Below are 70,515 nucleotides of genomic sequence, written 5' to 3' on the forward strand. Positions count from 1 at the left end.
TCCACACTGCATCAGACATCAAGTTGGTCTCATAGCAACTGCCAGATTAGCACATCTCCCTAAACCAGGCTTATCATCATGAGCGGGAGGGCTGGAGGGGAATGTGTGTGATGCCAGTCAGAAAACAGAAGCAATTTCCCTCAGATGCCACATACCTGCCAGGGATGAGCTGCCACCAGGGTCCCAGGAGAGACAAACAAGAGCTGAGCCAAAGGCAGCACTGCTTTCTTGCCTGGCTCTTAAATAACCTCTCCCCCAGGCCAATCAAGGCTGGGAGGCTCCCACCCCATGGGCAGCTGCCTTCCTACACACCTGCTTGTGAAAGGGGCTGATTTTCAAAGCTCTGCTTTGGGTGAGCCACATCTGGCTGTAGCTGTGTTTGGCTGCCAGTTTTCCAGGCAAGGATTGTCTTTCTCCATGGACCAAGTGGTGTGTCAGGTCCCAGCAGCCATGGAAAGCCTTTCCTAGCAGGTGTGACAGACAGGTTCTTGTCCATCCTGCTGCAGGTTTCACCCGACCACACACGGTTGCTCTGTCCAGCTCTGGCAATGATGCTCAGCCTCTGGCACAGCCACGTGTGCTATGTTCACAATTCCCTTGGCTTCCCACAGCTTGTGTGAGCAGGGGGAGGGTCTGCAGCAGCTCTCTGTGCTTGTGTCCATGCTCCACATGTGCCTGTGTTTGATGTGGGAGTGCTGACAGCAGGGTCAGCCCCATTAGGCTGCAAGGAGGGATTTAGAATCACGAAATCACAGACTGGTTTGGGTTGGGAAGGACCTGAAAGCTCATCTTGTTCCAACCCCCTGCCATGGGCAGGGACACCTTCTGCTAGTCCAGGTGACTCCTTTTTCTCCAAGGCTCCTGCTGGAACAGCCCTGGTGTGGGGATGTAAGTGCAAAGGGAGAGGGAGGCCAGCCACGATTAGCACTCCTTGGCTGCAAACACTCGAGGGGACAAGCGCATCCAACACCACCCCAAATCCACTTTAAATCAAAGGCATTTGACTCTCCTAATTTCAAAGAGCTTTCCTGCCTCCCCAGCCCAATGGCTCAGCTTCCCATGCAGAGCCCTAATCCCGCTGCCACCAGGGTGCTGAGTGATGCTCACCCAAGGGTGCCACCAGTTCCAGCCCCTTGGCAGAACCATGGCAAGAGGGGCTAAGTCCAGAGAGCCCCGGGCGGCTCAGACAGTTCCTGTGGCTCTTTGGAAAGGGCAGTGGAAATCCTCTCCTTCGGGTCTCGCTGCTGCTGCTTTGCCCGAACTTCTCCAGCCCCTCCTTCATCTCCAGGTTTTATCCTGCTATCCACAGCGCTGATCAGTGATGCCAGGGAGCACAGCAGGACCTTGGGACCCCGGGGCAGCCGTGCCCATCAAGCCACCGCTCCAGGGATTTTGCTCTGGATACAGAGACATCCCAAATGGGAGCGTGTTACAGCTCGTCACAACAGATTATCAGTGGGTGCTTTAAACCCCGGGGCCATTATCTGTGCCTAATTTTTCGTTCCAGCCCCTAACATTTCAATTTCCCCCTTCACTGATCTCCGGCTTTAATGGCTCTTTCAAACTTCCCCTAAGTTGAGAAGTGCCCATTTGGTACCGTTCCTGCTGCATCCTACTGATGCCTCGTCTCCTTTCTTTCTCCTGCCCCTTTCCCTTTTCTCATCCTTTTCTCCTTGAAAAGAGCCTCTCTGTCCTCACAGCCCTGGGAATCGCGGTGCTGACCCTGCTGCTGCCAGGGATGCTGCACTCCCCCTCTCGGCTTCCCCACAGGGGGCTGCTGCTGGACCCTGGGAAGGAATTTCACAGAGCTTGTAAATCTTCCCTTTCCCGTTTCTTTCCTCTCTTCGCAGACTGAGCAGGAGCTGACACTCCGTATGGATCCAGTGGGACTGAGGGAGGTGCTTGGCCACCAACCCGCTCCAGATCCATTCAGTGGGTCCCAGCCATGCTCCGGGGGCTCCAGCAGCTCCGGGGGCTCTCGTCCCTCTGCTTTGTCTGCTCAGTCCATGTGCCCAGTGCTCTTGGCCGGCTGCCACCAGCGAGGCTGCGCTGTCCGGTCTCTTCCCAGCCCCCTGGAGATAGGATGCTCCCGGGCTTTGGCAGCTGCTGCCCAGTGTCACTCAGCTGTCACCAGGCTCTGTCCCTGCCAGCATGCTGTCTCCCCAGACAGGGGCTCGCTCACCCACTCCCAGTCCCCTCAGCACCAAACAGAGCTGTAGTCTTGGGAGAGGGTTTTTTTGGGCTCTTGGCTGCTGCTTCTCCCACCCTGCAGAGTTATTCCTTGGGCAGAGCTGGCTCTGGAGTGTGTACACAGCCCAGCACAGCAGGCACTGCTCTGCCCTCCTCTCTGCCCAGCAAGAGGTGGCCTCATCGCCTTTGGGAGACAATTGTTTGAAGCCAGACAGCACTAAAACCTGTCAACCCTCGGGGAAGTTTTATTGGCATTTTAAATATTAACCCTGGCACCTGGTTTTCAGCTACGTTCTCTGCCAGACTTGGAAAAGCACTGTTGGGACAAGGGACACTGAGCCAGATCCTGCCTGGGACACAGGGCTGCAGCAAAGCCCCAGCGGGCCTGTGTCTGCCCATGGGGGCCAGGTTTCGAGGGCTCCTGCCCCCTAAATCCCCGGGAGAGTGCCAGGGCAAATATAGCAGCCCAAAGCACTAGCAGCATCCATGGATGCAGAATGGTTCCCAGATTGAAAGCAAATTGGTGAATGTGGGGCTTTTCTCTCCCAGGGGCTCCGCATGGCTAACTGCTCCAATGGACAGGTTTATGGACTGTTACATGGATATGGCTCTTCCCATGGCTTCACAGACCCATTTCACAAATGGCACTGGCTGCAATCCACTGCTCTGTGCCGAGCTGGTGGTCAGGATGTTGGTGAAGAGAGAAGGAAAACATGGATGAGAAACAGATAGGGAAAAACAAATGTCAACCCGTGCTTTTTATAGCATGAGGGCAGAGTGTTGGCCGGGCTTTAAGTAGAGGAAGATGTGCTGGTAACTGGAAAGGTGCCTGGGGGAGAACAGCAGCCTGGCTCCTGTACCAGCAGGCGTTCAGGACCCCCGGCTGGCCAGCCCTGGACCACTGTCTGATTGGGCTTGGCTGAGACCAAAGGTGCTGTGTCCCTTGCAGTGCAGCCTGGGCAGGGACTGGTTCTGATCAGCTCAGGTCATGGAGCCGGTGAGGTTGCAGAGAGGAGACTGACAGGAAAGGACTGAGCTGGATCCCACTTTTCAGTCAGGGTTGGCCCCATGTCACCACCACGAGCAGAGCAGTCCTCTGGGTTAGCAGAAAACTCAGAATCGCTCACTGGCAGCCAGAGGCTGAATTTGCTTTGCTCAACTGTGGGAAACTAAAGCCCCAAGACCATACATGGCCATACCTGTTAGTGCTGTCCATTAGACACATCAGCCAGTGTGCTCCCGCCAGTGAATCCCGTGATGTATTCCTTAACACGGTGTTATCGAAGGCCAGAGCAAGTATCAGGCAAAGAAATCAACTGTTCCCTGATGTAAGCCGACTGGAATCAATTGCTGCAGGGGAAAAGCACCGTCAGCCACGTCCGAGCCCTCTGACAGGTCAATAAAACACCTGAGAGGACACGCTCGCCCGCGGAGGTGGACGTGTTTCCCTGGCATCGCTGCTCGAGTGATGCCCTGCTTGGGAAGGGGCCCTGAGCTCTGTGCTCTGGCACTGCTGACCTCGGTGTCAGGTGGGCTTCACACCAGGATTTCACCTTGCCCCCGAGTGCCATCAGGGCTTTTGCTCCCACCCCTCCTGTGCTGGTCCTGCTGCGACAGAGACAAGGAGTGGGCTGCCAGGGCACCCACCACCAGCTCCCGCCTCCGTCCTCTGTGCCAGTCACAGCACTTATTCATGCTTGAAAATTTGCAAGAGAAAGATAATAATACCCTCGAGAAAGTCTGTCCCTGTTTTGGCCTGACAGAGAACTAAGATAAATGTCAGTTTTCAGTTAATATCATGCTCGAAGGATAAGCAGGAACAGCGAGGATTTCATTCTGGTACGTTTATTAAACACATACAGACATGTCACTGCTGGCAGAGCTGAACAGGTCCCGCAGTCCTGGGGCTCAGGTCCCATCAGCACCAGAAATGCCTGAGATCAGATCCAACACCAGCCTGGCATTTGAAGCCTGGGAATTGCATCTGCATGTGCTTTCCGAGTCCTCAGAAGATGTTGAGTCCCATTGGGAAGTTGGTCCCAGTACAAGCCACAGGCAACTGCTGCACTCACCATCCCAGGGGGAGGCAGAGGAGATCCATGGGGTGATCCCACCGTGGACTGAGCGCACCATGGGCTGTGCCAGTGTGTGCCAGGCAGGTCTCCTCCACTGCAGCATCCTTGGGGCTCTTCCTTGCCAGCCCCTCCTGCCATAAGTTATCTCTGCTGAGAGGCTTCGCTGCCTCAAACTGCTCATTAGCACAAATTGCCTGGCAGTAACAAACTGCTCTCAGTGCTCGCTGTTTGTGGGGTGTGTGTGGCCGTGGCCAAGTGTGGAGGTGGAGCCCAGAGCTGGTCCTGCTGCAGGACACTGCGGGGCTGGGGGGGCAGGTGACCCAGGGGCTGCTTCATCAATGACAACAGTGATAAACCCTCCCAGTAGAACTTACTGATGAATCAATTATTTCCAATTTTAATAAATTGTTTTGTTCAGACACACTTGGGCCATGCCATCTGCCAGGAGCTGGACACACACCAGGGTCTGGTACCCACCCAGGGAGAGGAAAGCAGGGGGTAGGGATGAGCCGATGGCCAGTCCTATCCACCAATGTTCCCTCTGCTCTGCTGCAGAGTCACCCTGCCTGCCACCACAGGCACCCACGTGTGGCCCCATCCCTGTCCCCCAACCCCTCAGGGAGCTAATGGCACTCAGAGAGGTGCAGAGTGTGGAGATCTTGGCTGTGAGACCCATCAGCTTGGATGATGTACTTACACTTTTAATAAGAAATAGCATTTGATATAGCACAGTTCCAGCATTTATTGAACTGAAGTGCCTTCCACCGCTTCAATGCAGAGCCCTGAAGCCTGTCCTAGATGATTTAAGAATGATCCATCTGGAAAATGATGCAGACAATTTGTTACACCCAGCCAGAGAGCCATAGAAACCACCATAACAAGCTTAAATGATTTCAGCATCGCTACATCATCCAGTCCCAGCCAGTCTTCCTCAGAGCCACTGCCGAGCTGGGGTCGCCCGTTGTGCACAGCTCCTCTTCCTGAAGCCGATGCTGCTCCTGCAGCCCATCCCAGCGCTGGATCCAGGCTCCTCGTAAGGATGTAGGGGATCCCTTTCCATCTTCCTGCTGCTTATCTCACACCCTCCCTCCCCAAATCCCTATTTGCAGCTAAGAAGCTCCAGCCAGCTCACAAACCCTCCCGGTGGGCTCCTCCTGCTGCCAGCAGCACTCTTGCCTGTTGATGGTTAGCACCTCGCCCTGGGTAAATCAGGGCTTCAGTTTTCAAAATAGCGTGTTGATTGATGCTTAAAATATCCCCAGCAATTACTTCGCCCCGGTATAATTATAATAATTAAACTTGGATAATGCTTAGTCCTACTTTTTATCAGAACTGTGCGCTGCGGCACCAGTGTGTGGTGTTTTGTTTCCAGCCTCATTTTCCAGCCTCACCCTGTTGAGCAGTGCTGAAGGGACACGAGCTGGCAGCCTCCAGCTGACAAGGGGACAGTCACCCTGTGATGGCACCTCCAGCCCCGGGAACTGCTCGTGGCACCGTTTAACCCAGGGCACAGTGTGTGGTGGCCATGCCCTGGCCCTCGGTGCGTGGTGGGGCGGGCAGCAGGAGGGGATGCTCCTGGCTCCACGCTGGGGTGATGGGTGCTGGAGGGAGCAGGGATGCTGGTTCTCCTCTTTGGCCGCTCGCCTTGTCGTCCCCCCCAGTCTCTCTCCCACGGCTCAGCACAATATTTCTCCTCTGTGCTCCCAGCAGTGACACTTGGAACAGCTCAGGCTAGTGAGTACGTTTCCGGCTGTGATAAATATCAGGGAAAGGAATGAGATCCCAACACTGTATTTCATGCCCTGAAATCCCACTTGCATCTGGAAATGAAGAGAGTTCTCCGGCTGATATATGCAGCTCTGAGGCCATTCGCATCCTGTTCACTTGTACACATTGTCACGGTGATTTAAGCTGGCAATTTGGCCCTAAATGAAGAGCATCTCACTTTGTCCCTCCCCATTTTCCTATATATTTTCCTACAGAAGGGAGCTTTTTGAGATTTGGCTGGGCTGGGGCTGGGCAGCATCCCTGGTCCTGGTTTTGTGCTGGTCTGGCAGAGAGAGCTGCAGAGGATCCCAGCACTGCAGAAAAGCTCCTGACGCAGCCTGGGAACGCGAGTGGCAGGTGGCTGTGCTGAGCTCTGTCTTCCCAGGTCATCCCTCTTTAAAGCCAACATGGACACTGAGAAAGGCTTTTCCCCCTTTTTCAGGTCAGATGGCGTTGTGAGGAATGGCAGCTGTGCTGTCCCATGGTGGTCTGGGGAAGGGGGGCACTGTGAGAGCACAAGGGGCTATGGGAGCTGTCCCTACTGCCTGGCATGAGCCCTCCCTGTGCTGCCCGGTGCCCACGTCTGTCCATCTGTCCATCGAGCAGCTTGTGGCTGCACAGCTGCAGGGCCAGCTCAATTGTGAACCATCATCACCTGTGTCACACCCAACGTGCAAACCAGAGACATCACTTAACAGGGACCTGCTCATGGCCAGGACTCCTCAGGTAAAAGAGGTAACTGGGTGAAGTGATTCCATAGCAGAGCTGTTTGTTTAAAACATCATTAGTGACACTTAATTAATTCCCCCCAAGCCCTAGGGGTGCTGGGTAAGCCTCGGGACCCATCACCCTCCTGCCAGTGCTGCAGGGTGCAGAGGTGGGGGCTTCAAGGGGACCTGAGGGGATGTATGAGACCCTCTTCCCAGGATGAAGGCAGGGCCATTTCTCAGCCTCTCACCCAAGGGTTGCACAGCTGGGGACAGGGGGATCTCCCCAGGGAAGCACGTCCACTCCTTGCTGATGGGTCAGTCCCCCTAGACCCCAAACCAACCCCGTCCCCTCCCCAGGAACCGCAGCCGCGCGCGGACGAACCCAGTCACCACCGGCTGCGCGGTTCTCATATCAGTTTTAATAGCAACATCAGAGTACTAAATATACACAGGGCAAGGGGATAGGGGGGCATTTACAGTGCTTCCAAATACACGGCTTCCACGGACAGAGACAAATTAAAAACCACTCGGGAAGAAAAAGGTCCTTTTGGCATCGCCCCAGCTCATGCCGCGGGCACGCGGAGCGGCCGCGATGCCGAAAGGCGGCAGCGCTTCCACCGGCGCTGGGCTGGCCCGGCACCCACCCGGACGTGCCGGCTGCCCCTCCCGGTGCGGGATTTTCCCAGGAAAAGAAAGAAGTACTCGGTGATGTAAAACCGGTTACAAAGTAAAACTGTCCTCATGTTAGAAAACGGGTTTTTGGCGAAACAAAAATAAAGTGTAAACTTCGCTGTACATGTCCTATCAAACAAAAAAATAAACCCCTCGGAACCTAAAATAGAAGAATCTGGGTCAGAAATCTGTGCCCTTAGTGTACATTTTTGTGCAACATATACTTTATTCAAAGTAAATATTTTCTCCACTCTTGACACTATTAAAAATGTACCTACAAATGCTGAGAGTAATTCTTAAAAATGTGTGAGAAGCGTTAGATGAGCTCGGGAGACCAAACCCATGGACTTGGAAATGGCGAGGGATTTCTTGCTGGTTTTGAAAAAATCACTTACAGATTTTATACCTGGTTGAACGAAAATTCCAACCACATTCATCCTGAAATGGGCGGGCTGAGATAGGATAGATATATTTTTGTTCTATTTTATTTTTTAATTTTTTTTTTATAAAATATATAATATGTGTAGAATATCTACTATTTGACTACCATTTGAGCTGAACTACCTTCCTTTGCAACAAGCTGCCAGTGGAGAAGAGGTAACCTGAAATCCGCCCCCGCGCCGGCTCTGCTGTCGCTGTGGTGACCTCGCGGTGGGCTCGGTGCCGATGACCCCACGGAGCACCCACACAGCCCCTCCACGCCACCGCCACCGGCCGCCCTCTCTCCAGCTGGGAAGACAGAGTGAAGGTAAACGATCGGATCTGGAGAGACAGGCGGCCGCCCAGGACTGGCCCTGCCTGGGGTGCCGTGGGGTGATGCTGCCCTGGGGAGACCCCGGCTTACAAAGATCAAGGGACTGAGGATCAAACCCTGCCCACCCTGCCCGGAGGTGCCATGACATGGGAGCTCGGACCTGTAGTCCCAAACCAGCTCAGCTGGTGCAGGACAGAGCCCACTGGTGCCAGTGGTGCCCACGGCTCTGCCCGCAGCCCTTGCCCCTGCCGTCACACCACGTCCTGAGGCTCCTGCTCAGCGTTTGCAAGGGATTTGGAGGGAGGAGAGTCCTGGGTTTGCTGCAGAGCACAAGGAGAGCCAAGCTCTCCTTGCTGTGGGTGGCTCATCCCACACCACTGCCTCTCTAAGACAGAGCCACATGTGACACACAGACACTCCATGACACCTCTGGGGGACGTGGCAGCCTCTTGGCTGCCATGGTGTGTTTCTCAGGGACGACTCAGGGGCAAAGGAATCTGGAAAATGAACCAAAAAGAAACAAGCAGCAGTGGGCTGGGGGCTTACAGCAAAGCAAGGAGCAAAACTTTTCTTTTTGCAAGCTTCCAGGACCCCAGGGTGAGATGATGTGCCCAAAATATGACACAGCTCCTGAGGGAGCATGTCCGAGAACATCACGCTTCCCTGCTTTTCCACGGTGGGAAGATCTGCTCAACAGACTATGCCATGGAAATGCAACTTTCTGTTTTCATTTCTTTCTTGTTTTTTGGCTTTCATCAATAGGAGGGAATGAAACCACCACAGTTCATTTCTCTTCACTGTGCAAGACCTTGGGATGCCTGGGCCCTGCCTTGTACATCACCACATCAGCAGCTCCGGCCCTGTCCTTTCTGCTCCTCCTCTCCCTCCTCCCAGCAGCAGCCCCGTGTGCCTGGCATGCATGGGGGGAGGCTTCCTCTGATAAAGTGCAAGTGCTGTTGGTCCTTATAAATAAGGGAAGATTGTGCATCTACTTTTGTTCCCTGGTTCACCGCTCAGCTCTGGGTGACCAGGATGTGTCCTGCTGCAGACTGTGGGGGAAGCTCGGGAAAATCCTGCTCTCTGAAACCTGCTCCTGTCCTTGGGGTCACAATTATTCACCTTCCTTCTCTCTCCCACACACACACACACACACACACTCCTTCCTCTCCTCTTCCCCACCTCTACAGGGAATTCCCCATGAGCTGGGTGCCTCTCCATCCCCATCCCACCACCACTGGCACTGGCGCTGCCCGCAACACCCTGCCATGCCCCGGCTCTGCCTGACAACTTCCCTGCGGGCAGCAGGTTCCATCCATGCAGAAGCAGAGCACTGCTTCGAACGCCCTGGAACGAGGGAGCTGAGATATATTTCATGTCATACTGCTATCATGATTACACTGGAATACCCACGGGAATGAAATAAATAGGAAGATCAATGGGAGAAGCACAAGGGACGTGGCTCCAAGCTGGAGCAGATGGATTACCATGAAGTCACAAAAAGGAGGAGAACCCAACACCTGTGCCAGTGAGGGCAGCTCGCAGGGCCTGCACCACTGACACCAGTGCCACAGGAAAGCCCCAGGACACTGAGATGACCCTGGAGCAGTTGCTCAGACTCCACACTTTCCAAGGGCAGACACTCCTCATGTTTTCCCAGGGCAGGCTAAAGCTTTGGGGGGTCACTGCTCTAGCAAGACACTGTCTCCTCTCCTCCCTGGAGGCATCCAGTGGCTTTGGAGAGCTGGATACGAGCCACCCAGGAGACCCCACTCTGCCCAGGGGATGGTTGGCTCAAGTCTGCAGGTAATTGTCAGGGCTGGCAAGGAAGACTTCTGTCCGAGGCAGCATCCAAAAATTCAGGAAAAATAATCCAGACTGTGCAATTCCATGGGAAAAGGACAGAAAAGGACATGGGAACAAGAGACCGCACGCGTGGCTTTGCGCAACACCACAGGGTTCTACTTTTTTTTTTTAAATGCACGTTCATTATCATAAAGAAAAGGAGCTGAGTAATTAGTAGGGGAGTAGAAATGTGGATCTGGACAATTCTAAAAAAACACTAGTATTTACCAAGGGCAGTTTACAAAAAGAACTGGAGGACTTTGGTCTGATCTCTGCTGTCGTTCTCACCCACCTAACACCGAAGGGACCCGAGCGAGCCCCATCCTGGTGTCTGATGTGCAGCACAACACGGTAGCACCCAACTCCATGGAAAGACTTGGAGAGAGGGCTTAGGGTCAGCTGGCATCCTTGTCAGCATCCACCACCACCACCCACCCCAGCAGGAGCTGGCTAGGCCATGGGTGTCTTTCTAGAGCAACACACCAAATCGGAACTGCAGAACTGTGCTTCCCTGGCAAAAAATCCCATTAAACACCACCCAGGACTGTGGACAGCAGACTGTGTCTTCTCTTGCCACAGCAGAGCCAGCCAAGACCAGGAGAGCAAGGGAAGAAGCTCCCTTAATCCCACAGCTCTGGGCTGGGGCAGGAGGCAACAAGCTCCTTCCTCTTGTTTGTCAAACAGGGCTGAGCAAACTTTGGTGCTGTGGCCTATTTAGAAGCCATTTTCCAAAAAGACTCCCACATCCCACTGCCAAAATTTGTCTCCCGTGCCAAGAGAGGCCCATCTTTTGGAAGTCCACTCCTAAAACCCACCTTGCCCAGCCCCCTCTCATGGTGGGGATCTCAGCTCTGGACATGGGGCAGGCACAGGCTCTCCAGCTTCTTCCTATCGGCCTTGATGATGTATCTGGATACAGAAGCCTGGAAATACCTTCACCACTGCCTTGAGCTGCATTCCAGATGGTCTTTGGGAAGCTCCTCCCCTGCTCCCTGCCAGCAGTGCAGCCCCGGCCGTCCCCCACCACAGTCACGTCACCACGCTGGAAAAAGCATTTCCAAAAAGAACCAAAACTATATATATATATGTATACATACATATATATGTCTATACATACACACACACGTATATATATGTATATATGTCTACCTATATATACACATATAGGCTGACAGACAAGCTGCCAAAGTAGAAAACGTCAGATCACCCGGTTTGCATGATGCGTGTTAAAGAAATGAGACTTTTAGCCCATGACATCTTCTTTAAAAATGAGTATTTAAGATCTTCAAAAATTGCTACAGTACAAAAAGTGTTTGTGTGTGTATATATATATTTTCTCTCTACATATACCATATGTATGTACGCGTATGGACCGGAATGGATGACCCCACCAGAAGAGACGCCCCACTCATCCTCCACGACGCTTCCAGGCGTTGCTGACACGGCTCCTCACAAAGTCTTTGCATCGGTTCATGGCACATAATGGTATTATTGGCACAGGTTCAGAGTCACCGTCCACGGCCGGGCTCCAGGCGCTCAGTCCTTCCCTCTTTGTCCCTTGCCAGTTCCTCCTCCACGGGATTCTTTGCTCACATACCTTCCTTTCTCTCCTCCCAAAACCGTGCTCCTTGACAATGCAGTTACCTATAGGCATGTTCATTTTTATAAAAATATATTTGGCCCATAGAACGCTGCTCTTTGAGTCTCCTACTGGTAAACAGAAATGGTAGGTACAGGTAACCCATTATTTTTTTATATTTTTTACAGGTTCACCAATGGAATCCTGTTGAGGACGAGAAGAAAAAGAAAGATTAAGTCATGACAGGGAATTGCACTGCAACTGGGGGCTTTTCCCTCTTTCCCCCCGGCCGTGGTGGCATCCTAGGGGAGTGGGGAACAGAGGGAGTGGGGTACCAGTGACATCCTCCTCCTCCTCCTCACCACCTGCCAGTCTGTGTTGGGGACCTGGGAGCACTACTTCTATCTCCTTGTGGCCTTCTCCAGGAAAAGATTACTCTCAGTGATCCCTGTGTTCTGCAGCTTCTCATACTCAGGCCACGAGCAGTGAGTGCTCTGGCAGACGAGATGATGACAAGCACTAACAAAATTTGCTAAAGTTAAATCTAAAGAATCAATAGGGAATTGGTTAAGCACCAAATCAGAGATCCTACTGAAGTCCTTAAGCTATTTATTTACTGTCTACTGGAAGATGTCTCCGTGTGCAATCTCGGACCCTCAATACAAAGACAATCACCCCTCATCATTAGTGTGCAGCGACTTGCTCTCTGTGTCGTGCTGTTCCATGCAGTGAAATGTGTTGTAGCTCCGCTGGGTGTGCCTGAGACAGCTGCCAGCAGGTACATACACCCTGTACAGCAGTGCTCAGTACACTCATCCCTAATCCAGGCTGTGCCCTCTGCCTGGCTGGGATCAGCACTCAGAATGCAGGGTGCTTTTTGTCCTAGGGCTCTTTCTCCAACACTATTTTTAAGCAAGATGCCCAACATACACCATCTCCAAGAACAACCCCGGAGTCTTAATTAGCGAGACAGATTTTCCAGAGTCCTTAATCTCCTGCGCCGGGGCTGTGCTGGGACTGCTGTTATTCCTCCGAAGACAAGCTGGGATTTTTTATGATGACTCATTATCTGTTAATGTTAACACAAACCATTTGCTGTTGTTAGGCAGAACGGGGCCATCACGGCAGCTGCTGCCGTGTTCAAGCCTGGCATTACCACACAATGCTGTCAGCTCTCACCACCTCGTGCCAGGGCAGGGTCAGGCCGATGTCACCAAATCAGCACAGCTGCCAGGTCCCAAATCAACCCCTCCCTGCCATCAGTGCCAAACATCCTGTGGCTCTGGGTGAGCACTGGTTAACGTGTGATGGCAGGAGGTACAATTGGTATTGTATCCCAAATAGCCTCTTTGTGCAAAGTAGGTCAGCGCTTGATCAACCTTACAGATTTTTGTATAATCTCATTCCATGGGGTTTTTCAGTCAAAGAGAGTGGGATTAAGGACAAGAATAATGCAGAATCTCAAACTTCATTTCAGAAAGCCCCAAAGCCAGGATGAAATCAAGCCAAACCAGCCACCCTGCGCTGTGGTGCCTGGCCAAAGCCACTCAAGTCTTCAGCAAACGTCACCTGTCGTTCTGCAGAACATCGTCTGCTCCTGCCTCTGCCTGGGTGCTGTGTGTCCTCCAGTACTGCTGGCACCAGGGCACAGGGAGTTCTCCTTCTCATACCTCCCTGCAGGTAATTCCTCAGTGCTTTCCCTGACTGCTTCACTCCTCACCTACGCAGCCTGGGACGACACTGCAGCTGCAGCTCCCCCGGGCTGCTGCGGATGGGCCGGCCCCTGTGCCTGCAGGAATAGCTGCCGAGGTGTGACATCCACCCAGGTGTGACATCCACCGAGGAGCTGGGGCCCGGCTGCTGGCACGGGCAATCTGCCATGAAGCTCCACCAGCTGCTTGCCGCGGGCGGCAGTGCCCGTGTGGGAGTGCCGGCGTCCCGGCAGGGCCCGCGCCAGTGGCACAGGAACCCTCCCAATCGCTCCTGCTGGCACAGGAGGAATCTGACCCTGGAAATAGCTTCAACATCTGCTCACTGTGTAATTATATGAGATTCACCACGTTTCCTGACAGCCCCGTGCTGCCTGCAGCTCTCTGGGATGGAGACGCTCCGCGGTGCCACCCTGACATTTGCTGCCTCAACTGCTCAGCCCAGCCTGACGAGGCCATCAGCATCCTGCAAGGCCAGGCTGCCAGTCGGACAGCACAGAGGTCAGCCCTCACACCAGGCTGAGGGACTGTCAGATGGGAAGTTCACATTAAACTCCAACTGGGCTCCCAGTGCTCATCTCGATGAAACATCTGCAGCACCTCTGTCCATCCATCCCTGTCCCTGTCCATGCTGCCTGCCTTGTGCTTCCAGCTCCAGGTCCACACCTTTGGGAGTGCTAATCTGCCTATCAGACAGCTCAGAGATGCGAAGTGCTGTCAATTAAAGCTTGTAAAACACCAGAAGAAAGGGACTGGGAGGAGGAAGCCGCATGTAGCCCCTCCAGCCAGGAAGCTGCATGTGCTCCAGAGCATCCTCCATCTCTGCTGAGGTGCAGTGGGTCAGTGGCAACTGTCCCCTTCAGGTGACCTTGCTGTGGCTGTGAACACCAGCCAGGAAACAATCATTCCTCCGGCAGCAGCGCAGACCAAGCAGCTGCATCTCCTTGTCCACCAGCCTCTCCTCAAGAGCTGGAAAGGCATCCTCGATCCCTCCACTCCTCCAGCACTTCCCTCCATCGCACTGCTCCTCTGGCACTTGGCAGCCGGTGAGAGCACAAGGCAACCACGGTGGCAGGGACAGCCTAGCAGGGAGCTCATCTTAACGCCATCTGCACTTTACACAGCGACATGTGAAACTTGGGAGCCTTCATTTCACCTGAGGGATTTCCCGCGGGCACCTGGCTTGGACCAGGACGTACCACTTATGCAAATGTATTCCAGAAGCACCCTAGTGCAAACACACCTACACACAGATACACGTGCAGAAAACAGGTTTTGGATTAATCTTGTTTTGTTACCCTTAACGAAACCAAGCAGCAGCTTCCAGAACTGTATGTGTAATTGAAACGCTATTACGGAGCTAATGTTCCAGGTAAAAGACGGATAGATTTTTCCAGAGCGCGTCAATGCGCGTTTTATGGATTCCATGAAAACAGGTCAATGAGAATTTCAAGGATTTAATAAGGCGTAATGGAATGGTTTCAGGCTATTAAAGAAACATATGGAGATGGCCAGGGCACGGCCTTTGGCCTGAGGTTTCACAGGACCTTGGGTGGGAGCGGCAGCACTCTGAGCTGCTCCTTCTCCTTCCCTGGACTTGAGGCGTGAGAGCTGTGGATGCACTGAGTGCAGCTGGCTTGTTTTGTGTGTTATTTCTTTTTCTTAATACACTTTAAGCTGATGGAGAGACATTCCAAACTACAAAGCTGAGGGTGGAAAAGGCACACCCCAATTTGGTGAACCTGAACGTGGTAAATGCCAGTATCTGTAGGAATGAACTGCACCCTGCCCTTGCCCCCACTGCAGCAGCACTGGCTCTCCCAGCCAGCATTCCCAGCTTTCCCAGTCAGAATTCCCTGCTCTCTCCATATGCACTTGGAGAGCCCCAGTCACTGCCAGAGTGGGAGCCCCGGGCTGCAGCCCAGGAGCAGGCACAGGGGGTTACTGCCTTTCTTTCTGAGACTGCTGTTCCCTGCAGAACCTCCCTGCTCATCCTCCTGCTGCCCTTGTTCCTGGCATCAGCTCCCACCTGGGTTCCTTCGCCCTCTGCCCCAGGAGACAGCAGCCACGACAAAAGAGTCAGAGAAATAAAACAAACACATCAACAGGTGGGGAGTGAGAGCCTTTAACCTTCCCTAGTGAAGCCACTTTGTCTGAGAGGTTCCAGGGGGGCAGCAGGGCAGTGCCAGCCAAACCCCTGCTCGCTACCCCGCTGCGCCAGCACACACCTCACCCGCCCTGCCCAGACACTGCTAGCCCCAGCACAGCCGAGACCATTAACTTTTTATTCCCTTCCATTCTAATCTAATTATATTTCTGTGTTCAATAGCTGTGCATAATGTTAAACAGGCTATTCCGAGCGAGCTGCAGCCAGGGAAGGTTGGAAATTTCATTTACACTGAATATATGATTCATTACAGCAGGGACTTGGGACAGAGCAATTAATTCACCTGAGCGGGTGGCTTGAGCGGGCACCACTGCCCACAGTGAGCTGGCACACACAGACCCTTAACTGCTTTCCTGCCACCACTATCAGCTGTGCCACCTTCAGAAGTGACACAAGGAGGCGGAAATGGCTCGAGCCAACTCAACAAAAGACAAGAAAATCCCCTAAGTCTGTACTGTTGCAACCAGAACAACATCCCTGCACTCCTTTGGTCGCAGCAGCTCCCCAGGTGTGAGCGGCTGCTGGGGCTGCACACGCAGGGTCAGCTTTGCAGAGCAGGGGGGGCTCGGCAGCAGGACAAGGAAGAGGAGGAGGGTGAGGAGGCAGAGGACCCCAGCAGTGAGCATGGAAGTGTTTATGACAGCAAACAGCACCAAATGAGCTTTCAGGTACTGATGGAGTGCGCATGTGGACGGGTGGCTCCGGTGAGGCGGGCTGTCCATCACGCCACCAGAGGTTAATTACAGATCAGGCCATTTCACAGCACGGAAATTACTGTGGCTTGTTGAGGTTTTAGAGGTGGGCTGGAACCATGGGATCAGGCTGAAGTTCAAGGCTGCCCCAGGGACCCTTTGGTCATCCATCCCAGTCTCTACCTGCTAGTGTGGTCTGTCTGCAATTAATCTCCCCACCCATGGGGTGTCAGCCATCCCAGCCAGGTGAGCCACCCTGCTTGAGTCTGACACCCTGAAGGCAGGATGGCACCAGGCAAGGTACGATGGGCACGGTGGGGGGCACAGGATGGGTGTGGGATGGGTGCAGGATGGACACGAGGAGCGCGGTACGTACCAGGAAACAGCCCGCTGGCGTCTGCCCTGCCCCCAGAAGTCAAACAGGCTTCGGCCAGTCAGCAGGAGATTTCAAACCATTTCTCAGACACAAAGGCCACGGGAATAAGATGCCGGTCAGAAGAAGAGGGTCTGCAACGAGCAGAAAGAGGGGCTTGTACACGCTGGTACGTAACACACGGAGCAAGCCGGGGTGGCCTGCTGCAAAATCAGCTTTTTTAGGGGAAAAAATGACATCTCTCTAGAGTGATGCTTTGAATGGGCCTGGGTCTGCCAGGCTGCTGGGAAGTGCTCAGGGCCAGAGGGTCCCAGAGAGTGTCCCTGGATGGCAGAAAAGCTGTGATCCCTGCCAGCCAGAACACAGGCATCCTCTGTTACCTGGCTGGGGTTCACATCAAAGTAATGCAGGTGGACACCCAACAAAATGGTGTGACAATCCCTGCCAGTTCTCCATCTTCCGAGGTCTGAGGATACCCTGGAAAATGCGGACCAGCACAATCCCATGCACATGCAAAAGATGCTGGTTAAGAAGATGTTTGTGAAGCTGTTGGCTCCAGACCTGTCCTTGGGGCAGGCAGACACAGTCTGTGGATGCCATGCACTCCATGGTTCCACCAGGCTGCTTGGAGGACTACTTGCTTGTTTTCTCCACTAAAACCCTCCTCCCGGCTTTCCCTCTACCTTTGATGGGGATACACATTTACCATGTGATAAAACCACACTGGCACCTGGTGAAAGGGTTCTGGTGCCAGCCTGGGGCATGGGGAGCCCAACCCCATCGCTCCTGATCCCCTGCCTCTGGGCAGGCGAGGGGCAGGCAGAGCATGGCTGTGTCCCTTGCACCGCACCGGAGCTGCCGCGACGCCCCTTGTTAACGTGCCGTTATCTCACGGCAGCCAAAGGGTTCATTTGGCTCCCACCGCCTGCTCCTCCATTAATCACCTGCTCGTTCACAGCCCGGCAGCTCTGCTGATGCCACTGAGGAGATAGCACAGGCTGGAAGATGGATCCAGCGGCATTTTACATGCTGGCAGCAGCAGCTGGGAACTGAACACACCGTGTGGTGCTGAGCACTGCCAGAGCTCGCCGAGCCATGTGGGGCCAGGGACTGCTGAGGCACCTACCCAGCCCCACTGGCAGGACAAGGGGCCTGGGGGCCAGTCCCACACCGAGCTACGGGGCAGGTAAGCACTGTGAGCCAGAGATAGATGGCTCTGCCACATGCCCCTGGGGCATTGCCCTTGGGCACCGAAGCCTCATCACCAGACTGGGACGACGCTCCCCAGCCCACCGGGAAACCACGGTGCCCAGCTCACCTGTTTCCATTGAAGGTGGTTTTGTAATCCCCGGGCGAGTGCAACGTGTCCTCTGCGTAGACGGACACGGGGGTCCGGACGCACTCGTGAGAGCACTGCAGCGTCTCGTTGTAGGCGGTGAAGATGTCGAGGGCGCTGGGCACGCGGGCGGGGGCGAAGTCGGTCAGGTTCTGGCAGCTCTCCTCCTGCTGGTCCAGCTTGCGCTGGTGGCTGTTGCGCCGCGGGCGCCCGCTCTGCGCGCAGCTGGATGGGGAGACAATCAGAGAATCGAGGAATGCTTTGGGTTGGAAGGGACCTTAAAAACCGTCCGTCTGGGGCCAGGGCGTGTGATGTGGGTCAGCCCTGCCCTGGAGCACCGGCCCTCCCTGCACCAGCAATGCCCAGAGTCACCCAACACACGGAGTGAGGGACTGAGGCAGTTTGGTTAGAGCTGAGCAAACTGCCAGGTGCTGCTTCTCCACCTGGGATACACCTGGGTGCTGCCTGCGCTTCCCTGCTGGGCATTTTTTCTGGTGATTTCCCAATTTCACTTTCTATAAACCATTTCTATTCTACACTGCTCACTGGATTTATTTTTTCCCCTTTTTGGCTTCAGCAGCAGTTACTGAGCTGTTCTGCCAAGCCGTGGTCAGCCGGATCAATGACTCGTACTGCTCACCGCCGCGACTGGAGACAAATCCCACAAGTGTTTTATAAACTATTTTCCCTGTTCCTTCACTGAAACACTGCAACGACTAGGGAGCTTTAGTGGAGTAAATCCTGTCTGAGATACAGGAGGGAGTGTCACCAGCTTGCCCCAAAGTTCTGGCTCAGCTGTGGGGCCAGAACCTAAGTGCTTTTGGCCAGTTGCTGTGCTGAGTTACGGCTCTGCCGAGATGGAGATGCCTCCATAGCCCTGCAAAGAGCTTTTCCTCTCATCTGGGGAGCCAGCGGGCTCCTCATCAACCTGGTGTTCTAATTTCCTCCTGGCTGCAGGAATCAATTTGCTGCAGCACCCACAGAGAGCCGGGCTGGGCCAGAGGAGAGAGCCACTGGCAGGAGCGCACGGCCGCTCTCCCCAGCCCCGCGCTGCAGCCGTGTCGCTACGCCAGCAACGCTGACCTCAAAGTAGGCCAGTTTCCCTGGGAAAATAGGTAAAGTGAGGAGCGCCTGGAGCGAAAGCTAACCTATTTTGCCATACGCCCAGCCACGCTGAGAGAATAAACATGAGCAAATGAAGCTGGAACAGCACAGGAGCGCCCTGGGGGATGGGGCATGCTTCAAACCACGGCACCCGAGGGGCTCCAAAGGTGCCCTTTCATCCCTGGGATCCCGGGGAAGGGCAGGAGATGCAGCTGCTTCTTGCTGAGCCAGGCTGGGGATTTAAGGAGCAGCATCAAAGCTGCTTAGGGAAGGCAGCAGAGTTGCTGCTGGCAGCACCGGGCAGGTCCCGGGAACACCCACTGTGGCCCAACACAGGGCTCTGACCTGTCCAGGAGCCATCACACCACAGCTCAGCCCCACAGTGGTGATGCACATGTGTCCTACGTGGGACTCGACCACCCAATCCCAGCCACGTGCTGGACTCAAAGCCACCAGCCAGGCGGGGAGAGGTCAGGGAGCTGCAGGGGCACGGCTGAACCCTGGTACACCAACCTCCTTCTGAGGTTTCAGTATAAACCCCCCATTTCTTTCTGCAATGCCTTTCCAAAGCCATCCTAGCCGGTGCCAGGGGATTTGGCACTCACAGCTGGCATTCCCATCCCCACCACCCCCCAAGCCAAGCAGAGCAGGAGGGACCTTACCAATTTTTTAAGACAAGAGTTGTTATCAGCGCAGCTATGACCATGATGAGGGACACAGTAATAGTGATTATCTGATGAACTGCCAGACCTGTGGAGAGAAGAAACGAGAGAGAGTGGGGATGGGAGCTGAGGGGACCCCAGAAGAGCCCCCTGCCCTGCACAGCCCCCCACCAGCCCTTCCCGGTGTGCAGCCACGCGCAGCCCCCGGCAGCGGCGCTGCAATCCTCTCCTGCCTTACACAAAATGATCTGTAAGCCAGGCTCCTCATTTCCTATCCTCTCAAGTATGTTCCTTGTCAGCCCGAATTAGGCACGAAGAACGGAAGAGAAGTGAAGACGTCTCCCCTCCGGGACGGAAAGGGAGACAAGCACAGCCTTGCACTGGGCGCAGGATTCACCAGGGATAATAATCACGGCGCTGATGGCTGCTCACTTCGTGCATTGGGTGGGCTCATTTCCCCCTCTTCACCTTCTACGGGGTATCATTTTGGCTCGTGGATCATTCCTAATGAGCAGTTTGGAAACAAAAGCAGCTCGCTGTACAGTATGTTTGTGATTCTGTGCAGCCTTACAGTTGCAATTTCATAATGAAATGATTTTTCCTGGCTGCAGCCCAAGGATGTGCTATTTTTCACAAACAGATGTTGCAGCTCCTGATGGATGGTAGTTTTAATAAATAAATAAGTCTTAGAATGACAGGAAAATAAGCAGTTTTATATATATATATATATGCATGCATCTGTGCCATACGTGCATAGCAGCCCCAGCTCACACAGGTACACGTGGCAAGGGAATCACAGCTCATTCCCACACCAGAGCACTTGGGCTCCTGGCTGCATGTCCATGGGCAAGGATGGTGTTGGTGTCGAGGCCATGGCTTGGCTGGAGCTGGGGGTGCCTGGGGGCCATCAGACTGCAGAGCTGGGCAGCACCGAGGCAGCCACTGCTCATGGGAAGGATTCACCCACAGCCCTGGGCAGGCAGCAGCCAACTCCTGTGAGCCAGAGCCACGGTACTCGCTCCTCAGCTGCTCCACCTCTGGCTTTCATCTCCTGGGGGGAATTCACAGGGAAACCGCCACAGGGCTCCCCACCTCCCACTGGCACCCAACCTCCTTAAGGTGAGGTGTGGAGAAGGACTTCTGGCCCCACGCTTTGAGTTCCCGGAGGATGGTCACGATGGGAGCGTGTCCCGCCGGGCCGAGGAGCGCGGCTGGCAGCTCACACCGCGCCTGCCGGGTCAGCAGTGACGCCCACCCCGGCAGCAGCCAGCCCGGCCGCGTCCCGCACGGCAATCTTGGAGCAGCTCCCAGTGGGACGCTGCTGAAAAAGATAAAAGGAAAGACTCTAAAAATAAAATCAAACCAGCCCAGTGCCCGATTCCTTTGAAAACAGAAGCGGCGTTGGGGACGAGACCTTCTGAAACACTGGGAGCTGAGGCAGCGGCGGCAGGGCCACGGGAGAACCTAACGATGCAATTAATCCTTGCATTTACGTAATGGGAAAGGCACAGGCAGAACAGATTGCAGGTGGCTGAGCACTGGGAAGGATGGCAGCTCCTCGGAGCAGGACACATGGATTTTAAGAAGGGCTGGATAATTTTAGACTCCATCACATACATAAGTTGCCATATGTACCAGCACAGAGGAAAGTTCCTTTGCATCGTGTATTAATTCTGCACCAGTGCCCAGGGGGATTTCAAGGGGACAGGACATATTTCTCCCAACAGTGGTGACAGACAGAGGGATTGGACTCGACAGGTGACCAGGATGGCTCCCTGGGAAGCCCTATAGCGACACTCACTGCAATAAAGGCTACTGGGTCTTTATTCTTACTTTGCAAATATATCCAATCCTTTCCCCTGGGCCCTCAAAGAATGTAGAGGTGTATGGAGCAAGATCAGACAGAAATAGCCAATATGCAGGGGATGGGATTAATGGATGGGGTACCCTGGGAGATGGGAACGTCCCACAAGGGACACACAGCACCTGGAGGGGCAGGTGAGATGGAGAGAGATGCTGCCAAAGGCAAAGTGGTATTTTAGGCATGGCCCTTGGAGCCCAATCAGATGGAGGAAGAGGACTTGGAAGATAAAATCAATAGCTCATAGAGCAAAATTATCATTCTCCTCCTCCTCCAGCATGGGAAGCTGCCTGGCACAGGCATAACTCCCAGTGAGAGACTGTGCCCCCAGAGAGGGACCCTGGGAGCAGGGATTACGGTGCCAGGGTTTTGTTTGCTCATCTCCATGGCAAAAGCTCTGATCCCAATGGGCCACAGAACCCGGCGGCCACATAATTACACATTCTTAACTGCGGACACAGGGAGCTGCAGGGAGGGCAGACAGGGGCACGGGAGGACAGGGAGGGACACCTGGCACCAGCCATGGCACCTGCAAACACCTCAGCCCTGCGAGGGGCCGGGGAGGGCTCCCCCCGCCAAGGCTTTTACCAGGCGATTTGACGCAGTGACCATTTAACTGGAGGGTAATTACAGGAGAAGTATTTAATGGAACTGAAAGTGTGTCCAAGCCCCTGTGCTTCTGCTAGTGCAGCAGAATTCCGTGTGCCGCCTGCCAGGAGGGAAAGCTCTTCAAAGGAGCTCTCTGAACCCTCGGAAATGCTGAATTATTGCTGGGTTTTTCCACTCCCATGACGTCCGAGCGCACTCCACTCTCACCAGGGCTTCTCATCCCCCCCCGTGGGGGGAGAGGGGCCACAGCATCCCGGCAGGCAGCACAACCCAGCTCCCAGTTCCCCACACCCTGGGCAAAACCCCAATCTTCTCAGAGCAAGCCACTGCCAGGGCTTTTTTTATCTGTTATTTTAAAGACCATATATTTGCTGCTGAGATGAAAGCGCTGAGGTTTGGCCTTTCTGGCCACCTTTTGAAACGGCTCCCGGACAGCTCTGCATCAACGGAATTAATTCCATGAGAAAATCCATTCGAGACTAATGTCTTGCTACTGCAGGAGCACGCAGTGGCAGTGAACAGGAGATATAAGCTCTTAATTAAAAACAAAGAGAACCTCTATCCCCCAAGGCCTTTATTTCAACAGCTCTGGTTAGGGAGCCTGTATTTTTCATTTTCCCAATAAAAACAGCTACGAGCCACAACTCTTTGAAGACCCTCGTCAAGGCCTCGAAGCTGCATAAAATTAAAACCAGAGAAAACAGCTCCGTTTCATTTGGCAGGGAGAGATCTGGAGTTACCATTATGTGCCAGATACTGGCTGCACCCGGCCAGGGCTGCACTGGAGCATCCCAGCCCCTTCCTGCAGATGTGCCATGTGGATCTCCCTCTCCAAAGCAGAGCTCTGCACTCATCCTCATCCCTGACATGAGTCTCCTTCTGTTCTCACATGCCCTGGGCAGCGGGATGCCGATGCCTCCTCCTGAGCGCCGTGGAGAGTCTGGAGCAAACTGGCTGGACTTGAGAGGCTTTACAGCTTCCCCAGCCATCAGAACTCACATCTGAGCCCCAAGAGCCTCATCCCCTGATAAAGCTGCTTTGGGACAGAACAATTCAATCAGGAGGGTGTTGTGGCCACCCAGGGGGGATCAGCCAGACTCGGCCACAACATGAACCTACTGCTGGTTAATAGCTTGTAAGGAAAATAATTTACAAAAGCCACGAGGCCTAGATAAATGGGAGGAGATGTGGCAGGAGCCTTCTTCAAAAGCCTTGGTCCAGTGCACAGCCAGTTCCTCCACTGCCTGACTCACTGTGCCATGAACTGCCTTGGGTCCTCTCTTTACACCTGGTAAATCAGGGTGATCATTCTAAAACCCAGCCCAGGGAGTGTTAGTCATCCTGAGGTAAAAATGCAGCTTTTCAGCAAAAAACCCACCAAGGTTCCTGGTAACTTCCTAATATTTTGGGCTGCACTGACGAAAGAAGGAAAATATCATGCTGCTGCTGCTTAGTGTTCTTGCCAAGAAGGAAGATCCTAGAGGCTTATGCTAAAGACACTGGGACTTATCTTCTCAGGTGTTACAGCAAATATCACCGAGGAATAAATACTCAGCGAGCAGCAGAGGAGAGTTTCTGGCTCATTGAGACGCACGTGGGAGGATGTACAGAGGCACACTCACCATCTGTGCATCCCGGGGAGGGAGGGTCCCGTCTCCCTCGCAGGGAGAGCTCAGCTGATGGCCACGCTCCTTCCTTGCTTCCACCATCATCCTCCACCCTTCAGGAGAACTACAGCTGCTGCACGACCTTACAAGGCATCCTTTGGGAACCTCATGGGAAGGGCGACCGGCTATGCTGGCCCAGGAGACACCATCCAGCCCCCTCAGCTCCTCTCCATCCTCTCTGGCTGCGGCATCTCCCCACGCCTTCGCACAGCGGATCAAAGAGGCGGCTCCATCCCGACCGCCCAGGGTCTTCTTTTAAACACATTTTATCTTTAATTAATTCCTTTGAAGCCTTTCGCATCTACTATCTCCTTGCATCCAGCACCCCCCTACTGCACCCTGTTTCTGGAGGCAGGGTCATCCCCAGCAGGAAGCCAACGTCTTTATTACTATTTATTCCCAACATGCTCCCAGCTGGTGGCAGGGAAGGGGCAGCAGGTGGGCTGGGGACAAAATAGGCTGAAACCTGGCTGCTGGCACAGCAGGCACTCACACTCACACCCATGCAGCCCCTGCCTCCACCTGGGAGCACCCCAGCCCTGGGAAGGGGGTATCCCTGAGCACCAGCTCCATCAGGAGCTTGGAGAGCGTGGTGCCAAACGTGCTGCCACCGGCCATCAAACACCACTGAGAGCAGCAGACAGCACGTGGAGTTTTCTGCCTTATAAAGCACTTAAAGGTCTAATTAAAGACAGCTTTATCCTAATGCTTCTGAAAGGAACCTCGGACAAGCCAGTGAGTGCAATTCCTGCATCACTCTGACAGCTTCAATTCATTCCACTCTCCTCTACCTTGGCTGAGGCTGTGGGACTGGGGGATGCTCTGCCTTGGTGAGGAGCCCAGCCCACGCGCAGAGTGCCTGGTGAGGGCTCCTCACAGCCCTTCCCGCTTGCTGCACGCTGGAATTTTAATTATTCCTCTTTCCCTGCTCCAGAGTAAAATGATTATGACAGCCCCGAAAAAGGAAGCACATTTTTGAAAAGCACAAGCATAACCTACGCCTGGGTGAACATCTTGTGTGCCCAGCTGATGCCAGCAGTGCTGTGCCGTGCCACAGGGGTGGCATCAGGACAGGCACACCTGAGCTGCAGGTCACCTGAACCCCTGTGGCAGCACCCACTGAGCCAGGGCATGAGCCAGCCGCTCCTCTCATCCCAGGCCTTACCAGCCATCACTCCTGTGCCATCTCTCCTGCCTATGAGCTAAATAATTCCTATTCCAGAGGAATATTTTTAAGCTTGTTTTTGCTGCCAGCAACTCACGGAGACATTGTTTCTGGCTTTTTTTTCTTTCCTTCTCAGTGAGGAGGAGGGGGGCGAGAGGAAGATGTCACAGAGCAGAGCTGTGTTGTTCATCTCAGTGACTGCTGCTGCCTCCACTCAAGTGTCCCCCCCGCTGTGAGCACCCCAAGGACCCCACAGTCCCCCAGCATCACCAGGTGCCCAGAGGTGAGTCCTGCTCCAGCAACACAGGGAGGGACACAAGGACACGGCACAGGAGGGACTCGGGGGCAGCAGCACCGTCATCAGCACGACGGCAGCGCCTGCTCTGCTGGGATTGAGGGAATGTGGGTCTGCACGGCTGTGGGACAGCGCTGGGACAGCTCTGCCAGCTCCTGGGGTGATCCCAGCTCCTGCGGGTGCCACACGCAGGTGGGACCACCCCGACCCCCCAGGCAGCTGCCAGGGACAGCTGAGGGACCACAGGCAGCAAGAGCAGCGTCACACCCGCCCCGGGCTCCCGTCACCGGACAGGGACTGGCAATGCTCGCTCAGGCAAATAAACCGTACAGGCGAGTTACCTCATCCTCATTTGTAGCCATATGTTTTTCCCAGCAGAGAACAAACACTTCCAGCCGCTACAGCTTATATAACAGAGCGGAGCAGGGCTGGGGAGCCGCACAGCCTTGCTCAGGCACCGCGCCAGCAAAACCAGCGAGAGCACGGACCCTGTCTGGAGACGGCGTCGGCTGCTCGCTTCCGAAACGCCGTCCCGGGCATGGCAGGGGCACGGTGCTCCTGCCGGGAGAGTGCGGGGAGCCCTCCTGGGCTCTCAGCCCCAGCACTGGAACAAAAACCAGATCTAGAGCTCAGGAGCTTTTCAGCTGAGGGTGGACGGGCTGGGATCAAACAGGGCCTTTAGCCCTGTAAAGGAGTTTATCACATTCACCACTCAAAGAGAAGTTAATTAGCAAAAACTCCGATCCTGGAAAAAGCCCCTAATGAGAGCTAAAGCCAGCAGATTAAAGCAGCTGGGCCCCCTGGGAGCTGCCGGGGCTGCAGCTCCCGTTGTTCTGTGGCCAGGCGGGACAGCAGTGGTGGCACTGGCGGGTGGCACCAGCGGGTGGGTGGCAGCACCACCAGCTCGTCCCCGCCTAAACAAGGCAGCTCACTCCAGTAAGTCCCGGAGCCCCAGCACATGCCAGGAGTTATCCTCCCACAGCTGGGGCAGGCAGAGGCGCTGCCGCAGCTGGCTGAGGGAAAAGAGCCCACAGGACCCCACACTCCTGGATCAGATGATGCCACTCAGGCTGAAGGCACTGCCCATGGCAGGTCTGGGGAGACCTGACTGTCAATCTCACCACACAGCGAGCGACTCACGTCGCAGCCCTTATCAATACTCCCTCACTAATCTATCCAGCCAATTCCAGTGTTTGTAAAAGGTGTGTAGGTTGGGAGTTATTTTGCCTCTATAAATAACTCCTTTAAGTCAGGAAAAACATCCTGGTTGCATCGTTTCTTTCTGCCAAGCAGGGCATGCTGGATAAATTAATTGGGATTAAGATTAGGCCATAAAATTCCTTTTCATTTCGACTAGAAAATCACAGTGGGCTCAGAGCAGTCGATGCACAGTGAGTAAATTCTGTAAACTATCCACTGATACCCCACGGTTTAATATCAGCAATAACAAATATAATTTGCAATAAATGTGAAGCAGCTTTCCCATCCATGTCCACGCAGCAGCCAGCGCTGGGGGAAGGCATCGCCGCGCCTCAGCGCTATTACGGGAGACGGCTGTGGATGGAGACTGTAATGGGGAAACACAGCGAGCGGCTGGAAAACACCTCGGGTAAAGGCGATAATCAGCACTGCTGTTCACCTCCAAGCATTTCTTTAATGTCACACTAACTCCTGTCCCCGGCAGCGCTGACACTGGGACACCTGTCTCACGGTGACCCCTCCGCTCCAGGACCCCCCAACCCTCCCGATGACGATGCCATCGCCCCGACATGTGGCAGGTCCTACCTGTGCTGTCTCCCAGCCCGCGGGGTGGCCGAGCGTCTTTGCCTCCACTGCTGTGGCCGGCGGCCGGTTCGGCGGTGCTGGTGCGGCCGGGGCTGCTGCGGGGCACGTCCCCGCCGGGCGCGGGTGCCGGGGTGCTGGGGGACGCGCGGGGCGGCGTGGCAGCGGTGGCGGCGGCGGCGGTGGTGGCGGTGGTCGTGGCGGCGGTGGTGGTGGTGGTGGCGGCGGCGGTGGCGAAGGCGCCGGGCAGAGTGCTGCTCTCCAGGGAGTCCTCCTCGCCCGTGGGGCCCCAGACGATGACCTCGGGCAGCACCGTGGGCCGCCCGTCCCGCGGGGCGAAGCCGCGGCCGCGCAGGTGCCGCCGGCCCCTCCGGGAGCGCGGCCGGCGCAGGGGGTGTCCGGCGGGCAGCGGGGCAGTGAGGGGCGGCCGGCGGGAGCGGGGTCTCTGCAGGGGGGGCGCGGGGGCGCAGGTCCAGGGGGGCCCGGGGCGCCGCAGCTCCTCCCCACTCCCCGCGCCCCACAGCGAGCCGCGGGACAGTCTGTGCCGGAGCGCCGGCCGCGGCGAGAGCCTCCCCCCGGCGCCGGTGGCTGGGGGCTGGCAGCTGGCAAGGTCCATGGCTAGGTGGAACATGGCTATTAAAATCCAAGCATGGCTTCCGAGTGGGTAACCTGACCTGTGGACAGACAGGGATCGTGTTAGAAGGGAAGGGAAGGGAAGGGAAGGGCAGCAACCCCGCACTCCCTCCCAGCACATCACACCCTGGCTCTCCAAGCCCAGCCACCCAAAGCAGCCCCCAGCCCGCACAGGTGCCATCACCCTCCCTGGCACTCCAGCCAGAGTCCCCCAGAATGACATCTCAGGGCACCCTGAGCCCCCTCCCACTGCAAAACCCACCACCACAAGCATGGCAGACTGAGGATCCCCATCCACAACCATGACTTTTCAATTGGTCTGGGAAAGCTGGGAACCACCTGAGGATGGGTTTTACCAAGAAACGCACTGAGGAAGCCAAACAGCCCTTTTGGGTGAATTACCCAAAGCAGCTGGCAGAGCAGAGCACAGGGGGATTGGGGAGCCTGTCCCCTGCTTCCCAAGCCAGGCACAAGGAGCCACCCCACAGGCAGCACTATAAATCCCTCAAAGAGCTAGAGCAGACGAGTCCGTGGGCTCTTGCATTTGCACATGTAACCCTTCTCCTACTATGGCAGTCGCCCACACCGCAGCAGGAGCATCCTCCCACGGAGCACGGCACATCCCTGCTGTGGCACGTGGCACCCAGCGCCGAACACAACCCTGTGGCACAGGGAGGGCAGGACGAGCAGCCCCTCTCGCTGCCCTCTCTGTTACAGAGCAGCTGGAAACACCCTGAGCTGCCAGCAGGCTCGGCAGTTACCATTTTGGTTTGATGTAACCTGTCACCAACACGTCACATCACGTCACAGCCCTCTCCCTTCCCCAACAGCACCGCACCGAGGCTCTGCTCCCCTCTCCTCTAAGATGCTGCCCCACGTACAGCAGCAAGAAAATGCCTGATAAGCAAATTTTTGTTGTTGTTTTTTTTTGTTTTTTTCCTGGAAAAAAAAAATCATTAGGCTAAAGCCCCAAAAAAATCTTTACTCCATTTTACTCAGCTTTTACACCAGAAAGACTTTTGTTGAACTCAGCAGGAGTTAATGAGAGCTTTACATGGCTAAACGGGCTAATCCTCCGCAGCGGAGCCCGCACAGTCCTTGGGAGCACGACAGAATGTGCATCTGGTTGACAGAAGCATTTGTACACTCCCTCCGTGCGTGAGCAAGCGAAGCTAAAGGAGCTGACCTGGATACTCCCAAGCACAGGCTTTTTCTGCTCAGAGGATCTCTGCTTTTTTCCTAATTGGGTATTTTTTCAAAGCGTAACAGCATTTATTTTGGGGAGGGAGAAGGCAACGCAGGGAAAGAGTGCAGAAGGAGAAAGGGAAGAGCCAGAAACAGACAACAGAAACCAAAATAGTTCAGGCTGGGGGAGGAAGGATTTCAAGGCTTTCAAAAACCACAAACCACCCAAATCGTGGTGGGGGTGGGTTTTTTTTAGAGGTTGGCAGAGCGGTGTCAGCACGAAGAGTGTCCCCCATGTGCTGTAGGGAATGCTGTGTCTCCACCGGCAAGAAGTCAGGAGCTCAGGCTCCAGCCAGAGCATCAAGCACGGACTCACCTTTGCAACACTCGTGTTCGCTCCAGCAGCACGTCAGGCTCAATTTCAGCCTCTGTCCAACTCCCCAGCATCACCTGAAATGTTTCCTTGCAAGGAAGGAGAGGTGCTGGGCACCTCCTGGCACGTTACTCACACCCAGGTGTCACCTCTAACCACCTGTGACCACCTCCAGATCTTGTCCCCTTCCCAGCTCTCTGTGTTGCCCAAACTCAGAGCTTTTAGGAACAGCTAATGAACGAGGCGAAGGAAGATGTGTCCAGCCAAACCTGGTGCTTACTGCACCCCAGCCACTGCCTGGAAGCTTCTGGAAGACAAAATGTGGGTTCTTGGTGCTTGAGATTGGCAGCTCACAGGAAAAACAGATATTCCCTGTTTCCATCTCCTCCTGCCTCCTCATGACATTCCAGTCTGCAGCTTGCAGGGGTTTGCTCCTGCGGGACCTGCCCCAGCATCACTGCGTCGTTCATGGCAGCATCAGGAGGATGTGTGGGAAGAGGCAATGTACAACCCTCATTTTCCCCTGGGTCATGCTGGAAACTCATGTCCCAGTGTGGCCAGGCAGCGTCGGTGATGCCCAAACAGCAAGTGTCCCTCGCTCCTGCCACTGCTCCCCTGGCCAGAGGCTCTGTGACCGGGAAGGACATGGTGGGGGACACCCAGACGGGGCAGACCCCACCCTGCCCTTGGGGCAGTGTGGGTCACCCTCCCACCTGTGTCCCTTCCAGTGATGCCAGACAAGGGGCTGTCACCCCAGGAGCACCCTCCTGGCCACCCTGCTGGCTGCCACAGCCCCAGGAGATGGATTCGGGGACGGAAGCAGCGAGTCTGGTTACCTCGGAGGAATTTTGCGTGGCATGCGATCTTCTGAGGGCTTTGCAACAACAGATAAGAGCAAGTGTCCTTCAGAATAAATAGCAGCGTGTAGGAGTTGCTGTTGTCTTGGCAACGCAGCGTGATGTGCCCGGCGCGGCGGCGGGGATGGATGCGGCAGCGCGTGGCACGGCCAGCGGCAGGACCACCCGGCCCTCCCCTGCCGACCCTCAGACCCCCACCCTGAACCAGCACCCTGCCGAGGCAGGGCAGCCAGAGAGACACGTCCCAAAGGCACCCTGGGAGCAGGGACATATCCTGCCTGGAGCTCCTGCCACCGTGTCCTTGCCCCAGAAAACCTGGGCTGTTCCACGAGAGCCTGCTGCAACTGGCACAGCACGGCACGGCACGGCACGGCTCGGCACAGCACGGCACAGCGCCCGGGGAGCCCCCGCCTCTCCACCTCCCTGCCGCCCAAACAGGCAGGAGAGCATCGGGAGCCTCCTGGGAGCGTGAGCACAAAGTCACCACTGCTCAGAGCCTGGGAGGGCGTTCCAGCCTCTCCAAGACATCAAACAGCTCAAACACCTCTCCAGTGGCACAAGCTGCCCCTCACTGGAGGCAGAGCAGAGCCAGAGGATCCTCCACTGCTCCCACCACAAGGGATCACTCCCTAACTGCACCCAAAGAGAGGCTCTGGCATAGGGAAGGGAGCACATTGTCCAGACACACACGTAGCACCCATCTGCCTTGGTCTGGGGGCACAGAGCCAGCCCCGGCTGGGAGCACGTGTGGGCCAGAGAGATACATTGGGAAAGGCCTTGGTTATGCTGCTCACTCAGGAATCAGGGATTTGGTTATTCCTGATACCCCCATAAACACATACAAGCTTTCTTGCAAAGAGATTTGGGGAGCGTGGGCAATTTTCACATTACTTCTTTTCCCATCTTGGAGGTACATGGGAATGTTATCCCAAAATACTTCTCAAACTCAAGGAAAAATTCAGTAAAACTCTGGAACTGGGTTGGAAAAAGAAATGCATAGCAGAGATATTCGAGATGAACTCCCTTCCTTGCTCTCCTCATCCGAGGCCTTTGCTCCCACCAACCACAAATTCACTCCCGTGGCTCTGTGGATAGCGAGGCAGCCACACTCCCACCCAGGAAGGGGAACTTCTACAGATATTTACCTGCCAGAAGCACAAGAGCAGATTCCAAGGAAACCACCGAGCAAATGACATGGATCGGGCACAGCAGGCACTCTGGGACTCTGCTGAGTCCATCTGTTCCAAAGGTGACGGAGCAGTGGGTGTCAAAGGTGCCACTGCAGAGGCTGGAGCCACTGCAGCCTCCACACCCAACACAACACCTTTCAGAGCCCTCCTCTGTATGAAACCCCTTCCTGAATCCTTCCAGCTGCAGCCATGTGCTTTGAAGAGAAGGACAGTTGGCACTTGAGAGGGAGATTAATTTCAAGGATGCTGGAGGACACGAGCTCGCCGCTGCCTTCGGCAGTCGGGAAGAGGCTGCCGTGGAACTCAGCTGCTGCCGCCACTGCACACGTGGTGCCAACCTCCACGTGCAGGGAGGGAAAGCAGGAGTATCCAGCATGAAGTGGGACAGAAGAGTGCCCACCCCAGTGCCAGGGACCTTCAGAGGATGGTGGCACCTTGGGGAGCCCTGATACTGCAGACAGGACACAGGTTAATCCAGCGCACCCACTGAGCTCCCAGAAACCCCAGCTCTGGTAACGTGTCTGAGAATTAACTGGGATCATGGCTTTGACAAACATCGAAACACCACCCGTCAGCACTAACCCACTTCCCCGAAGCCTCAAAGGCTCACTCGAGTGCAGTCCCTTTCATAAGGTCCTTGTTTGCTCTCCAGCACCAGCCCCTTTCTCCCCTGCCTGTGGAGACACTTCACAGGAGCATTAACTGCAGAATAGGCTGATTTTTAATGCAGAATTATACAAGTGGAGCCATTCTTCCATTTCATGCCTCCCGTTAGCTAATCTATCGGTATTGCTCAGGGAATCAAGGTTATGTCCTTGTTGGGCTGATTTACGAACTCTGAGCATTTCATATCTCCAAACACTGAGCGAGGCAGAGACAGAAATATTCCTGTGAATGCCTGGAGCAGGAGCAGGAGCTGTGGTCAAAGAGATGGGGTGATGTTTGCTCGAGCCAGGCATGACACGGCAGGGAAGTGGGTGCCATGCTCTGCCATGCTCTAGGAAAAGCATCCTTGGCAGTGTGGCTGTGTGTCCTACAAAGGCGTTCGGAGCACGGCACGTTATGAGAGTACGTGCAGGAACTCTGCATACGGAATAGAATGAGGCCGCTGCATCCCACGGGTGACTTTCACGCTGGAGCAGGAGGAAGAGGGGAAAACTTCAGTGGCAGATACTTGGCCTGCAATTGTTTGTCCTCGCTGAGGTGGGGACTGCAGCCCCAACCGCAGCCGCTCTCCTCTCCATCCCGCTGTCCTGTGCAACAATCCCTGCAGTGCAGCAACTGTCCTTTGCTGTCGCACTACCAACCACTGCCAGGGAAATAGAGCATTGCTGTCCTGCATTCCAGGCTGGACTGGGACCCTCCCTAGGGCTGGGAGGGGGGAAGATGTATGTTCCTATCCAAGGGCAGCATGGCTGGGTGCCAAAAGGCACGTGACAAGTTACACCATGCGATCAGCAGGAGACCTTGTGGACCATCCCAGTGGGGCACCCAGCATGTCCTACACCACACCACCAGTGTCAGTGGCACCACTGGGACCTTTCTGAGCCATGTTCTGCTCTGGGATGAGTCGCTCTGATCCCAGACCCAGTGAGAACTGGGAACATACTATTTACTGTGCCATCTGTAGCCCCAACTTCTTCCAAGATAATTACAAATTTGTGAAAATATGGTTGCCAAGCTCTTTAAAGCCAGGACTGGGACTTAAGGCACAAAGGCTGACACATAGTAGCACCTAAGTAAATTAAATGTGCCACATCACTACCTATCTATATTACAGACCTGAGCTTCAGGATTACCTGCTAATAAAAGTGATATTTAAAACAAGTCCTAAGTTCCTCCGCTGCCCCCTTCTCCCCACAAGTAATTAAACTGACGCTGCTTCCCGCAGCGGAGGGGATGGGATTTATCACGGAGGGAAATCAGCAGAGGGTGAAATAGGTAGAATCCTCATTGCCACGCTGCCACAGCCTGGCAGACAGCAAACACCCACTGCCTTGGGAAAAGGGGGCGGAAAGGGGTCAGCTGGGGCTGGGGAGTCAGCGGTGCCCCCAGGATGGAAATGCCAGGATGGAGGTGGCTGGATCCATCCCTGGCTGTGCCTGGGGAGCCGTGAGAGGGGGGCAGGAGGGCAGCCGCGGTGGAGGGGAGCTGCTCGCTCTTCTGCCTCTGCCTTGAGCTCACCCAGCTGCAAATAAACAATTTTACCATTTGAATAGCCGCGAGTGCGGAAGGCATAATTAATACCCAGCGGTACCATCAGCCAATGTGCTGATGCGGGAGGTGCAGCCCTGCCAACGCCGTCAGCGCTCAGCTCTGGCGCTGCAGCGGCCTCGGCTGCTCTCACCTCCGGGCCCGTCCTTTGCTGGAGGCACAGGAAGGGCAAAGCCCCAGTGCAGGTGCCTGGGGTTGGTGCTGGAGCCCACCAGCATGGGACCCCTCTGGCACATCCCACCCCTGCACCGTGGGAAGACTCAGGGTCTGGCAGAGCAATGTGGGAGAGAGAAAAATGGAGTGGACAACAGTGGATGCACGTGGCATTGCTGCGAAGGCAAGAGCTGGTTGGCTCTACATTCCCACTTGCTGCCAAAGCCAAGCCAATCTTTAACCCTAGGTTTCAAGTTCAGTTCCCATTTCAAAGACTGTAAAGGACACTGACAGGACACAGGGTCCAGTGCCTGCAGCCAGCCTGGGGATGAGTATGAGAGCTGAGCTTACACAGTGAGCTGGCCAACACCACCCATGATGGCCAGCCCAGCTCACCTTGCTCTAGAAAGGGCATGACATCTGCTGTAGAATGTGCCCACGGTGGGCACAGTGTGGGTGCTGCTGCAGCATCCCCCTCAGTGGGCAGGGTGTGGGTGCTGCTGGAGCATCCCCCTCAGTGGGCAGGGTGTGGGTGCTGCTGGAGCATCCCCCTCAGTGGGCAGGGTGTGGGTGCTGCTGGAGCATCCCCCTCAGTGGGCAAGGTGTGGGTGCTGCTGGAGCATCCCCCTCAGTGGGCACGGCGCAGCCGCTGCTTCCCCCGCCGCCGCCCGGCCGGCAAACACTGGGTGCATTTAGCGTGGCAGGGCTGGACAGTGGGGCATTTCATCAACCCGGCGGCAAAAACACTCAGCTTTTGTCCCGCCCGGATAAAGGGGGTTTGTGAGCACTGGCTTTCCAGCCCAAACCTGCACCTGTCGCCAAGTTACTCCACTTGTCCCCCACTGAGCTCTGTGCCAGGGCTGGGGACCAGGCAGCAATAAGAGCTCCAGCTCAGACACAACTTGCTGGGAAGTTTCAGATTTCCACACCCACCAAAATCTTGTTGAAAAGCCACAGCTTCAAGCTCTGCTATTGCTGGTACTAAAAACAATTCATAAACCGAAGGAAATCAGGGTTTCCCCCCTTATTTTAGCTTCCTCTTAAACCTCCTCGTGTATTCCACCTCCTCACGGGCACCACAAAATCACTGCCCAGGCTTTACATGCTGACACCAACCTGGGAGGTCCCAGCACACAGGATGGTGCTGCCCTCTCCCATCCCCATCACAGGAGCAGAAAACACTCCTCCATGTACCAAAACCATGGAAAAACCGGTCTGCTGAGGAAATGCGACTGCAATGAGCATGTTAAACCCAGAGCTTGGAGATCGTCCCTAATGCTGCCCACAATAAATAAGGCCAGTGGCTGGGCAGGATGGTGCATTTCCCTGCAGCCACCAGCCAAGGAATTTCTGCTTTCCCTCTTTTGCTCGTGAATTTTCTTCCTTTGCCACATGTCTGCCATCCTTCAGGATCATCAGGCCTCCTCCTTGGACAAAGGGACCACCGCACTGGGGTGTCCAAGCAGGATGCAATGCCCAAACGCTGTGGGATGTGATGGGATCGGATGGAAGAATGAGGCTCTCCCCACCAGGATTGCAATAATCCTGCTCGATCTCAGACTAGAGCTGGAGCCTTATGAGGGGTTTCCCTCCTCTGAATGCATATCCACAAAGTGATTCTAAGAGACAGCGACTAATTCAACCCAGCCCTCCGCTCTGAAGGACCTACAGAGAGGAAAACCGTGGCACAAGCTACAGGTTACACCACCCTTTAACCCTGCCACTTCCTGGGTAAATAATCTTATTTTCTAAATGAATGTGCCCAAGAGCATCATTACAATGAATGCAGGAAATGCTCTGATCTAAAAAAATAAGGTAAGTTGGCTTAGTACATCTAAAGCAGTAGCTTAATGAGCTTTAAAACAAAATAATTAAAAGAGGTCTGTGGCACTGTTGTAACACAATGTGTCTTTGCAGGAGCTGTGCATCGGGGCCCACTGCAGCATCTGTATCAACGGGAAAGACCACCAACCATGGAACACAATCAGGAGAATATATCTCCTAATGGGATTTTTTATGATGAGCTCCCAAAGAGCCCTGCTTTCCCAGGAGCAAAGATAAACACTGACCCGCTGGAAGTGTCTGGAAGACCAGCACAGGGCCCAGCTGACCCCTTCCCATGGCAAAGGTTGGATGTCTGCATAGGGAAATCCGACTAACTCAGGTCTTCACTCCAGCACCGTGGTCTCCTGGTGGAGCTGCTCTCAATTTGCAGTGGAGATCCAGTGGAGATCTCACTCCACTGGACCTGTCTTTCTCCCAAGAAGTCCTTGGCAGCCCAGGGATGCATAGGCTGCCGGGAAACCTCAGCAGCCATCCCCAGGAATGAACACAGGAAACATGTCAAGAGTTTCAAAAGCTCCTGAAACTCTTACAGAAATGGAGGTGAGAGGAATGAAGCCTCTGAAAGCAGAGAGAGGCACAGATGGCTTTTATGGAGCAAGAAATACAATGGGAAAAAATGGAGCAGCAGAGCTCTCTTTGAAGGTGTGAAATGTCAGCAGGGAAGCCAGGAGAAAGCCAAGGCCTTGAGCTGGGAGCTGGGAGCTCAGCACAGGGCTGTGTTGCTTGGCTGAGGCTCCAGCTGCAGCACAGTGCTGGGGAGCTCCCAGCCCCCTGCTCCCGAGAGAGCACCAGCTCTGCCCAGCCCCTCCTGGGGACATCCCACTGCCAGAGAAGGCTCAGTGTGACACACAGCACAGAGAAATGTGAACAGCCCAAAAAGATGTTGAAAAAGCCAAGCCAAAATAGAAAGCAAAAGCAGCGGAAATGAACTCTGGGGCAAAGACTCTTGATCCTGTCACAGAGAGTTTTAAATCCCCTTTTAGCACCAAGCAATTTCTTTTCCACAAAGAAGAGCCTTTCTCCCTGCCATGGCCACCTCACTGCATATACAGCATCCAGCCAGCTCACAGGCTCTCCCATTCCACCCATGGCAAAATCCTGGTGGATCAAGGTGATGGTGAGGAGAAGTCTCCAGCACCTCAAGAACACCGTGCCACTGGGGGCAAGTCCCACAAGTCAGGAATCACTGTGCTCTGCATCTCATTAAAAAAACAATAATCCCCTTTGTGGGAGAGATTAAACTTTCGGAGCATCATCTCTGACGGGTCAGCAGCAAGGGATGACCTCCTGCATCCCTCAGTATCTCAGCTTCCTTCAAAGGCCCCTGAGCCAGCAGCCTCACTTCCACTCCTCATCCATCAAAATTAGCAAAATTGATTTTGCCAGAGAATATGCCACTTTGACAGGAACCCAGAGTAAGTCCTGAGTACATTATGCTGGAGGAGCAGAGCCTCTTACAAAGCCCAGAAACAAGAAGATGAGTAACTCATCCTTGTCCTTCCCACGGAAAACTGGAAAACCCATGAATGGCAGATACTTGTAGAAAAAGGGCTGATTCTCTTTGGGAGCTCTTCCTAAAATAACACATCCGGACTTTCCCTACATAACATCCCACCGCTGCAGACTCAGCCGTGCTTTGGCTCTGGCCGAGCAGAGGCAGAGCTGACCACGCTCCCAGCGGGATGCACGGCCTCATCTCCCGGCATTAATCACCCATGTTCTGGTGGGTCCTTAAGTGGATGTCCTCATCCATGTCAATTAACTGACGCTTCATTACTCGAGTGCTGCAGACGAGCAGAGATGCTATCGCGGGCTCTGGGAGCAGGGCTGAGGTCACGCACGGGACTCCGGCAATTATGGAACGTGTCCCTGAGGAAGCCGTGCTTGCAGGAGGCTCGGCTCACCAGGCAGGCAAATCCCAGGGGGAATAACCCAGGCTCCCCCCAACCTTGTCACATCTTCAACCTGAATGACGTGCAGTCAAGTGGCAACATCAATTAGTGCCGTTTGCTCTCACCGGCGCCTCGAACGCCGCTGAGCAGCGAGTCCCCGGCCCTCCCACGCTGAGCACAGCAGCTCTGCACAGCTCCTAAGCCAGCAATACACAGCCACATTCCCAACTTATAGGGCCATAAACCATGGCTGGAGTTTCTCCTGACCATCCCGGGATGCTGCAGAAGAGGCACAGCCAATACCCTCGTGGACAGGAGCCGTCGATCCCCAACAAGCCTTAACTGAGCACCACAAATCCACTCTCCCGCCTGGCACATGCAGTCCCTCATACGGTCTGTGCTGTGCTGCTGGTGTCCCACAGCACCCAGTCACCCCTCACCGTGGGTCTCTGCGCCAGCATGTCCCCATCCCCTTGCTTCTCTTGTGCTAGGGCACATGCCCTCCAGTGAGCTCCTGTTTTTCCACCTTGAGGATCCAAACTTGTCTCTCTCTTGCAGGAAGCACCTCGCCACTCCCAGACATGTTGTTTTTGAAGCAACTTCTCCTCAGCCTTTATTTGGAAGTCAGTGGAGTTGGCAGCTCTGGCACCACAGACAGGCCAGGGAACCTTCACTGCTCCCACCCTGCCACAGCTAAGCCTCATCCCATGGATGCTTCAGCCGGGGTCCGGAGCAGCTCTGCAGCCAAGGCTCCGCTTTTCCTGCCTGCCAGCTTCTGCAGTAGGAGATGAAGAGTCCTTTCCATACCCACAGAGATGCTGCGCCAGGGAACGGCTTCTGCTCCCAAAGGTTTTGGCTCACGGGGACACAGCAGCCACTGGCAGAAGGGACACGGTGCCGCCGGGATGCTCCAACACTGCCAGGAAAGCAGAGCCGCCGAGAAAGACCTTCAGAGCAAACTTCAACAAAAATCATCGCATGTCAAAGCGTATCTCCTGCCTACGCATCATCTCCAAGTCACAAGGAGACATTTTGCAGATCAGAGTTGGAAATGAGCACTTTGTGAATGACTGGCTTTATTTATTTTTTTAAGTCCTCAGGCAAGTCCCAGGGGGTGCTTTGGCCTCCAGCCCCGGACACACAGTGCCTGCAGACCCTGTCCCTGCCCGTCTCCATGGAGCTGCTCATCCACCTCCAGCCAAGCTGTGTCTCTCCTCCTTTTCTCACTGTTGCTTGGGACCAGAAATGCCAAATCCCTCAGCACTGCTGGAAGACACATCCAGCTGCACTTGAGGTATGTCCCCACCCTGCTCCCAGAGCACCCCGTCCAGCAGCCCTGGTCCCAGGTGAACGTGCCTCTGCACAGCACCCAGCCCTGCCACCATGCCAGGGGCAGCATGGGCGCTTTGCCTCCAGCCTGGGCAGCCGTGTGAGACAGTGGGGGGAGATGGAGCCAAAATGCCCATCGGTTCCTGCTGTGTCCCCACAGAAGGTGCTGAAAGGAGGCTTTAGTGCGGCGTCACCTCGCAGAGCCAGAGAAAGCAACTGAGAAACCCAGAGAGCAGGAGAGATTCAGCAGCAGACAAAACCTCATTTCACAAGGAATCCTCATAAAACCAAATTAATGTTGAAGGATGAAGGCAGGTAAACCTCCCACGGTTAAGTTCAGGCCACTGAGACTCAGTTTAAATCTCTCAGCAGTTCTGATTTAATCAATGCATTTCCAAGTGAAATTAGATGAAGTACATCTCCATCACAGGAAATTATATAAGCTATCAAAGTCTGTAGGTGCAGGTCCAGGTAAGAAGAGCCACAGGAAATATTCATATCAACTTGAATTCCATTTTTAAGGACATAGTTCAGGTCCAGAGTTTAACATTATTTCAGTGAAAAAAGTCACTCTGATGAAAACAGTGAGCCAAGGCAAGGAAGGGCCAAGCAGCAGCTTTGGGAGCATCCCCTGGAAAACCTGCAGTGGCTGCTGGGACACAGGGTTTGGCCAGAAACCCCCTCCCAGCAGTGCCACCCAGCACAGTGAGGGAAGGAAGATGGAAGGAAAGATGGAAAGAAAGACAGAAGGAAAACCCCTTTGTTTTAAAGGAAGGGGTGAAAGCACCAATGAGGCAGCTCCATCCACTGATCCCACCCAACACACTCAGCCTCCAGGAATTATCCTGCTAGAAGAGTTTTGCTGTCAAAACCAAACTCTGTTGGGCTTGTCACCTACTTGGTGACCACCAGCTGCCAAGGAGAACAACAGGCACCACAACCCAGAGCAGAGCAGCTCCCGCTCCTCTGGCTCAGCACATTGATTCCCGTAATCTTTCCTCCCAGTCCTTCTCCCATTAGCTATATTTAAAGACTTAGGCATGCATACATTTCCATAATGAACCTCAGACCTGTCGGAAGTCCCATGGATTATTCACCCCCTACAAAGCTGTCCTTGGGAGCCACTGGCAGTGCTCACCACCACCCTGTATACGTGTGCACCCTACAGATACTGAGGTAAATAAGCCACGCTGAGAGAGCTCGCAGATCAGGCTGAGTGAGGGAAGATGGGAACCAGGCTGGAGAGCTGGCCTCTGCCTTGCTGCCATTCCCTGTTCCAGGCTGGGCTCTGAAGGAACATCAGCAACTCCTCCTTTCCAGCAGATGACCATTACATAAGGCAGAGCCAAGCCGCGGTGCCCCAGTGCCGGGAGCAGCCGGACCAACAGCTCGCCCGTCCTGTGTCCCGCACGCCAAGGGCTGGCAGGGTGGCTGTGCCATGGGGCAGCCTCCAGCATCCCAGGCAAGCGTCAGCACCACGACAGCTCCCACCCGTCACCCCACCGGAGACACCACAAAGGCAATGCCGTGGCTCCGGCGTTATTACAACAATTATTCATGCTCTGGGAAGTGCTGCCGGGGCCCCGCGCCACTCCCCTCGCTCATGAGGGAAATTGCTGCCGGCGCGAGGTACGAACCGCTGCATAAAAGCGCAGTTTATTCAAGCATTATTGTGGCTGTTAAGTATCATAGCCGGTGACACCAGATGAATTTCTGTGGCAATCAATCCACCTGGGAGCAGCCAGCTCAGCCCCTGTGTGGATGCGGGATGAGTAAGGACTCCTCAGTGGAGGCCATTAACTCCCACTGCTTACTGCTCTCATTACTTCCCAGACTGCAAGGCTTGCATCTTTGACAAGCGGCTGAATCTACATTTGACAGCATGAACCTGATGAGTGAAATTCATGGAAAATGTTTGCTTTGGCAGTAACTACAAGGCCCATAAAGTTTCCTCGGAGCCAATGCGCAGGGATGTATGCCTTTTAATGAGTTGTTTTATACAATCGCCGAGAAATTGCAAGCGGTGGTTTTACTCCTACTGCAAATCACTCCGGAGCTCGATGCTGTGAGAACCGTGGCATATTGTTTAAAACATTATATTCGCAGCTATGGAGGGGAAGTCCTCGGCGGCGCTGGCAGCCGGCACACCGCAGAAGGTGCCGTGCCCTCGCAGGCGCGCAGGCACTGACGCAGGCGTGTGCACGCACACGTATGTCCCCGCACACGCGGGGAGCGACAGGGCCACCGCCGTCCCCACAAAGAACAGACTTTGCCCCGCAGCACCCACACCTGCCGAGGGCGGTGCAGGGCTGGAGCATCCCTAGGACCTCGCAGGGGCTTTCAGGGCAACGCTGCTCACCCAGCCCCGCTCCAAAATGGAGAGCAGCAGCTCCCCTTCACATGAACCGAATAATTCTGAGCGATGCAGTTGCACAGGTCTTGCCCTCCCCAGCAGAGGACTGCAGCTCAACGCGAGGTCAGGCACTGCTCCTGCCCCAGGGCGAAAGGGATCCGACTTGAAAGGAGCAGCAGGGTACCATCTCCCTGCCGCAGGCAGCCGCTCCAGGCAGAGGCTGTGCAGGGTGAAACAGGCACTGCAAAGCTTCACTGCTTCTCCTGGAGCTATTTTTCTAGTACTCTTCAAGAAAATGAGGAGAAATGACATGGGAAATGTCAGAAATAAAGCCAGAAGCAATTAGAGTTATAGAGAAGGGAGAGCAGCAGGCAAGGTTAGCAGTAAAGTTATCTCTTATTAAAAATAAAACAGGGAGGGACTGGAAGCTGATGAGGTGGTGGAGAGGACAGCCTGGCGCTGGGGATCCAGGATGAACAGCACAGAAATTTACAAGGCGAATGAATCGAGGAGGGAAGCAAGCAGAGGGCTCCCATTTCCATTTGCTAAACTCTGCTCAAAAATAACAAAGCAGAGGGCATCCTCTGTTCCCAGCATTACAGCCTTCTGTCGCTCCAGCCCTGGGAAATGGGCTTTTCACCTGCCAAGGATAAATCCAGACACGAGGCACCCTAAAAAAACGTTCAGGTGCTTTCCCCAGGAGGAATTCCTAAGGTCACTACATCACCACGGACTCTGTCCTTCCCACACACAGCAGCACATCCTTGGCGGACAGACAAACAGACATCTCTGGCGGCAGCGTGAAGGTGCTCACGTGCCCGGGCCATCAGGGTGCACCAGCCAAGGGCACGGGACAAAGCTCGGGGAACGAGAGCCGGCTCGCCACGTGCCGCTGGAATACACGGCACGGCACACGCGAGGGTAACAGAGAGGCCGAGGGCCTCCCCCAACTCCTCGGCACAGACAAAACCTCAGTTCAGGTTTCACCCTCCAGGACTCCATCCACAGCTCGGGCAGACGGACAAAGCCTCCAGTGACTCGCCAGGGGTGACGGACAAAAGCCTCTCGCATCACCGCTCGCTGCCCGCGGCGCTCGGGGGGCCCTGCCCGCCTCCCTCCGTGTCCCCGAGCCACAGCCACGATCTGCTGGAGCGCAGGGGCGTGGGGGGCAGCGCGGGCTCGTGGGCTCCCCGAGGTGCTGCGTGGGGTGCGGGTGGTGGCGGGGCTCCATCCACCCATCCATCCATCTGCTCACCCCGCAGCCCCCTGGGCACCCAGTCCTGCTCTTTTTGGGGAGCAGCCGCAGGGCCTGGCACGACCTGCAGTAGTGGGGTGGCTGCTCGGGACCCCTCGCCTTGGGACCCCTCTCGCAGGAGCAGGTGACGTGCCAGAACCACCGTCCCGTTCGGCAGAGGGAGGTTTGGGGTTTAGCCCCTGCCTCACACAACCGCTCAAATCCCGGACTTTCTAAACACAAAACCGGGTTGGGGGGAGCGGAACGGATCGCGGATCTCACTTTTCCTTAGGGTCTCACTTGTTTAACCCGCTGCTGCTTTCACTCGATTCCACCGAGATGGGCTTAAACCACCAAACCCCAGGTACTGCTGTGGCTCCGGGGCCGCGCACAGGCAGGGGCCGGGGCTCTCCAGCCACAGCACCATGGAAATAATAAGATTTCGGCTCAGATGACTTCGCAGCGGTAATGAAAATGTGTTACGTAACAGTTTGCCTCCGTCTCCTCTGCTTTGCAATTCTCGATTAATCTCCCAAACACATCCATCCATACGTCCATCCATTCATCCATCCATCCATCCGCCCGCATCCCGGTAGCCCCCCCGGCCCCTTCCCCCGAGCGGCCCCCGCCGGGGCGGCCAGAGGGGAGCGAGCAGCCGGGAGGGGACAGGGAGCGCGGATCCATCTCCCGGGCAGGGCGGGCGAGCGGGGCGGGGGAGCCGGGCGGGGGGAGCCCGGCACCGCGCGGAGCGAGAACCGGCCGCGCTCCCCGGACGCGCCGGCAGCCTCCGCTACACCGCGTGCTCGCCGCTCCGCTCCGCACACCGCTCCCCATCCCGCTCCCCACCCCGCTCCCCATCCCTCTCCCCGCTCCCCGCTCCAAGTTCACGATTTAACTCCGCCGCTCCCCGAGCGCGCCCGGCGGCGGGATGCGCCCGGCGCTGCCCCGCGGGGCCGCCGCTCCCCGGCCCTACCTGCTTCCCGGGAGCCGTCGCATCCACATCGTCACGTCTCGGCCCGGCCCGGCCCGGCGGGGCTCAGCGCCTCAGCGCTCCATCCGGGCGCGCCGCCCCGCGCCCGCGGCGGCGCTCAGCGGCGGGGCAGGCGGCGGCCGGCGGGGCGGGCATGCCCGGCGGCGGGGACGGGGACGGGGGTCGCTGCTCCGGTGCCCCGGCCCCTCAGCGCCGGCGGGGCAGCTGCGCGCCCGCGGAGGATGCGCGCCCCATGCGCGGCTTGGTGTGGCTCGGCTCGGCTCGGTGCAGTTCACCGGGGCTCGGCTCGGCGCAGTTCAGTGGGGCTCAGCTCAGCTCGGCTCGGCTCGGCTCGGCTCGGCGCGGCGGGGTTGGGCGCGCGCGCGTCTGTGCGCGCACTCGCGGGGCGGGGGCGGGGGGCCGCGGCGCGGGGAAGTTGCGCGGGGCGGAGGCGGGGGCGGAGCGCGGCCCCTCCGCGCCGCGGCCGAGCGGGGGTGGACCCGGACCGGCACCCGCACCGGGACCCGGCTCCGACTCCGTCTCCGTGGGGGTCGCCGGGCAGCGCCGGGATCCCGACGAGAACGGCCCGTCCCTCCCCGGGACGCCGCCTCCGGCCGCCGCTTCCCCCCGTGAAGCGCTCCTTCCCCCGGACCCCACGAACAGCCGCTCGCCGGCGACCCCGGGGAGCGAACCCCCCGCTCCGCCCGGCGGGCACCGGCCCGGCAGCTCCGCGCCCCGGGACCGCGGTGTCACCGCGCGGAGCCCCGGTGCCCGCACGGGCGGGCGGCAGGGAGGTGCGAGTTCGATCCGTGCTTTGCGGGCAGGGCGAGGGATCCCCTGCAGTTCGGCAGCTCCGGGGAGCCCCGGCCCGCTGCCCCGCGGAGCGGGCCCGGCTGCCGCTGCAGCGGGCTCCACCAGCCGGCCGAGCGGGCATCCTGCTCCCGAGCCAACCCCGGGAGAGTTTCCATCCTTATCCTGCACAGCTGCCCCGCAGGGACAATGTCGGGCCAGCGGGAGCGCGGATCCGCCACCGCCGCCTCCGGCCCCCGCACCGAGGGATGTGCAGCCGCCACCGAATTCCCCCCGGCTGAAAGCGCCTTTCGTGCTCTGTGCTCGCCCAAAGACAGCCGAGCACAAAGGGGAGCGTGCGGGGAGAGGCGCTGGTTATTTTGGGAGGTGTTTCATCAGAGCCTGATGCGTTTTCTCTCTTTCCGGGGGTGCTGCCAGTAAGGAGCAACATTATTCCTGGTGTACTGAAAGAAAAGTGTGTCTCTCAAAAGCCAAGCTGCTTTGAGTGGTTTCTGTTCAGCTGCTGCAATAAAAGAAGTTTTTGTATGAATCTGAGGAGAGATTCTTTGAAGCTGCTCCTGGCTATGAAAGAGGAGCAGGACCGCAGTGTGCAGAGCCAGCGCTGCCGGGGTGTCCCCTCACAGGGACAAACCACCCGCAAGGAAGGGGCACATCAATGACCACGGAGCGCTTGGCTCTGATCAGTCACAGCAGAAAGCAAGGCTTGTGTAGAGACGAGTCTCTCCACTGCCTTTCTGACTCACTGGGTTTCTTTTCTGCCTCCAGAGAAACTTATTCTCCAAAGAGAAGGAGCCTCCTGCTCACAGGGCAGCTGGATGGAAGGTCAGCATTGTCCCTCCGCTGCCTCGCCAGTCCCTGCTCCTCATGTGTGCTCCTGCTGGATCTGCTCCATCTGCCACTAGAAGTGCTGTAGTTCAGAATCCAAATCCCCACTTTCCTTGGAGCTGGATTCCTGATGGGAAGGAACCTCTTTTTGGCAAGGGGTTGGCCTAAGGATCAGCTCACTCTTGGAGGTGGCAGGTGCCAGGGGAGACAGATGTCTCCTGTCCCAGCCCAGGGAAAACCCATAAAATGGCCAGGCTGTGTTTGGTTCTCCCTAAGCATGATCCTGGCCTGTTGGGGTGGTTTGGGTTCAGTTCTCTCAGACCCACCTGGCAGACCTTTGGCAGTGCCACAAGGCCAGTGCTGGCCCCTCCCCATCTTCCAGAGGGAGGCCAGTGACAAAGTGGCCATGGCTCTCTCCAGTCTGAGAGAGGAGGGAGCCCTGAGCCCTGGGGTGTTCATTACATACAATCCCATGACTGTGCACACCGTGTTCACAGCTGTTCAGCACAGACCAGTATCAAAGCCCAGCACTCACCTGGGTGCAGCCTCCCTGGAGGTGCCTGTGCAGGGACTTGAAAGAGAAAGCTCAGCTTTACTGCAGGCTCATGGACTTTATCAGCCATTAAACCCAGCTCACTAACATGAAAGATCTTTACAGAGAAGAAGGGAAGAGCGTGCAATTGTCAGTCTCTTAAGAGGCTGTTCTGGAGCCTGAGAGATACTGGAACGCAGTTAAGTAGAAGACAATCAATTAAGGCTTAAATAAACCCAAACGAGCAAACGTTAATGAGAGCTATCTTGTATCTCAAACAAATCCTCTTAACTCAGCCCCACTTAAAAAAATATTATTTCCCCATTTGTGCCAAGCACATGGAGCTGGCGTGGAATTGCAGGGAGGACACTGTTGGGGGATCTGGAGCCTGGCAGTGAAGGTTGAACTTCTGGTTTTTTGGCTATAAACATCTGTTATAGTCTATACACATTGGTCAGGCAAGTGACCACAGGCATGGAAAGGTCCCACACCCTCACCATCAGCTTTCCTCTGGCCCTGAGCCTCTTCTCGAGCTTCTGGCTTCAGCTCCACATTGCAATGTCACCACCCAGAAGCTTCCAGGAAAACAAAAAAGAGATCAAAGGACAGCTGAGGTTTTCAACAGTACCAAAGCAGGTGTGCAGGCAAAGCTTTTATACACAGGCCATTATTTGGGTTCAGGGCTGGTTTGGGATGCTTGGAGTGGAAACCTCCTGGGGAGAGAAATACCTGGCCAGAGTGTGGGTGTCCTCCCTGCCCTCCAGAGAGCCCTGCCCACCGCCGGCCAGGCGACACGTGTGGCCCTCGCTCTGCGCCTCCCCACAACAGCACAGCATTTTTCAGGGCTGTTTGAAAGGCGGGTGGTGGCACTTGGCAATCTTGGCCCCCCTTGTCTGGCTCATCTCCTCAGCAGCGCTGCTGAGGCCGCCTGCCACGGGCAGGTGATGGAGCAGTGGCTGCGGGAGCAGGAACCACGAATTATCCCACCATTGAAGTAGGAGGGAAGGAAGTCATTAGAGAATTCATTTGTCTAACTTGTTCTTCTCAGAGTCATCGCTCCAAGAGAGTAAAGTTCCTGACTGGTGCAAAGCTGCAGGCGCTGACTGCACAGATGCTCACTCAGAGCTGTATTCGGGGAGAACAGAGGGGTTTTCCCATCCATCCATCCGGTCTGTGCTTCCCAGGTTCTCCATAACAGCACCTGTGTTATCACCCACCCACCGCGAGCTGGACCAGGTGTGGGCACCCCAAGAGCGCTGCCACCCGCGGCGGGGAACATTGCCAGCTGTGCTGCACTTCACCCACTGTGTTCTGAGGCAAAATCGGTTAATTTGCCTCTGACTGAAAAGAAAGATGCTGCCCCGGCTACACTTGCCAAGGAGGAGTGAAAATTGTCTCTTCAGTAGAAGTAGGTTGTCATTACCCATTTTCCTTTCATATGGGAAAAGCAGAAGTGTTACTTAGAGCTTGTGAAGCAGAGAGGAGTATAATGCAATTTCTGCCTCCTTGTAGCATTGTCCTTTCGTTTTTCAGACCAGTGCTGACAGGGAATAGGATTCTGGAAAGCACCCTGAGGATTTTATACCTTCAGCAGCTCTTAGGGGACTCTGAGACCTTCATTCCCTTCAGAAAGCATCCCCCACTGCCTCAAACTCCTCTAATGGTCTTGACGGGATTGTCTAGCAAGGCACAGCTCCAGCCTGGCACCTTGGACCCCGGGAAGGAGTCATGCGGCAGAGGAACGGGAGGGGAGGGCTGAGAAGACGGGGAAGAGCTGGATGGGATTTCACGGACCCATTCTGCAAGCCCAGAAGAGTCACGCAAGCCCCCGGCACCTCCCTGTTGCAGGGGCTGCGTGCCTGGGGATGTCAGCCAGCTTTCCAGCCACAGCTCGCTTTCCCAGGGAAAAGATAAAGCATTATCCCACCTTGCAGGATCTGCCTCTTTCCCCCAGTCTGGCTCAAAACCCAGTTTGTTGCTGAACAAAGCTTGGTTGGTCGATCCACCCTCTGGTGATCACCCCCTCTGCATCTGGGCTGTTCTGATGCAAATCAGAGGTTTTGCCACCACACACCTAAAACGCTCGTCCTCCCCTGCGTTTGGGGGGGTGCAAACCTGCAAAGCACCCTAATGCTTTGCAAATGGCATGTTGTTGGAGTCAATAACCTTTAACATTTCAGTCTCTCTCACAGAGCTGCTCCCCAAAGCTTGTGTAGTATTTGTCTGGCCAGGCTGCTCTCATGCAGTTTCTTCCTTTTTTAAGCTAAACATCGCTAATCAGCTTCTTCAAGCTCCAACATATGTCCTATAAATATCCCTTGTGGAAGCAAAATCTGTCTTGTGTGTGTATGCAAGACAAAAGAAAAAATTAGAAAGCGTGAAGCCCTGACTTAGCAGTGCAGCAGCAGAACTGTGCTAAAGCCTCGAAGCTCAGTGAAAGCAGGGAACATGCCTGTCCCCTCCATCCCCCTCATCCAGCCCCACGGCATGCCAAAGCCCCGGACCCTCAGTCCCCACAGCCCCAGAGCTTGCCCAGGCTCCACTTCTCCTCCCTCTTGCCTGCAGGTCCCTTTGGAGCCACTCACAGACTACCAGTGCTTTGGCTGAGTGCTGGGTGGGGATGGAGCTGGGGAGCACTTTGTCCTTGGAGCTGAGCAGGAAGCTCAGTGCTCCCTCTTCTTGGTATTCAGCAACAGTCCTGAGGTTCTCTTACAACTCTTATTTCAAGCTGTCTTAAGAAATTTATGAGCCCCTGGTTGAGCTTAGGGTAGGTTGCCTCTCCCATGCAGTGGGATGGGGACAAGTTCCTTTTGCAAGATTCCTCCAGGCACAAGGATCCTGAAGGCAGATTCAGGACCACGTTGATGAAGCTCCTCTGGCTTTGCCTCTCTTCCAGCATGACTGATAGGAATGAGGGCTGATAGGAATGAGCTCAGATCAATCATCTGTCACTCACTGGCTTCCCTGGCCAGGCTGCAAAGCCCAGACTGAAGCAGGACCCCGAGGACAGATGAGTCTCTGAGCAGCTTAATTGCCTTCAGCACAGGCAGCAAGAATTTACCTGCTCATCATCCTTCCATAGAGGCACAGGCAGCTCTTGGACTGATCTCTGGCACATGGGCTGCAGAGCCAGGGGGTCAGGCTGGGACTGGAGAGCCCGGGGGCACCAGCTGGGGTCAAAAGCAGAAGCCTCAGAAACAGCACTTGCAGGGCCTGGGAATGGAGCTTTCACCAACTGGAGAGGTGCCTGCCTCTGTTACCTCTGCTGAGAAATCCTCGGCATCATTAGAGGGGTGACACTGCCCTCAGCATTGCCATGGTTTCCCTGGGTTTTCCATCAAGCTGCTGCAAGGTGAAGCAAGGTGGCTGAAGCAAGGTGGCTCTCCTTCATGGGGGCTGTCGGCTGGGAGACGTTAACAACCTGGAGATGGGAAGCTAAAGCAAAGGTCTCCTCTGCCCTGCCAAGGAGAGGGGCCATCACAGGTTCCTCATGGGAAAGAAAAGCTAATCCTGTCCTGGGTGCTACGGAGCAGGAGGTAAACAAAGCCATCGTGCTTCCTAGGACCCATATCCACATGGAATTTTGGGGTTTCACTTTCGATGGGGGTGCACAGGATGCACAGGTCGAGCCCTACTGGTCCCATGTGAAGAGGCTTTTGTAAGAACAAAGCACTGATGCTGAACCCAGCTCACCTCCAGCTCCAGTGCTGGGATCCTCATCCTGCATCCCTGGCTGATGAACTTCCCCAGCTCTCCATTGCTGGAAGGTGGTTCAGAGTGGAATGAAATTATAGAGCTGGGTTTCATGAACAGTGTGTGCCTCTTAAACCCTGCGAGCATCTCTAGCAGGGCTGTTATAGATTCCCTTTGCTTTGGCTGTATTTGTCTCATCAATCTCAGTGATGTTGACAATTGGCCACGGTTTAATTCTGCAAATCTGAGGAATGATCAGGCCAATTTAGTTCACATTTAAAGCATTTGTGTTCACATGCTGGAAAGCCTTTTTTCTTCCTTGCTCCTTGCCCAAGGCCCTTATTATCTGCTGGTGCTATTTATCAATGCACAGCAGGTATATTACAGGAAGGTCTCTTTTGTAAAGCGATACGAAATAATCATTCCTGTTCCTCGTCTGCTCAGCAAGAAAAGTGAGCCTGGCTCTCCTGCCTGTCAGCATTCCTGAGCCACAGCATTTTTATATTACTGCGGGAGAAGTGATTTAACTCAATAAGCTTCCCTCATAAATAGCAATAGTTTGATAAAATAAAGGAGGAGTGTGAACGAACACGACATTTCCCTTCAGCTGGGTGGCTTCGGGCCCTGCCCTGAGTGGGGGACACTGCAGGACCCCCCAGCAGCTGAGGGACTCAGCCCCTCTCCAGCTCCGAGCTTTCACTGGGATGCACTTGGGACTGGGAGATGCCTTTATAGGGCAGAAAAATTCCATTTTGGCTCCTGAAGTGCACGAGATGAAGGATCAGTCTTTAATAATGGCTGGTGCCTCTGAAAAAGTCCCTCCTTCCTCCTCCCCGTGCATACCACGGCTCCTCATCCCCTCCCCAGTACAGACTTGTCTGGGGTCAGCCAGTTTTGTGCCATTTCACTGACACAAACACACAGACTCACACGGGGCACTGGTGCTTCACAGAGGAGACTGGAGATACCTGAGCCAGGTGCTTCCTCCATTAAATCCTCCCTGAAATGACTGGAGATGTCTGCACACCTGGAAACCACTATGGAAGGTACAGCTGGGAAGGCAGATTGGGTGGTCCCAGGAGCTGGAGAGGAGCAAATTGTGTGGAGAGCCCTGAGCGTGGGAGCCCTGGCTCCCTGGGATGGGATCCATGGGAATCCCAGCAGAGATGGAGCCCAAGTTCTGCCCTTGAAGCAACAGCCTCTGCAGAGCAAAGGGGTGATTTAACGTGCTGCCATTCTTTGAGCACCAGAACTGTGGGTTTGTTTGGCTTTCTCCTCCCCCAGGGACTGAGGTGTAATATCACCTTCCCATTAATTTATATGAGAACATTTCCAAATAGTAAACTGCCAATAAATTAGTAATGCTGATCTATAAAAGGGAAAAAATGGCCTGTTGTGACTTTATAGCTCTGTGGAAAAGACATTAAACAGAGGCTTCCTTAGCATGGAGTGCTCTGAGGAGCCGGGGAGGAGAACTCTGGGCTGGGACCCACCTGGACGTGTTTTGCATGGCTGGTTTTTAAACCTGCTCCCCCCAGAATCCCTTTGGAAAAAAAGCACTAAAGGATTCCCAACGACCAAACCAAAGACAGTGAAAAATGAAGGAGAAGACAATGCAGCCTGGAGAGGACAAGCAAACTACCTGGAGCAAATACTTTATTTTAAGATGCTAACAAATTTGCTCCAGAGGCCTCTGGAAAAAAGTCAGGCACCACACAGGCAACCGTTCCCTTATTTATAGAATAATTGCCATGATTGATTAGCCGGGATCAGAACTATATTTACGGCATGGAAGTTTTCAGCAATATTTCAAGTAATTCACCTCCTCACACAACTCCCTGGCGCTGTCATCCCAGCTCCACTTTTTCTCCCCACGAAGCCTGCTTGCACCAGGATTTATGGCTTTGTTTGTGGGAAGAGCAGGTGTCTTGCTCCAGAGAACAACAGCAAAACAAGAGCTCAAGGGTAAAACCCTCACACCAGAGCCCCCCAGCAGCTCACTGTGCCAGCAAGGGTGTCCCAGTGCTTGCCTCCTAAGGGATGGGTGCTTGGACCTGGAGGCAGTGCCAGTGGCCATGAGGTGCCAGCCACTGTGGCCACGCTCTGGCAGCCCCTGCTCGGCGCACGGCAGATGTTCCCCAGGTATGGAGGGTTGGGTTTGTGAAGTACCACTAAAGCCATTAGCCATGAGGTTGCAGACAGACAGAAATACAGACGAGGGGGTGCAGGATCTCTGTGCCAGCCTAGAGATGCCCATGGCAGCTCCTGGCCCTGCTGCTTTCTGTTGCCTCCAGCCCAAGGTAGCAGACTTTTATTTAAATGCTCCTGCACTCCTGCCTTGTCTCTGTTTCTTTATCTCGCAATAAAAGTAAGCTGCTATTTCCCTTTTGTTCCAACTGCCCTCATTTATCCCCCAGTACCCGCAGGGCTGGCAGCTGGACTGTGCCAGCACTTGAATACTGAGGGGAAAAAATGGTCCTACAGGCTGGAGGTCTATAGGAGTGAGGGAAGCTTGATACTGCTGGAAATAGGAGCTGCTGCAAACCAACTGATCCCCATCAGCTTGTGTTTGCTTCCCTGCATGGCTTCAGGACTGGCTTAGGGCACAAATATCTCCCCCTCCCGCTCTCTGGCTTCTCTGGGCTTTTCTCTGGGTCAGGACCTGCCATGGCCTGTCTAGAAGGCTTTAACCCTGCTTTCTAAAGGTGGAGGCATTTCACCACCCCAAATGCTGGGTTTATCACAAAGCTGGGGTCACAAACTTCATAAAAGGGGATTAACCCTCCCCTCCAGCTACTCTGCCACTAGCAGGCAATATCAGCTCCCTCCTTCCAAGGGCACAGACCTGGGCAAGGGGCAGGTGAGAGGCAATTAGACAGTGTTAATTGGCCACTGAGCCCTGCTCCTGCCCCTCGGAAACCTGCTGTAGGAAACAGCTTCTGAGAGCTTTTCCTTTGCACCCTCTCAGAGTAATGTGGATTTCACGTGTGTGGGACCAGCAGGGGCTGACACCAACAGCATCAGTGACCGGGGACCAGGAACAGCTCCATTATGGTTTGGGAATTAGACACACCTGGGAGCAGCCAGGATATCACTCAGTTCATTTGTTAAAATAACATCTATAAAGAGAAGCCTAAAGCAAGCCCTATCTGGGGGCCCCAGAAGACAGAGAAGAAGGATGGCCCCTGTCCTGGTGGCATTTGTTTTCATTAAGTGGGTGGAAGAGAGCTGATGGAACGGGGGAGCTTGAGCGTCGGGTGACCTTGTTGACTGTGGAACAGTCGGAAGATTTCAAACTGGAATGAGCAAACCAGCTTGATTAAAAAGAAATAAAACCCAACCTAAGCCAACACTTTCTCGTCCTTCAGCATCTTGCCCATGTTGGCAACTCTCCAAACACTGGCTTTCCACCAAAGCCCACCCACAGAGGACATGTTGGTGCTGTGTGAGAAATGTCTTGGCAAGCCAGGGCACTCCTGAAAGCCCCTGCACAGCCCCTGTCCAGGACACTGGAGTTTCCTTCCTAAAGGGCAACCCACGGAGAGAAATGTTTAGTTCCGTGGAGAGCATGGCCTTGATACCAACCCACCGCCCTCCTCACTCAGCTCGGCTAGAGCTTGTCAGCATGTCCTCCAAACCTTGGCAATGAAGTTGTACAGGGCAGTTTAATAACTTTTCAGAACAGGTAAAACAGCACCCAGCCCTTCTGCCTCCTCATTATTGCTCCTCTTCCCTAATATCTTCAAAGTCATGGTTCCTGTCCCCTCCTGTCCCCATTAGACATATCTAATTATGACTCCAGGCTTATGTGTTCTTTGACTAGTCTGGCTTATCCACTCGTGCTTGCTCTGCCATGACTCCTAATCCTTACCTAAAGTGGCTCCTAATCGTTCCCTCTGTCCCTGTGCCTTGTGCCTGGCTGGAGCAGCCTGGGATGCCCTGCTGAGGGCTGAGGGCAGGAACCTCATGCAGGAAGGAGGCAGGGAGCAGGGAGAAGCTTTTCTTAGAAACAGAGAATCACTTAAGCTGGAAAAGACCTCTAGGATCAAGTCCATCCATTCTTGCTCAGGCTGAGGGGATGGTGCACGGTGCAGAGGGGTGAGTGGCCTCTGAAGGATCTGCATACAGAGCAGGGTGAGATGGGGGCACAGAACCTGCTGCTTGCTCCTCTCCCTGCATCTCCAGGACACTTCCCCTGCTCTCTCTGCAGGAAAATCACTGAGAAACGTTCCCTCTTCCCCATTTGTTTGGGTCCAGGCTGCAGTGCTGGCCCTGAGCATCTTGTTAGAGTGGCCGCTCCTCCTGGTCTGCCTCCTGCGGGATCCATCCCCTCCATCACGGACACAGGCCATGAAAGTGGCCCTGACCTGCTCAGAGACCTGTCCTTCCCTGCAGCAGCTCCCGTTACACACACTGAGACAAAGGTGCCTCACCAGCAGCTCTGCCATCTCATCCCTCTGAAGCTGGAGATGGTTTTGATAAGCTCCTTGTTTCCCAGGCACAGAGCACAGAACTATTTTTCTTACACTGAGCAGACAAGATGTTGAAATGTTTTTTCCTGTGATAACTGAAAGTGGAAGGAATCCTGCCTGCAATTCTTGTCAAGTCGAGGGATCTCTTTGTAGTTCAGTGAATCATTTCATCCCCAATGTTAATTTAAAAGCAAACAAACAGAGCTGAATGCATTTGATAGTAGAATTATTTCCAGTACATTTCAGGTTTTGTTGCTGTGTGTTGTAAAACACCACGGCACGAGCACTGCGTGGTAGAGCTGGGGGGGCTGGAGACTGGGCTGTGCCCCACTGCACCCCACTGAGCCCCACTGCACCCCACTGAGCCCCACTGCCCCCCATCACAGCCGTGCTGGGAGAACAGAGCACCCGGCTGCTCCCCAGGAGCATCCCAGTTGCATCCCGTGGGAAAGACTCTCCTTCCCCAACACAGCCACAAAGCAAACCAGGAGTTAAAAACTCCCCTTGAAAACGGGAGCTGCAAAACATCAGCCTTGTTCCACCTCAAAAGAGCAAGAATGAATCGGAAAAGGGCAAAGTGCGTGAAAGGCTGAATTGTAATAAAAACGGTGTTTAAATGTGCCACCGAGAATTAATCGCTCCTTCCTTCCCAGCTTCCCCTTTGCAGGCTATTCCTGGGAATTTGTGGAAGGAAGCAGGAGCAGGGAATCAGTTTTATTTTGCATGTAAACTAGATCAGGTGTGTACCTGCCCTGGTTTAGAGGCACACAGCCTGGGCGTGCAGCCCTGCACCCCCTGCCCGAAGGCTCTTGGAGGGCACAGGCTGTCCTGGGGGACAGTTTTAGCTGTCCTTGGGGTTGGCAGCCCCAGTGACTCGCTGGGGGAGACAGAGACCTTCCCACCTGTTTCCGTGGAGGTGGGGTCCAGGTGAGAAGTGCCCCGGCACCGGGAGAGTGGGCGGTGGCCACAATTCGAGCCCAGCACCGCGGGGCCCGGCTGCCCTCCAGGCTCAATAAATGCCTGGAATTGGAATGCTTATCCCCGTTGAGTCAAGGGCTGGCAGTAACGCTTCCCAGCGAGAGGCAAAGCGCTCCATCTGCTCCGTGTGTCGGGAAGGAGCCAGGGGAAGGAGCCAGGGGCAGCACGTCGGCTGCCTGGAGGAGCAGTGGGCACGGAGGTGCCCGTGGTGCCACGCCGGGTCCCACCAGCCCCAGGCAGAGCCACAGGGTGGGCAGTGAGGAGGGCAAAACCAGAGAGCCCAGGGACCTGATGCTTTCCTGCTTCCCACCTCTTCCCCGCCCGTTCCCTGGGTTATCCACGGCGCTCCCTGTGGCAGCGACACACGGCGTCGGCGGGTGCTTCATCACCAAACCCCCCTCACTGCCAGCCCGGGGAACATCACCTTTTCAGAACACAAAATCAATGCTGTCCTATATCCCAAAACCTTTAAACACCAGACAGGCAATTTGTCTTCGCTGACGGTGGCTGCACGTTGAAAGGAGCCCGGCCAGATTAAATAAACCAGCAATAGCAATTTGAGGTCATTTTCATCATATTAATGGGTTTCCTGCCTATAATAAAAAAGGGAGCTGAGGAGACAGGCTTGGATCAGCTCTTCAATGGCACAGCTTTTCTATGGAGAAGCTGGTTTTGGTGATCATTGGCACAGAGCAGGAGTGATGGGAGAAGAGGCAGTGATGGGCCTGGGCACACAGGGATGGCATTGCTGGGTCCTGCCTGGCATAGCATATGCTGCATGGGGATGGGGTTTGGCCTCTGTGGGCTGTTCCTCTCCTCAGCCAAGGTGCCAATGGGAGGCAAACTATTTGAAACTCAGCTTTCCCCCCTTCTTTTAATGAAGAAGTAAATAGAGTCAGAGCTTTGTGAGTCTGTTTGAATGCTTCAGTGCCAAAACGCAGCTGAATATTTTCCAAGAGGTTTGGGTGAGGAGCTCTGTGATTATGCACACAGCACAACCCCCTCCTCCTCCTCCTCCCAACTAGGGGAAAGGAGGGGAGGAGCTGAAAGTAAGAGTATGCCTTAGAAAAGGAAAGCAGATTTGAGATAACATGAAAAACATCATTTGACATATCTGAAAGCCTTTTGTAAGCACTTTCTGGGAATATTTTACGGCCTCAGCTTCATTAGCAAGAATACCTGCAGAAAGGCACCTCTCAGCATGAGTGCTCGGTGTTCAGCACTTGCAAATGTTGTATTACAGATTCGGTTGTAAAACACACAACGTGTGCTGTGAGATAACTCCCAGCAAGAGCAGGAAGAGCCACGTGTGGCTTGTGGGATTCCCCAGCACAGCTGGTTTTGCCAAGCTGAGAACCCCCCCAAAACTCCCTGCTGGGGGCAGCCTCGGAAGGGTTGGGTTTGTTTGCTGAAGGGATGGTCCTGCAATCCTGCAGAAGGGCGTTTGCACACAAGGATGGGCAGCTCTCAGTTCTGGGGGAGGAGAAGCTGCTCTCCTGGGCACCACCAACCCTGTGCACGCAGCATGGATCATGATGCTTCCCACAGAATTCAGGGAAAACTGTGGGTCCATCTGATAACACCACTGGCTTTTCACGGGCGACTCATGAAGATCAAGAGAAACAAAATTCACCAAATATGTAACTGCTTGCAGGGGTCTGATGGAAGCCACGTGTGCAGGGGCTGGCTGGGGGGCTCCTCTGTGCCCCCCCGAGCCTGGTGCTGTGCTGCAGCACATCAGGAGGACAGTGCTCCCCCTGCCCTGCCAGGATCTGGGCTCCAGCCCTTCCCCAGCTCCCTGGACAATCTGTCCTCGAGGTTTCTCTGCTTCAGCACACTGCCAAGAGAGACAGTGACAGATACAGGAGAAGAGCTCCACATAACCTCGATTACCCAAGGATAATGAGGCCCAGCGCACCCTCACGCTATCAGTAATATTTGTATCTATTCAGCTTTTTCAGTGCTAAAGGTAACCATTTATATCCATTAAAAGCAGACAACTGGATGGCAAGCGGAGCCAGCCCCGGCTGCCTCTTGATGGGCAGCATATATCACACCCTGTGTCCTCAGAGATCTCCTCCAGGGCTCCCGACAGCGCTGGGCTCTGCCAATGTCATGACACTCCAAAGAGCTGCTGTGACACACCAGCTTTGAGGCCATCCTGCTGTTTGCAGTGTCCCCATCCTGTCAGCCTGTGCCCTGTGTGGTGCTTGATGGAGCCACCACTGTTGATTGCCACACTTAATTCCCTTCAACCCTCAGCAGACAATGCCAACAACCCCCTTTTTGATGGCTGTATAACACCAGGCCAGTTCAGATCCATGTTTCATAGTAAGACCCCTCCAACACCCATGCAGATTGGGCCTGGCTAGGAAAAAATATTGTATTTCCTACCAGATTCATTTAACTGGATGAAGAAGTAACTTTCCTTTAGCTTATAAAAATAGAAACCTACATGTGTTGGTGTTAATTCCTCGTATTAGGTGAAGATGGTGTAAGAAATAACAAACAGAGCCCAAACCACATAGGATGCTGCTCTTGCCTGAATAATGAGGTAGCGTGGTGATGAACACAGACCACGAAGGCACAGTACATGTTATCACTTCTGTTTTTCCCTGGACTGTTTGGCCTCCTTTGGATGCGATATGCAACCCCACTCAGGTAAATATTTGGCCAGTGGATGGGGTTATCTTTCCCTCTGCAAGTCCCTTATCTGTGCAGGCACAGCCCGAGCTGCTGGCTCCCGAGCCCCGACTGCAATTCCAGCAGGAGCGCTGGCAGGCACAGCTGGGGGAAGGCAGGGACAGCCACACATCTGCCATCCTGCTCTCCACCCAGAGAAGGTAATTGCCTCAGCAGAAGAGATTAAGCATCATAATGAAACGACCATAAAAAGAGGCCTCGCTCTCCCTCCGTGGATCCCAAACATTGCAGACTTGGCCCGCTGGGACACCCAGCCCAGCAGGGCAGTGACAGCTCTGCCCACACCGTTGTGGCTCCAGGGCTGGGGCTGCCTGGGACCCGTGGGTGGTTTGGGTGGAACCACACCATAAACTTGCCCCAGAGCTGCAGCCCCTTTCTGCCTTCACCTAATTTCCAGTGTTTTGGCTGCCTTTTGCTTGGCTTTACTTCCGCTCTTGGGAAGTGTGTGAGGGGCTCAGCATCCCTGCCCGTGCCTCTAAACCCTGTGCTGAGTCTCTCAAACCTGGAAAGGGAGGAAACAGCCTTATCTAGAGAAGCCACACATACCTGAGCCTCAGGTTTGCAATGCAGCAGGACATCACTTTACCAGAACAGGCAAAAGCACAGAAGGCTGACAAAGGCTGTTTTATCAGCTGGAGCCTTGCAGCAACGTGAGCTGGGACCAGGCTGGCTGTGGGAGCCAGCACTCTGCAAAACCTGCCTGCCTTTTTCTCCTTTCCCTCCACGGTGCACAAGTCCTGCCCAAAGCATCCTTCTATTGTTCCCAGCCTGGCTTTTCTTCCTCAACCTGTCACCCCTGCTGGGATGCTGCTGTAACCATTGCAACCACATCAGTCCCCACCTCACCAGCTCCCAGGGGATTTTTGCTCATGCCAGAGGTGCCTCAAGGAGGGGCCAGGAACCTCTTGGCTGCTGGGAATCCACTCAAGGAGCACCTCACCCATTCATCCCATTCTTCATCTCCTCAGACACTACAGAAGAATCTGCCCACTCAAATCAGGATTATTTCTGGGTGGTAACCTGCAAAGTTAATTTGGCTCTAATCTCTTCAAAGGGAACCAGTAATTGGAGTGCTAACGACTCTCCTGGAGGGCTCTCCGGGGCCGGGCTTGCAAGGGCATGGGAAAGTCTGTGGGCAGACAACCCCAACCTCCTGCCCAGCACAGCGGGATGACACCAGCATGGCACTGGGAAGAGCAAACCCCCTCCACGAGGGGCCACAGCTGGGCTGGGACCCTGAGCACCCTCAGAGCAACGGGTCCCTCCTGCCTGTGTCCATCCCTCACTGCCTGCTTCCAGAGAAAGAGCCTGAGAACAAACAGCTTTAATCATACAATCCCCACTTCCTATTGCTAATAATATTATCATCATGATATTAAGCCAGTTAATTCTTTCTCTCAATTTATTTGCTTTTGTTTTTGTACTCCCATGTTGTAATTTTCAATTTAATTAGTTTCAGTGTTTCTGAGGGCAATAGGTCCTGGTTTATCTCTGCAGCTAATAGTCCTAATTGTTTACCCTTTCTTCAGCAATATCTCATTAACTTTATGAGCCATCATTTTCATGGCACCTACCAGATTAATTCCTTCACTCTTTGAACCCTATTCCTAAAATCTTCCTGGCTTTTTGCTTCCCTAATCCTGCCTGACCTTGCCCATCCTTGCCCTGCTGGCTGCTCCTGTGGCTCAGCACTGCCATGTCCACCTCCCTGGGCAGGAGGTGGAGGACAGACTTCCTGATGGAGGGAAATCTCCAGCTCCCACTCGGGCCCTGTGGGGATGTTGGCTCTGGGCAGAGCTCTGTATCTCCACCTGGTCACTGTGGACATTTCTCCTCTCCTTGTGTCCTCCCACAGTTGCTCCTGCTCCTCTAGACAGGCTTTAATCATTGTCTCTGCCTTAAACAGCCTGGGTTCACTTTTCTTGCTGAGGGAGGGGTCTAAATGTTCTCCTTGGCTCCAGCGACTGCAGAATTTCTTCCCTCCATCAGGGGAAGAAAACACTGTAGGGAAACAAAGGCATCCCATCACTGTTGAGGCAGCTGATGAGGCTTGATGCTGGGCTTTGGGAGGGGAGACTGCACTGCTGGGCACCCCTTGTGCTGGTTAGAGCGCTCACAGAGAGCTTCCCTGTCCTGGCTCCTGCCTTCAGACCCCATTAATCATGGTCTTGATGAGTTTATATTCACAGATGAGATGTTTTTGGCCACAGAGGCAAGTTGCAGATGATACCATTGACTGTACTGCCCTGCTCAAATGATTTGTACCAGGAAATGGGTCTGAATTTTCAGCTTATATCATGCTCGGAGGGTGGGCTTGGAACCCGGGGGGACCTGTTTGGCTGCAATGATTGCAATGCCTTGGGACTTTTCCCCTTTATGTTCCCTGTTTTGCAGTCAGCTTCACCCTTAGGTCTGATCTCGCTGGTGTCAGAGGATGGCAGACCCCGAGCTCCCTGGCTGGTCCCTGGCTGCAGGGGCAGAGCAGTGTGGGCTTGCTTGGCTGCAGGAGGATGCCAGGAATCTCCCTGGGTTACAGCTCCGGCACTGGAACGTGCTTTCCCATCAAGCAGACAGGGAGGGGTCTGCTGGTGGCCACTGAGAGGGCACCTGAATTATTGATTGGAACACGGGCTCCAGCCAAGGCACCGAGGGCAGCGAGGGCGGCTCCTTTCCAGCAAACCTCGCCTGCAAATTCGCCCTGCGGCAAATCCACTGGCCAAGTGCCCCCAGTGCTGCTGCTCTGCACAGCCCGGGCTTCACGGCTCCTGGGGAGAGCTCAGGGAGGGCACAAGTCATGGCAGGGAAAAGACAGCTGGAATTTTCTCCAGCGTTCACGGGGGTTTGGATAAACGGCTTTGAGAAGCAGCCGAGGGAAGGAGAGCGTTCCTAAAGCTCCTCAGTCTGTTACAAGAGGATTTTGCTGTGGCTGAGGCTGGCGTGCAAAGTGCACGGGGGCGAGCAAACACACGTACGTGCAGCATATGGGGAGACACACCCGAGGAGCGGGGCTGCCATCTGGGCACACGCGGCTGCCAAACGCGCCTCCCTCGCGCCTTCCTTTGGCTATTCCTCATCTTCCATTGGCTGCTCCAAAGGTGCCGGGTCTCCTTCCTGCACATCCCAGGCATAGCACCACCTCCCACCCCGCTTTCCACGGGGCCAGGCTGAGTCACTTTCTGGATGCTTCCATTTCTTAAATTTTGTTGTATTTGTCTGCCAGGTTTTGCAGGGTTTTGAAAAAAGGCTTCCCGAGGGTTGGTGGGTGGGGAGGCAGATCTGATCTGAAGTGGGAGAGGTGATGGTGCTGGGGAGGCGTGTGGAGCAAGAGCCAGACGTGGCAGACTGAGCCAGATGTGGCAGCAGAGGCTTCTGGAAGGGAGCCCATGGCGACCGGTGGCATTTCTCTAACCCCATATTGACTTTGGCTTCCAGAATCAATTTTCTTTATTAGCTGATGAATCTCCTCAAAAGACTTTCTGTACTGAATCTAGATAAATTATTTAAGCAGTAAATTCTTTCCACTCTAGCACTGCTGTGGCACAGGGATTTCATGGGGAAGAGCAGCAGAGAGGGGTGAAGAGCCAAGGTCACCATCAGCAGAACAGTGGAACAGGAACAGGTTTGCTAGTCAGTGACCGTACAGCTGAGAGCGACTGTAAAACAGGCCATTAATAAGAAACAGGTTTTTGACAAAATGCTGGGATTAGCAATGAATATGAGGAGCAAGTCATGGGAGACTATAGCCTTAATTATTCATGTAAGCAAATAGCTGCAGATGAAGGGAGAGCGCGGTGCTGATGTGGGCAGGAGCAGGCAGGAGCAGGCAGGGTTGTCACCTGCCCTGGATGCCCCAGAGGGGGAAGAGATGCTGTGGGCACCGGGATCATCACCTGGAGAGCACAGCCAGCCAGGGCTGGCATGGGAAGGGCTCTCTGCTCTGCTGCCCTGCCTCTCCCAAGGTCTGCTGCCAGTGTCTCGTTTGCTTTGTAAATTGGGCTTTACACACTTGTCAGGGCTGGGCAGCCTCAAGGCCAGTGCTCACCGACGAGCCACGAGCAAGAAATAATTCTGCCTCCAAGAATAATGCTGGCTCACGAGGTCAGAGAATTCCAACATATTTATAGCCAGTAAAGAAAATGATTGTGTTAAACGGCAGCTGAAGTACACGGAGACCCAGCCAGAACTGCTGGCCGTGGCCATTTGTTATGTTACCGGGAGCACAATTACGCAGCTCAGGATTCGCATCCTGAAGACTTCACAGCAATCCCTCTCAACAGCCCCTCTGGGGATCAAAAGCTGGATGTATATTTTCTGCAGAATGAAACTCTGCATGCAAGGCTGACCTGGGGCTCACGAGGCGTCGGCGGGTGCAAGGCAGCGGCGGTGCTGAACAGAGGAGCAGGAGGGTCCAGCATGTGTGTGCATCCCCCCGTATGCATCCCCCCGTGTGCATCCCCCAGTGTGCATCCCCCAGTGTGCATCCCCCAGTGTGCATCCCCCCATCTTCCATCACTGAGCACAGGCACAGTGCTGGGGACGGGCAAAGGAACTCAGGAGTTCCTCACTGCCGGTCTCCTTATGGAAACCACATTGAGATGAGTTCGACCTGGTTCCAATAATCAGCTATAAATAGCAATCTCAATTAAGGCAACCAAACAAAGGCAATGATGGATACCTGCACGGAAGGGCCCGAGGGATGGGGGGCAGGGAGTCTGGTTTTGCTTGTGCAAACACCACGTTTTTATGTAAAGCTGCTGGCAGCAGATCACGCACCAGATGAGGACAGAGGGGCCAGAGGGCCACACACCAAATGGACAGAGGGGACAAGGAGGGCACACACCAACTGCACACACACACGAAGCCAACGTGGCAAAACATCCCTCCTGGAAGGGCAGCTGTGGTGCAATGCCCAGCCCTGACCATCACCACTGGGTCACAGACCAACTCCAGCTCCTGTTCCAAAGCCCCTTGCTCACCACCAGCAGCAGCTGCTGTTCCAGCCCATGGATCCCCTGGGATCAGAGCTTTGCCATCTGCACAGCTGGCTTGGTTAGCAGCCCAGGGAAGGTGCTGAGCACATCTGGTACCAGTCCTTCAGCCCTGGTCTGTAGGGAGCAGAGGCACAACCTCATAAGCCACAGTGATGGGCAACTGCAGAGGTGATTGGTTGGCTGAGCCCCTCTCGTCCCACCAGCGTGCCCTGGCAGCTCCCTAGGGAGCTCATCAGCACTCCCATTATCCCCGTAGCAGACGGAGCTTGGGAGCAACAGGAACCGAAGGGATAAATTTGAAATACACACAGCTCACAGTGTGTACATCAACCCCAATTTATTCAGAGCAAGCAGCTCAGACACGCTCGCAGCAGCCTCGAGAGCGTGTTTATCAGCCGGGCTACTCGGGAGATCATTGCCATTGATTGCCGTGTCATTGTCACTCCTGGGCACAACGGGAGGCCGGAGGAGTGAGATGACATTGTCGGCAGGAGCTCCGTGTCCCCGGGCGGGCGGGTGTGCCCGGGTCAGGCAGAGCTGTGACGCTCCACGGAGCTGCCTCACACGGGGAGAGAACCCCAAACAACTCTGAGCTCTGCAGAGCCAGGACTGACAGTGTGCCCGGCCAGAGCCATTTGTCATTTATTGCTATTTGTGTATGGATTGCTCTATGGCCACCTGCAAGGAGAACACGGGGGGGGGGGGGGGGGTTAAAAACGAGAGAAGACAATCCCACCTGATGGCAATGGAAACAGAGCAAATGCTCTGCAGGAAGGAGGCAGGTGAAGCTGAGCTGAGGGCTGGAAAAATCTCTCCCCCAAAGGAATTAAGGAGCTCAGTCTGTTGAGCTTATTAGAAAAGTCGGGAGGGATGTTTGGCCCCTTGGCATGGAAGGGAGAGCCCTGCAGGGCTGCCAGGTATGGTGTGGCATGAAGAGACCCAGAGGATGGGACTCCCTAGTTCATTTGGAAGGCCATTTCTTCCAATAGCAGCATGGGCTATTAATGATGTCGAAAGAAATGATGGACATTCCCAGCCCAAGGAGGATCCTTTCAGCTCCCCTGGCACTGAGGCAGGGAGGGAGGGCTCATTCAAGGGGCAGGGAAGGCACAGGTCGGACCAAGAGGCTCTATGTGCTGCTTAGAGCCAGAAAGGATCGGCCACTGGAAAGCCCAGAGCTCTTTTATATGTACTCAGACTCCTCATTCCTAATCCTGACCTCCTGGATGCAGCTGTGCATCAGCAGATCTCCGAGGACTGGATGAAGCAGGTCATTCTCATTGTCCCCTTTTTTGCAGACCAGCAGGTTGAAGCCAGTGCTCAGCCCTCTGAAAATGAGGCTCTAAATAACTGGGCTGGCAGGGACAGGGTATCACAACCCATGCAGGACAGTGTCCAGGGCAGCAGGGCAGTGATTCCTCTCTGGTGGAGCGGCGGGAGGAGAGACTCCTGGAAAACGAATGGAGCCGCAATTCCTCTTGGAGAAACTCCCACCAAAATGACTCGGTTTGCAGTCACCGCGGGCTCTGGCTTGTTTGCCTGTTTGCTCTTTGCTCATCACATTTCCAGCTGCTCTTGTGTGTATTTGCACTTTGCAGGCTTTAATTGGGATGGCTGAGCAAAGCCCGTCTTCAGCCAGTGATGCTGTGGTGATAAGTAACAGGAGGCACAAATTAGAACAAATAAATCTGAATCCAATTCAATTCCTTGTGCAATCAGGAAGATCAACACGTCAAAGTGCAGGTACTATAAATTAAAAGCCGCCAAGGAGACAGTGGAAGGCGCTGCCTGGCTGCCATGGCTGGTGTTCAAAAGGCTTTTCTTGCTCGTGGAGCGAGCGAGAGCCTGTGAGATGAACAGCAGGATCTTGTCTCTGCCGCCAAGAAGGCTTTTTGCCACCAGAAGATTCCTTTCAGCAGATATGAAAAACCTCTGCTGTGGAGGTCTCAGGCTGCGGTGGAGGAGGGTTCCTGTCTGCAGCAGGAGGCCAAGGGCTGGCTGTGGGGGGTGAGCATGGGGATGGCTCTCCTTCTCCTGATTTCAGCCCATCCTCCTTGCAATAAACAGCGTGCACAGGTCAGCTCTGCTGGGGAGCTCTGGAGCAGGACCCAGGTGGTTGATGTTCCCCCAGGCATCACATGCCCGGGGCCTTCTGCACACAGCAGGAGTGGAGGAGAGAGGAATCCCACCCCTGATTCAGAAATTAAGGTTTCTCTGGTGGATTAGTGCACTTCAGAGAACAAAAATGTTCTAAAATAATGTGAAAAAATTTAAATCAGTGTATTGCAAGGGACACACGGGCAGATAAGCATGCAGGAGGCTTGTGGTGCACTTGGTGCCATGGCATTTTTCACGTTCCTTTGGCCATTACCTGTTTCTGTTTGATCCACGAAAGTGTCCGTGCCTGCATGGCCCAAAACAAGTTGCACAGAGGGAGGAGGGGTAGAACACACCTGCGTGAGGGATAAGCAGAGCTGTCCCCTGCAGCTCAGCTGCTGCCAAGAGCTGTGCCCACCTCGGTGCTGCGGGTGCTTCCCTGCCCAGCAGCACAGTTATTGCTTTCCTGCCCACCCTGTGCCGTTGGCTCCTTCACCTCTCAGCCGCCATCTGAATTTTATTGGATTCTTGTGTTTAAAATTACAAGCAGGTCCTTGGAATTGGCATTGGCTCTTTAAAGATGTGCTGCATCTTCGCATGTCACGCCAGCACGAGCCAAGCACATTAGAAGCTGCTGGATAATAGGCAATTACTGCTCTTAAACAGACGAGGCATTCACGGGCGGAATGGGCTGCATCTTAAATCATCCATAAATCCTCTAATAGTGCTTCTATTAATACCTGGTTTCTGGCACATTCCTAATTATTGTGTTCCTTATCAAAGCACCACTTTTCCTCAGCAAAGCAGCGCTGCTGGGGAGAGGAGGAGTCGGTGTGGAGCTCTGTGAGAGAAGACATGGCAGCCCAGGATGGTGTTGGCTGCACAGGCACAGGTACTGGCATGGCTGTGCCAGGCTGGAGGAATGCCCCTGGACCAGGGGACTGCAGTGAGTGGGCAGGCAGGGTGAGGGCAGCTCTGCCTCCACCCCGTGGGCATCATCCTCCCCGGGGAAGCTGTTCCACGGCATTGCTGGGGTCTCCCCTTTGCCAGGCTTTCCTATGTAGGGTGCCTTGGCTCTGGCTTTCCCACGGTGCTGTTGGACAAGCAGCATGTTTTGGAAGGGATGAGGCTTTAGAGTCAACAGAATCTCCCTGGGTGTTCTGGCTGGTGCTGGAGGAGCCAAGCAGGCACCTCGAATTTTGGCTCCTCTGCGGACACAGCCCCGCTCAGCACATGAGACTGGTTGTAAACACCATTCATCGTCCCTCTTGAACCATTACACACTCCTGAGGACGAGCGTGTACAATTCATGTCTCATTAAATTTTTTTTGAAATATTATCCTTTTCTTCTTCCCTGCGTTTTTCCCCCTATTAAGCCAAAATTGTGCTTCCTTCAGAGGATACGAGTCATTTGTTCCCATAACAACAGCTCTCCATCCTGAGCGTGGCAACGCTCCCCTCCCAGCAAACTGCATCTGCCTGAGTGTGGGCAGGACCCCTGGTGTGGGCAGGACCCCTGGCACTGCTGCAGCTCCACAAATGCTGGGGTTTGACGTGGCCATTGGTGTCCACTCTGGCTCTGAGCTTTGGAGGATTCCAGCTGCCTCTGGCATGGCTGGCACGAGCTGGATCCCCACATGCAGCATGGCCTTGGCTGCTCTCAGGAGGAGCAGGTCGACAGGCTTCAGCCAGGTCCACCCTCATCACAGAGTCCCCACGGGAGGAAACTTCAGTTCTGGTAGCTTTGATTGCTTTTTATAATCACCCCAAAAACTGACCCAATCCCAGAGGAAAAGCATTGCTCCAAGATCATCCTTCTCCAGGTGCTGCCTGCTACTGCCTGTTGGAAATTCCCTGTCCTGTCCCTAGATCTTTGCTGTGCTAGGATATAACCCTGCCATGTTCACATGAAAATTAAACATGAGAGATGAAGCTGCTAAATTGGATTCACTTCCATGCATCAAAATTCCCCTTGGAAGCTCAGTCCGTGGCAAAAAGTGGGATTTTTCAGAAATGTGAGTTGTGCATGGTGCTAATGCCCCACCTTTGTGAATTTCCCTGACACTATTTGGCTTTATTAGGTCCATAAAAGAAATTAAAACACAGTTAAAATGGATTTCCTAAATGGGCTTGTAAAAGCTTTTGATGGAAGAACCACTTTATCCTTCTAACTTTTTTATGACATCTATTCCCACTTTTCCTTTCACTATGAACTTTTAATGAGTTGGAATCTTTTTACAAACCAACTCATTTGTAATTCCCTGGAGACACCTTTATGTCACAGTGTAAATCTGGTGGCAAAGCCAGACCTCAGTGACGTGGCTGGGACAGACCCATTGGGTCTCTCCAGTGTGTCCAGGGACTGCTCTTTGGGCTGCTCCTCCCTGGAGTGCATGGGATCAGCCATCAGATGCCCTCAGAAGTGCTAAATGTTGTTATTATGATATCACCAAACTGCACTGTGTGCTCTGCTACATGTGCTGCCATGTTTATATTAATGTGGGTATTGATAGTGGTGATGATGGTACAAATGCTGCCCATGGCTTCCCTCTGGCTGTGCCCAGGCAGAGCATCACGGAGGTGGCAGGTCCTTGGTGCCTGGGGACAGGCAGGGTCCAGGGCCCTGGTGCCACCCATCACCTCTCCCATCCAGGCAGGAAACACAGTCCAGCCACTCAATGCCACAGCACTGAAATAAAGATGATTAAGGAGATATTCCAGCCTCTTCTTTTCTCCCTCTCCTCAGTAAATGTCATGCTTCAGGGGAGTACAGCCAAGAAAAGTTCAAAGTAATAATATCAGAAATCTGCTTCTCTTTTCCTTTTGACATTTTATTGTGATATGAAATAGCAGGGGATAAAAGCTCTAATGGGGATATTTGGTTCTTTCTTTCAGAGAGCATTTGAAGCACTGGCTGGTTATGACTCACATGGATTATGATATATGCAAATCTTTAAGGGCCTCATTCACAAAGCCAAGGCAGCCACGCCGCTCTTCCAGGGGATTTACTGAACGGGAGCCAAAGCCTGGATGACTGATGCCCAAGGTCCCCACTCTTCACCAGGCCTCTTCCTGCACGCTCTGCTGTCCCCAGCTCTTCATCCCAGCTGGGCAGGCTATCCCAGGGACAGTGGGGCTGGGACTGCGCTCGCCGGCACCGCAGAGCCCACGGAGAGCACGGGTGACTCCACGGGGAAAACCAGCCTTCTTCCACCTTGCCTTCCACGTGAGACAGCTGCATCCAGCACCCACTTTTTGCAATTAAGGCACGAACTGTTTCTCCATCAACCACTTTGATGATGTTTCTGTGTCAGCTTTAAACTAGATATTTCACACTCATAAACACTGGCAAGTAACCAGGCTGTAAAATACAACTTTAATAATATTTAGCTGGTGATGTGCAGGGAGTCTTGTTGATTGGTGTAGGGGAAACCGGGTTGATTTAAAAAATAAAATAACCCCCTTGTTTCACATTGAATCCTCTCCTAATTAGAAGCTGTTATTGCTCTCCGACAAATAATCTTCCGAACCAAGTCCATTCCGCAGAGAGCGATCAAAGGGTGATTTAATTAAATTTTCATGTTTAATTTTCGTTTTTCATTCCGGACTTTTTTCATTTCTTTCTCTCACAACTGCTGCTGGAGGAGGGAGAGGGGCTGATGGGGGCATGGCAGCAGCCAGGCCCTGCCCTGCTCTGGGTGGGGCATCTGCCCACCGGGCACACTGAGCTGCCAAAATCCAGCCAGGACCGCGCGGCGTGAGCCACCAGAGTGCGGGTTCCTCTTCACGGTGTCTTGGTTTTAGTTGTCTGGTCCGCAGCCAGCTTAAATGTTATACTTAATTTAGAGCAATAACACTTAAATTATGAATTGTCTGCTGTAAGTATAAATTATACATTTTGGAGATGAATATTCAGGTCCTAATTCAAAGCAGCAGATGTGGCATGGAAATGTTTGCAGGCAGATACGACTCCAAGCCGTGATTTGGTTTGATTTTCCCTGGGAAGCCGTCCCCTGGCAGTGCTGGAAGCACATTTGGGGGCTCCAGGACTACCCCTTGTACCCCCAGGCTTGTTTGCTCTGTGTCTTTGGAGGGTTGGGGTTTGGTTTGGCAGCTGGCACAGCCAGATGCCGTGGGAGGTCTGCAGTTGTCCATGCACGGCAATGAACCAACACTACTGAGATGTGCTCACCCCACAGACCATCATCAGGCTGAGCACCATCAGCACCAGGTAAGGGAACACCTGAGGTGAACTTGGCCGTGGATACCCTGGAGGGACCTTTGCTATGCCAGGGCCAAAGGGCTTGCTCCTGGGGAGCAGCTCAGCTGTGAGCCAGCACTCCTCCTATCCGTGTTTCCCATCTCCAGTCTGTGTTAACAAGGAGACAGGAGATTGCAGATTAAGGGAAAACACACAGACTCTTCTCCGAGATGAAGCTCCCTGATCCAGCCTGTGCTGCTGCTCTGGCTGAGCCCGAGCCTCCCTGTGCTGCCGCTGATGTTCCTAAAGAATTCATCAAAGTGACAAGGCTACAAAAGCCGTGCGTTACTGCTCCTCTATTCCCTTGCCACTCACCGGAAAATAATGCCCCTGCTGAGCTGCATATGATCCGTTTCAATTATTTTTTAATTTTCGACATGTTAGTCAAACTCTGACACCCGGAGAAAAAGGAAAAATTCATGCAAAGTACCCTCGAAAACTCCCGTTCTGGTAAAAAGCCCTCATGCCATGAATACACAACGGCTCCTGGAGCTACTGGTGAGTTAGTGTGCATTCACAAAAACCACATTTACATACAAATATGATTTCAGCTCCACATCTAGAGATGGAGAGGGATCTCCTTTCTTCCCCCAGCCATGCACTGATTCTGCTCTTGCTGGTTTAGATGCTCACATTAAGACATCTGCTGACACACATCTGTTTCATAAGAGCATGGATAAGGAGCGTGGTTTGCTGCCTGCAGTGTTCCTCCCCCTTTTTTCTAATCATGCAAATAATCTTTCCTCGGGGATTAACAGCTGCATCCGTGGGCACCGGGATGTGGGTGGGATGGAGGTGTGGGTGGGATGGAGATGCAGGTGGAATGGGGGTATGGGTGGGATGGGGATGCAAGTGGGATGGGGATACAGGCAGCAGCTGCTCCTGGCCCTCAAGGCACATCTGTGCCAGCCAGTTATGCAGGGCTGGACTGGTGCCGTGCAAACTTCGGGTGTTTGCATTCGGCTCCAGGGCTGGCAACAGCCCCGTGCTACCGGTGCCAGAGCTGGGTGGGAGTCCGTGGCAGCTCCTCATCCCCAGGCTGAGCACAGTGGTGGCTTTCCACACAGTCACACTGGCAATGCTCAACTGCTGGAATAGTGACACAGAGCAAAACAAATCCAGCACAGCCTCCTGTTTGCTCACAGTGCCTGCAGCTGCTCTGCCCAGACCCTACACAGCCCCCGTGCTGCAGAGCACCACGACCCTCTGCTCGCCCATGGTCCCCAAATTCAGCAGACTGTGAAGGCAGGTCCCAGCCTACCGGACCTTACCCTCAACAACACATCTCCACAGTCCACAGTGATCACTAAAATCTCCACAATCCCATGGAAACAGGACTTTGCCTTCATGGGCCAAAGGGGCAAACAAAGCGTGTGAGGCTCTGGCTGGTGGCAGAGCCCAGCAGTGCCACTGGTCAGTGCTGAGCTGCTCAGGGAACCATCTTGGGGCTGGGATGCTGCCCTTTCTCCACCACTCTGCACTGGGTTTTCCAGCTCACTCTGTATCAGTGTTTTTGCTGATGCAAAGCTGCCCCCCAGCCATGGCTCACGGTGCCTCCCTACACACAGAGGGACACCGGGCCCTCGCCATGCCCATCACACCACGACCTGCTCACTCCTTCTCCCTTTCCTGGTTAGTCCCCACAGATCCTTTACAAGACAGAACACTGCCCTTGTGCTCCCCACAACCTCAGCTTCTACACAAATACTTCTCTGATGGAAAAACCTTCATTTTTAGCTTTGCTTTTTCACTGAAACGCAAAGAATTCCCCTCAGACCCCTCAGTAATGAATCGCAGAGAAAGTTTCTCTCCAGTTCATCTGAATGATGCTCAGCTGAGGGGGTGGAAAATTACCGAAAAACTTTAATAGTAAGTAATAAAAAAAAAAAATCTTAAATTCATCCTTTATGGCAT

The 70,515-nt window shown here is 54.4% G+C and overlaps 1 protein-coding gene across 2 annotated transcripts; it reads right to left on the reverse strand.

Moving 5' to 3' along the window:
• Positions 1-7,142: 7,142 nt before the first annotated feature.
• On the reverse strand, positions 7,143-43,329 carry AJAP1 (adherens junctions associated protein 1). 2 transcript variants are annotated; one of them, XM_051786273.1, is made up of 6 exons: positions 43,243-43,329; positions 27,015-27,685; positions 19,633-19,720; positions 17,849-18,091; positions 16,534-16,664; positions 7,143-11,793 (listed from the first exon to the last, which is right to left on the reverse strand). In XM_051786273.1, exons 1-5 carry the CDS (start codon positions 43,269-43,271, stop codon positions 16,592-16,594), a joined length of 1,104 nt encoding a protein of 367 aa, XP_051642233.1. In that variant the 5' UTR covers positions 43,272-43,329; the 3' UTR covers positions 7,143-11,793; positions 16,534-16,591. The 2 variants fall into 2 exon arrangements, with proteins under 2 accessions (XP_051642233.1, XP_051642232.1); XM_051786272.1 differs by lacking the exon at positions 43,243-43,329 and having other exon boundaries at positions 27,015-29,325.
• Between the last annotated feature and the right edge of the window lie 27,186 nt (positions 43,330-70,515).

Source organism: Manacus candei, unplaced genomic scaffold, assembly GCF_025592945.1.
Source record: "Manacus candei isolate 608988 ecotype Guabito, Panama unplaced genomic scaffold, ASM2559294v1 h1tg000022l, whole genome shotgun sequence".
NCBI classification, from domain to species: Eukaryota; Metazoa; Chordata; class Aves; order Passeriformes; family Pipridae; genus Manacus; species Manacus candei.

Excerpts from the sequence above, each read along its gene's own strand:
- AJAP1 (XM_051786272.1), bottom strand. The coding sequence starts at position 27,948 with ATGGTTGTGGATGGGGATCCTCAGTCTGCCATGCTTGTGGTGGTGGGT. Across the intron at positions 18,092-19,632 it reads ACTCTTGTCTTAAAAAATTG|CTGCGCGCAGAGCGGGCGCC; the intron begins GTAAGGTCCCTC and ends CTCCCCATCCAG. Across the intron at positions 16,665-17,848 it reads ACCACCTTCAATGGAAACAG|ACCCTCTTCTTCTGACCGGC; the intron begins GTGAGCTGGGCA and ends TGCTCGTTGCAG.